The following is a 72,089-nucleotide window of genomic DNA, read 5'->3' as shown; positions in this document are numbered from 1 at the left end:
AATTTAGCTTTGCACCCATTTCTAATTTCCCAGAATCCGTGTTCCCGAATGAGGTCTTGCTGAGCCTTGGCTGGATTCCAGATCAAGGAGCCATTTGGTAGGTTCTGGTGGACCTGAAGGGGATTTCACCAGCCCTTGATCCCGTATTTGGAAGCACAAATTTTCTTCCATAGATCTCACCCACCTTGGATCTAGTGCCAACACACCTTTGCGCTAAGGGTCTGGGATACTAGCTCTAGACCTTTTAGGCCTATGCACCTTGGACCTTTGGTTTACATAGCTTATCCCAAGCTACTAAAGCCCATTTTTGACCGATCTGCGTCCCAGAACAAAGGAATTTTCGAAACTTTGTTGTCATATCTTTATAAATGTTTCTGGGGGCCCAGAGGGCGAACAATTGGTATAAGGGGATAGTCTGAAGAACTACTTTTAAGAGAACCAATCGTCCTGTTGAGTTAAGGATCCGAAAGGTCCAGCTTGAGAGTTTCTTATCTATACGGGATAACACCTCCTTCCATATGGAGATATTGAGGAAGTTGGGCACTAGGGGGACCCCAAGGTAGGTGTTGGGAAGCAACCCGATTCTGAACCCTAGGGTTTTGGCCAGATGACTTTGCACTCTTGGGTGAGTATTGAAGAAAAAAATGTCTGATTTTTCACCATTTATCTGAGTACTAGAGGCCTGTTGAAAAGTATCCAGAATTGATCTGAGTTGCTTTGCCTCTTTTAGTGTTGGCTTTCCAAATAGCATGTTATCATCCACAAATTGTTGGTGGGTTACAGGTGGAATTCCTTGAGAGATTCTGATGCCCGAAAGGTCTTGGGATGTAGCTGCTACCTTGATGAGGTGACCCAATCCTTCAATAACAATAATAAATAGGAAAGGGGATATGGGGTCGCCTTGTCTAAGCCCTCTTGATCCTTGAAAGGGTCGAGATGGTGCCCCATTCACAAGGATTGAAAAGAACGAAGTCAAAATCAAAGATTTGACCCACCTTATCCATGTCAGGGAGAAGCCAAAAGCAACAAGAATTGACAGCAAAAAATCCCAATTCAACCGATCATAAGCTTTAGAAAGGTCTAATTTGATGAGCATACCTGGGGTTCGGGATGATGATAAGGCGTGCACCACCTTGTGAGTAGCAAGAATCTCATCCATTATCTACCACCCTTCAACAAAAATCGTCTGTTCTGGTCCTATGATAATCTTAAGCAAGGTTTGAGCCTTCGAACTAGGATTCTTGAGAGAATATTATAGATTACATTGCACAAAGCTATCGGTTTGAAGCCACTAGGGTCCAGAGTCACACCCTTCTTAGGGATGAGCGCTAGAAATGTTGCATTCAGACTGGACCACAACCATTGGGATTGATGAGAGTACTCAACCAGCTCAAGAATCTCAGCTCCTAGGAACTTCCAGCCAACCTTGAAAAATTCTAAAGTGAAACCATCCGAGCTTGGGGATTTATTTGGTGGGAGATCCATGGCCACTTCCTCCACTTCTTCTAAGAAAATTTCTCTCATGAGGGACTCATTTTGATCCTCCATGATTAATTAAGGGATGTGTTGTTGGCTTTTCGAGATTGGTACACTTCTATCCACATCTGGTTCAGTGAATAAAGACTGGAAGTGGCGGATCAACTCCTCGGAGATTTCCTCATGTTGCACCAGTTGGCGACCATCAGGATCATTGACAGAGAAGATATGGTTAAAATGTCGATGCTTTAGCATAGTCCTATGGAAGAATTTCGTGTTTCGCTCCCCTTCTATCAGCCATTCAACCCTCAATTTTTGTTTCCATAAAATTTCCTCCTTCTTCCTCCTTTGTTCTAAGTCAGTTAAGAGTTGTCCTGCTTGGGCTATATGGTCTTCAGTTCGTGCGTCCAAGATAATCTATTGCTGAAGAGATCTCATGGCTTCCTCGAGACGTCGCTTCTCCTAATGTATATTACCAAAGTCATATTTGTTCCATTCTTTGATTTTTCCTTTTAGTTCCTTGAGCTTAAGTTAGAAGGATTTCATTGGGTTGTGTCCCCTTACCCTGATTGTTTGCCACCAATCTACCATTTTGGCCAGGAGATTTGTTTTTTCAAGCTAGAAGGATTCAAAATGGAACAACTAGTTATGAGGAGCCATTCACAGTTCAATCTCTAAGCAAATCGGCCAATGATTTGATCCCATGCATGGGAGGATATCCGCCTGGAAAAACAGTTCTTGTAGGAGGATATTGTCAGAGAGAAGAAAGAGATCCAATTTTGAGGCTATTTGAAACTTACCTCCCTGCCGATTATTCCAAGTGAAAGCCCCATTTTTGAAATCAAGATCTTTGGTTCCCAGCTCTTGGATAGTTTCCTGGAAAGCCACATATATCTGATCCAGTCATCGAATGCCTCATTTTTTCTTGTTGAGATCCTTTATGAGGTTAAAGTCCCCAACCACAATCTAGTTAGCTTCCCCCACTAGCTCCTTAAGATGTCATAGGCCAAGGAGAAATCTTGCTTTTAGCCCAGGCATAGTGGGGCCATAAACACCTGTCAACCAAACCTTTTACGAAGATTTGATACATTCAAATTGGCTTGTGAGAGAGTGAGGGTTGGTCATCCATTGACCGAAGGTAATAGATCTATTGTCCCAGATGATACCTAGACCCCCCGCACACTCTCTTGCGTCCAAGGCCATACATTCTGTCAATGGCCAACTTTTGCTAGCAATGTCTTTAAGTCTTTCCTATGTCACTTTAGTTTCCTGCAGAACAATTATGTATGGATTCTCTATCTGAATTCTTTCCTTCAGGTATCTCAACTTCCCTTTTGAGTTGAGGCCTCGTATATTCCATGATATCAGCTTCATTGAGTGGGGGGAGAGATCTTTGGTAATGTTGAAAATAGCAACAATAAATGTTAAAAATAGAATCCATAAATTTTAGTTTAATTTGTCCTTTAATTAAATTGTGAATTAAAATTGTAATTATTTTATCATAGAAACTTGTAATAGTTAACAAAGTTAAGTTGAATTAGTTAACTTAGGAATTTCGAGTTGGAAGTCTTTTGGAAGTCATGTATATGTTCTCCCTAAGTTTTAGGGGTCTAGGGTGAGTTTAATTGTGTGTTGTAATTAGATAACTCAGTTTACTAAGTTATGTTCAGTTAAATTAGTTCCAAACTGTTTGTGGAACAAATAGAGAGTTAGCAGTTAGTTGGTGCACTAGTGCATCCACAAGTGTCACTCTAGTTAACTAAAGATTCCCTCATCAGACACTCATGCATGTCGATTATGAGAAAGACCTTGTTGAGACTAGAGTGCAGGGATAATGTACTATCAGTTGTATGATTTACTGAGTTGTAAATATCATGCATGCAATCAAAGAAGGACTTAATTTTGGATTGTGCAGTTATGGATGAAGAATTTCCCTTTAAATACAAGATAATTCTCTCAGGAATTGTGCAAAGAATTAGAAGCTTGGAGGCTTGGAAATTTGGCTAAGTATTGGCCAAAGGAAGTCATCAGGTAGACGATAGGAAATACTTATGCAGGTTAAGCTCAAGGTTGAGAAAAGCATACTGTATTCATCCAAATTCTTTGACCAAGGGTGCAAGGAAATAGGGGCTTGGAAGGATGGAGAATTGACTAAGTGTTGGCCAAGAGTTTGCTTGTGAGATGGAGATTGATTTTACTGAGTGTTGGGATTTTTCTTGTGAGAACAAGCATTATATTATCATCTTGGATTTCCGATATATGCAATACAGATAGTGGGGTTTTGAGCTGTGGCTTTCCCCGTATACTTATTGTGTTATGTGCCATTGATTTGTCTTCCTCTTGTCGATTATTGTTTTCACCAATATATTGGCTTCCGCTGGTGGATAGTAGAAGTATATTCTTGTCATGTGCTTTAGTAAATTGCATGAGCTTGTGAATCTATAGAAAATTTCTACATGGTATTGGAGTAGGATTTTTTTTTTTTGGCCACGAGTTTGTAGAGTAGATCTGAAAATGTTTGTGCAAAATTTTCATAAACAAATAACAGATCTGGATTCCTTGCGAAACAATACCCAAATAAGTAAATAAAAACCGGCAGTTCGGATGAGGGAGATATTGCCGATTTAAAATCAACTCTTTTTTTCCAGAAAATTTCGTGACGGTGGGACATATGAAAGAGATTGGTGTGCTAGCCAAGAACTTGTATGCAATTGAGGTACAAGAGGCATGCAACGCCTTGAGGAGTAAGGCAAAGGTTAGAGACTTGTTGGTTGATAGGGAGAGTAAATTACCTCTCAACATGCAGCCCTAGAAGAAGCCTTAGAAGCAGCTTCAGGAAGTTGTGGAGCAACCACAACTAGAGAAGCTAAGAGGAGACCGAGTGGAGAGATCCACTCAAGTAGAGAAGAAGCAATCTCAGACAATTGTGGAGCAGCCACAATTGGAGAAGCAGAGAGGAGACTGAGTGGAGGCATCCACTCATGCAGAGACCTCCAGTAGGGGGGAATTTTGAGCCAAGTGGGCAGAGGGATCACATGCAGCCATACCTCCAGGTGTGAGGTGGGGCGATGTGAAGTGATAGTCCCAAGAGGGATGAAATTGGGCAGGGTCCATTGAGAGGTTTTATCTCATGGATCGTACCTTGCTACGGGAGCCCAAAGTACATAGTAGCAAGAGGAATCAATGGTGATTGATGTAGTCAGAGATTAGAGTAATAGAGGTTAGAGAAGTTAGATATTGAAGAGCATAGAGAAGGTGTTGGTATCCTAAATTGCCCTATTTTTTACCCCATTTCCATCAATATCAACCTCTGTTTTACCTTAATATAAGACCCTTCTTTCCTGCACTAGTACAAGATGGTTACCCTTTTCCTGCACATGCTCATAGTTTATATTAAGATTTGTTACAACACTTTATTAATCTTTTTATATAGATTTCATGTTATTTACATATTTCTTGCAACTCATATTGATTTCCTAGAAGTAATCATGGAACATAGTGTTAATAATGTATGAGTTGACTAGTGCAGGGGGATTCCTGCACCGCCACTGTCAGAGATTTCCGAGAGATATCTTCCACGAAGATGGGTCTCAATCTTCGACTCCGAGTCTAACTGTTGATGAACTGAAGTAGGTGGCGCGCATCCAGGGATTTTTCTCCAAAGATAGATTACGACCCAACGAAGCTCGTGTGTGTTATAACCATTGGCCAAGTTGTAATTCGATTTTCTAAGTTTGTTCGGCCGAAAGGCCTGAACAAGAATTATCTGTAATTAGTGTAAACGGCCTAGAGCCGAAGGATATATATGATGTAGATCGTAGATAGGAAGCTAGCGAACCATCAGTTATTATTTTGGTTTATGTAATATGGTTATCGCCTCGCTCTGGGGCTGGACTGCTCTGTAATGTAATTTGTTGAATCAAGTAAATATAAGAGAATCGCTATGGTTTTCACACGCAATGTTTAATTTTGTCTTTGATGTATTATTTGAACTATTGATCGCTTTTATTCCTTAGAAGGGGAACGATCTGGTTGGCCAGGGCCCGACCAACCCAGCTCATTGACCCCTATCACGTTCGTTATTTGGAAAGACAGTGTGGTTATTTCTTTGCAGTTGTGTGATGTAATAGTTTAATAGCTAATCTTTAAGTTCTGGATTAAATTATCTTTTGTAGCCTATGTGTGGAACGGATCCGTGGTTTGCAGAGTAGTTGTGTTTACTTTTGTTTATAAGATATCTTTCACGCATTTACTTTACTCTTATTTTCTGTTTTAATTCATTTTTAAAGCGGATTGTGCAAGGAACTCTTTCTTGCACCAGTGCATGCTATTGCTTGAACCTTGGCGTAGTCATTTGTTGCAGCACACAGTGAATCACTTACCTGCATCTTATTTCCCATTATTTCGCAAGTGAATGGATCGATTAATCAAGTAACTATTTTTGGTATTAAAAGTTCATCTCTAAAATATCTGGAAGCAGTTATATTAAACTACCATATTATACTTGCAAAGAATGTCATTATTGTGGGTGTAGTACCAAAACTGGTTGATACTTAGGCTATTGATTGATTCTTTTGTAAGTGTTTTTATCTCATGAAGTTTATTTCCCTTATGAAGTTTAATGAGTTGAAGCATTTTCTTTTTTGCAGCTAGTTTACTTCAGAATTTCATTTACAGTTGCAATTCCTTTTCAGCACGTCTTTCAGCTTTCGAAAGTAATTCGGAAACTGAGTAAAGGGGACTCTGCTTCGGTGCAAGAGCAAGTGATCCAGGATGTTTTCGCTTATATATGTATAGAAAATAATTGCATATAAAAATTGCAGCTTAACACATAAATGTGCACATATGAAAAGAAGAAGAAAACACATAATAGGCACAAAAAGAAGACACCAAGGCTTGATAATGGAGTTCGTCCAATTCAGACTACGTCTCCGGGCCTAGCTCAACAATGGGGAGGCCTTTCTGATTAAATAGCATGAATAAATAGAATTACATTTATCAATCTGTCCATAAGAGGCTTATACCTCCAATCTGCCTGATGGCTATGAAATGAATGCCTGAGATGGAGTAGTATGCAGCACCAAAGCTTCCCGCAACAATAGAAGAGGGCTGGAGTCATATAACTGTCCAAAATAGATCAAAAGATGCTCTCGGCCTCTGCAAAACAATGTGCTGCAACCATAAAGAAAATGCCTCCTCCCGTGCTCTTCCATTGATCCCTTTTTATAATGGTTTCTCGGACAAAATCCCATGTAAAACGGGGCTTGTCTGGTTAATAAGAGAGGTTGGTAGAGGAGAAGTATCAGTGGGTGCAACCGTCCCCTAAAATGGTCTCTTATCGTTTAAAACGATAACACTTCAAAAATCCCACATACACTAAGAAATCTGCCAAAACCCGTTTACCCGGATTTCAAATATTATTGAATCGGGCATAGAACTTGTATCAGGTCCACGCTGAAGTCGCAGATCAGCATATCGCTATGTCCCTGTCCTGGTCCTCGGGAATGACCAACCGCCGATCACCGATATCAGCGTCGGCACCTCGCACATATATCGCCCCGACAGTCTGTTGGAGGTTCCGCCGATCAGTGTATCGCCGATCCGACTGCCCGATCGCTGATATAGCTTATATATATATATATATATATATATATATATATATATATATATATATATATATATATATATATATATATGACCGCCGATTGCGATTGCCTCCGATCCGTCGATCCGATCTGATCGAAGATCGGCGATCGGGGTTCCATGGCCCCAATGCTTAAGTCCGCCCTCATGCGACCTCCAATTGCAATTTGCCTTTAAGGTTTTAAGACCCATTTCTAAAGGAAATTCCTCTTTTTCTTAAGGATTGAAGAACCCTTCTTTTTGCAATAACTTCATCATCCAGACTCGGATTGAAATACTGTTTGCGTCGTTGGAATCCGAACGATGAGATCTATGTTCTTGTCTTGGGTTGACTACATTCTGATCACTTTGATTGAGTTTTTCCATGCCATTGTATCTGAAGATCCACCTAGATCAGCAAGTCTCTTGACACAGGAACAAAGTGCTCCAAGCCTTGAGGCTTAGAGCACCTTCACTCAGACATAAGTCTTCAGTAAGGAAGATTGAATATACTCTTACACAAAAATACTGTACTTGCACTAGTGCAAGCAGATTGCAACCGTGCAAGGATATGTTGTTTGTGTGGGAGAAAGATCAGAAGGAAGGAAAAATTCTGCAAGGGCCCACTTGTCAGATTGCTTACCATCCATCTGAAGATGAACATAACATTTCATTCCAACATTTAAGATTGTTTCTATTGTGTGGAATTTCTTTACTTGATTTACTTGCAAATTGTCTTTTACATTCCAGCACTAGAGTTGCCTTGGTGTTAATTGCCTTTCCAATTGTTTTCTATTTGATTCTGCAAAGCATTTCCTTTAAGAAGTAGGATTAGAAATAGGAAAAGTTTTTACCATTTCTAGCATTGCTTGTGATTTGTCTCTAAGTTTATGAAACCCTCAGGTTGACAATTAAGTGTTGAGGAGTTTGCTCAAGTGCAATTCCTGCACCCAACATTTTGGTGCCATTGTCGGGGAGGCGATTTGAATTGGTAAGAATTTTCCATTTTTTTGCAATAGGGGTAAGTCTGCTATTATTTTTTCCTACAGTGTGCTTCTATTGTTTGAAGGAGTTTATAGGTGCCGATTTATTTCTAAAACTTGCAGTTTTTATTTCAAATTTCGTTTGTCAATTTTTTTTGAAATGAATGCCTAAAAGAGGTAGGGGTTCAAAGCCCACTAGGGGCCAAAGAAACACTGACAAATCTGAAACCAAAACTCATATTGGGCCTTCTTTTGCAGGCAGAAAGTCCAAACAAACTCAGACTCATTACGCAGGAACAGTCCACCTAGGCTCTGGTAGCAGTAGTTCAGGTGTGACACAACCCATAAAGGGGAAGAAGGGGATTGTTGGAATCCATAGTCAGCCTTCTCAGTCTGTTAAGAGTGGTTCATGTGGAAGAACAACAATGGTAGATATGGAAGACCACACAGAAGGAAGTGGTGAAAATTAGGTAAATGAGGAACAATCTACTTTCAGATTCCCTATTGTGAATCCTAATATACAAGCACAAATGAAAAATATTTCACCATCAGTTCTTCCTCATTTCTATGGTAAGGTACATGAAGATCTAGACTCTTTCTTATTTGAGTTTGATATTTTGTGTAGAAGTTATGATTACTTATCTGATGCCCAAAAGTTAAAGTTGTTTCCTGCAACTCTCAAGGATGCAACACTCCGCTGGTTCATGGGACTAGGAGGAAACACTATAAATTCTTGGGAGAAAATGAAGAAAATGTTTTTATCAAAATATCAGGAATATTGTAAAACTAGAGATATCCAAGATGAAATCTTTACTATTGTGCAAAATGATGATGAAATGCTAGAGGACTATTTGGAGAGATTCATGTACATCCTCCAAAGGTCAAAGCACAAATTTGATCTAAGTACTATTAGAACCTTGTTCTTACGTGGGCTTACTGATGATTCTAGGAATAATCTAAATCTGTTAGGACAAGGGGATATTTCTCAAAAACCTTTTGATCAGATCTGTGACTTGTGCAGGAAATTCTCGAGGAACCAATATAGATCCGGTAAAGGAATTCAGAATAAAAATAGGAAAACCAAATCTACTGATGCTATGATTATTGGATTAGAAAACAAAATGGACAATATGAAAATTGAAATAATGAATACTGTTAGTAAACAAATAGACTCTTTGAAGTTTCAGCAAAAACTTGTAGAAGAGCAAGAAACATTGTCTATTTTCTGTTCAAGATGTAGAAGAAAGCATCCTCTAAGAGAATGTCCTCTAGATATTAAAGAAACTAATAAATGTGCAATTTGTGCAAATAACCATGCTACAGAAAAATGTCCCTCCCTACCTGGGCTGAAAGCTATATTTGAAGGGGGACAACCTGAAGCTGAATCATTGCATGCAATGGGAGCACGAAGAAATTGGCCTCAGGTAAGTGTAGGTATGGTTCCTGAACCTCCACCACATTTTTTTGGTTATAATGCACACTCATATTCCTATCCTAACACTGGTCACTCTTAGCATTGGCAACATGGGAATCAATATCAATATGGACAACCCTCCCAATCTTGGCAACAAGGATGGAGAGGGCCAAACCATTCACATCATTCACATAATTCCTATCATGCACCGATGCAATCATATCCTCCTACATATGCACCTTACCCAATGCCTCAACCATCATTACCTCAACTAAGTCAACCTATGCCACCATTACCTTTACCTCCATTGTTTCGACCTTCTCAGCTACCTACTCAACCTTTACCCAACCCCAATAATAAAGCGGTACAAATGATCCATTCTATGACCCCGCTTTCTTCATCCAGATTTCAAACCATGCCAGTTGGAGTCAATGATCTTCAATTGAGATCAGGGAAAGTAGTAACCTTAGAAAATCAAAAGCAGCCCATGGTGATTATCGATGAGAAAGGAGAGGAGGAAACTCCTAAGCATTCTGGGAAAGATGACACCATTCAGCCTATCCTTGTACATTCTAAGCCCTCGTCATCTTCCTCCAACCAACCTCCCTATCCAGAGAGGTTAGTTGTGGAGAAGAAAGGCCCCATTCCTGAGTCTAGCCTGGCTTCTGAGCTTAGGAACCTTTTCATAAAGGTGCCCTTGCTCCAAGCTATCAAAGAGATCTCCATCTGTACAAAAATCATTAGGGAATTCTGCCTCAAGAAGCAAAGAAGGAGAAGATTGGAACCCCAAACCATTGAATTTGTTGGTAGAGCAGCAGAGTTGATGACGGGATGTAAATATACCGACCCTGGAAACCCAGTTGTCTCTGTTCAGATAGGTGATGTCCTTGTCTCCAATGTACTTATAGACCTAGGGGCAACCATTAATGTTATGACTAAGCAGACCATGGATCAACTTGGATTGGTCCATATTTGTCCTACTCCCACTGTGCTTGAACTGGCAGATAGATCTAAAATCAAGCTAGAAGGAGTATTGGATGATGTGGTCGTTTCCTTAGATTCTTGGGAATATCCCACATACCGACCTTGGAAACCCTGTTGTCTCTGTTCAGATAGGTGATGTCCTTGTCTCCAATGTACTTACAGACCTAGGGGCAACCATGAATGTTATGACCAAGTAGACCATGGATCAACTTGGATTGGTCCATATTTGTCCTACTCCCATTGTGCTTGAACTGGTAGATAGATCTAAAATCAAGCTAGAAGGAGTATTGGATGATGTGGTCGTTTCCTTAGATTCTTGGGAATATCCCGCAGATTTCATTTTGCTTCAGCCAAAGAATCCTGTAAGAGGGCATCCCTTGATCTTGGGACGACCATGGCTTGCTACAACTGATGCTTATATTGGATGTCGTTATGGTGATATGTATGTTTCCCATGGATATTCTAAAAAAAAAGTCACCTTATATCCACCTGCTAGATCTATTCAGGAGCTCCGAGACACTTTATCATTAGACTACAGTAGTGATGAGGAGACCCAACCTGTTTCCTTGATAGATCAGAATGTTGAGTCCTCATAGGAGGGTGAGATTCAAGACTTCCTAAACAATCTAGACACCATGCCTAATTTTGAGTCATTGAGTTAGATTTTTAGTCTAGATTTTCAAGAAGGATATGACTCTCTACCTCCATCATCACCATCTCTAGCGACACCTTTGTGTACTCTTGAGCCTGACACTACTCTTGTCGAGATTAGTCCAAGTAAATCCTTGTATATCAATTCAGACTTGGACCCTTCTCAACAAGATCAGCTTGTGAATTTGTTGCAAAACCATCTCGATGCCTTTGCATGGGGTTATGAAGATATGAAAGGCATCCCTCCTGAAACTTGTACACACCATATCTATATTCAGGATGGAGCCCAACTTGTCCGACAACCCCAAAGGTGAATGAACCCAGCTCTAAGAGATGTTGTAAAGGAAGAACTGCAAAAACTCTTAGATGTTGATTTTATCTATCCCATTTCTGATAGCCAGTGGGTCTCTCCATTAGTGTTAGTCCCGAAGAAAGATGGGAGATGGTGCATTTGCATTGATTATAGAGAATTAAATAAAGCCACTCTCAAATATTACTTCCCCCTTCCTTTCATCTATTAGATACTCGATACCCTTCCTGGTAAGAAGTACTTTTCCTTTCTAGATGGCTTTAACGGATATAACCAGATACATATAGCACTCGAGGATCAAGAAAAAACCACTTTTACATGTCCATGGGGTGAATTTTCTTACCGAATGCTTCCCTTTGGGATATGTAATGCCCTGACTACCTTTCAAAGGGCAGTTTTGGCTATTTTTGTTGACGTTGAATGCGTAGAAATCTATATGGATGATTTCTCTGTGTTTGGTGATTCATTTTAGGAAGCCATCAAGAATCTAGAAAAAGTACTTCTTCGCTGCCAAGAAGCTCATCTCGCCTTGAGTGACAAGAAATGCAAATTAATGTGCAAGGCGGGAGTAGTTCTTGGCCATCTCATTTTCGACAAAGGTATCCAGATTGACCCTGCAAATATAGAAGTCATTTCGAGTCTTCCTATACCCAAAACTTAAAGGGAAGTGAGAGGTTTTCTAGGACATGCAGGTTACTATAGGAGATTCATTGAGAATTGCTTAAGGATAGCTACCCCCCTTTTCCGACTTTTGGCTAAAGATAGTGAGTTTTCTTGGTCTACAGCTTGCCAACAGTCCTTTGAGACATTGAAGGAAAAATTAGTTTAGGCACCAGTTTTGAGAGGACCAAACTGGTCCTTGCCATTCCATATTTCCTTTGATGCCTCAGATGCTGCTATTGTCACAACTTTAAGATAGGAAGAAAACAAACAATCTTATGCTATATATTTCATTAGTAAAAAATTGTCACCTGCTGAAGTCAATTATACTATTACCGAGAAAGAGCTTTTAGCTGCAATTTCTTCTATTAATAAATTCAGACATTATATCATAGGATATGAAGTTTTTGTACATACTGATCATTCCGCTATAAGATATTTGATGAATAAACCATTAAATAGCGGTAGGGTAACTAGGTGGTTGCTATTATTACAAGAATAATATTACTCTTGTTGATAGACCAGGGAAATCGAATGTAGTAGCAGATTATATTAAATAATCTTCGCGAAGCAATTCCTGTTAATGATGAATTTCTTGACAAACATCTTTTTGCGGTGTCAACAAAATCTCCATGGTTTGCTGACATAGATAACTATTTAGTAACTGTAAAATTACCACCTCACTTATCCGCTCGTGAAAAGCGGAATATCATTCAGAAAAGTGCTGCATATTCCTGGATCCAAGGAGACCTCTTTTACACTGGAGCATATCTCATTATTCATAGATGTGTATGAGAGGAAGAGGTGTTTGATATCTTAAAATCTGTCCATGATGAACTGTGTGGAGGTCACTTCGCTGATAAGTGAACTACATACAAAGTGTTACAAGTTGGCTATTTTTGGCCTTCCTTGTTCAAGGATGCCAAACAATATGTCAAGCGATGTGATAGCTATCAGCGAATTGGCCAGCCTAACCAAACCAATGAGATGCCTTTATGTCCTCAAGTTATGATTGAGCCTTTTGAAAAATGGGTTATTGATTTTGTAGGACCAATAAATCCCTCATCATCAAATAAAAAGCATATCTTGGTTTGTATAGATTTTGTTACAAAATGTGTAGAAGCTAAAGTTGTTTCTTTTGCTACTGAAAGAGTTGTTGTTGATTTTATTTTTACTGAAATCTTTACTAGATTTGGTGTACCTAGAGAAATTGTTTCTAACAATGGATCGCAGTTTATTTCTAATCTGGTATAGGGTGTAATGGAGCAGTACAAAATCCGGCACAGGAAATCCACACCATATCACCTGCAAGCAAATGGCCAGGTAGAATCCACAAATAAGGTGATTGAGTCTATCCTCACAAAGACGGTAAATATGAACAGAAAGGATTGGGCTAACAAATTATCGGAAGCATTGTGGGCCTATCAAACCACTTGGAGAAACAACACGAGACACACACCATATGAGCTAGTGTATGGGAAACAAGTCCTCTTGCCGATAGAATTCTAGATCAAGACTTTCAGGACTGCAGTCCAATTGGGGCTAGATCTCTCTGAGGCACAGCAGCAACGCCTTCTACAATTGAACGAGTTAGATGAAATCCGAAGGGATGTTGTTCAATAGAACATCTTGGTTCAACAACAACGCAAGAAGTGGCATGACAAGTCTATTCAGAAAAAGCAATTCCAACCAGGTGATTGGGTGCTCCTTTACGATTCAAGATTCAAACATTTTAAAGGAAAATTCCATACATGCTGGATGGGACCCTATGAGGTGGTCAAAGTGTTCGAAAATGGAGCAGTAGAAATCAAAACAATTGATGGATGGAATGTTGTGTTCCTGGTGAATGGGCATAGATTGAAGGTATATTTTCAGCCCCTTACTAAAGGAGATTTTATGCAGCAAGTCCAACAACCATTTGAAAAGGAGCTGGTAGGTGATAGCACCAACCTGTTGAAGAATTGATTCCTTCTTGTCCTTATTTAAAAAAATATAATCAAAGAAAAATAAAAATAAAAAAAATGACAAAAAACAAAAAGTATAAAGAGAATTTTTTTTCTTGTAATTGTGAAAATCAGTTGACTGAAATAATTGCAGAAGGATCAACCTGAAAAGCGGCATGCTGGCAGGAAGATCAAAATTTTTATAAAAAGGGATTGTTACTTGATTTTTAGATATGTTGGTTGTCACCAAGAAGAAGCAAGTTCACGAAACTAAGCACTTATCCAAGTTTGGGGTAACTGGCATGGACATTTTTATCCAAGTAAACGCTTACTTCCCGCTGCAGTTATTTTTCCTACACCAGTGCAGGCATATTTCAAGGTAAAAATCTTCTTCTATTTCCCATTTTGAAATTTCCCATTAGCTCTTTTCTAAATTCCCCAATGAATTACCTTCCTCTTTCTTCCATGAAACTACCCTTACCCGATTCGTAAAATCCCTCTTTTCCCTTGAATTTTTTCCCACATCCCGTTTTGTTTAACTCCCTTGGTGATATTGTTCTGAAATCCCTGTTGTAATATTCCTTCCCATTCTAATTTTTTTTTTTTTACCCCTTTCCCACTTCTTTATTCCCTCATAATTTGATTGCAGAATTTGATGCAGTCATTCAGAAGGCATGTCGAGAAGCACCAAAGGATGGAAAATAAATTTTTCTTGTATAATGAGGCAAATTTTTTTAAATTCTAGCTACAGAAGTATGTCCTATCAAAATTTCTATTTGGTAAAAATCTCTGGTGCAACCACAGCACAGTGCAAGCAGGTCTGGTACAGAAATACAATTGACTGTGGAAGCAATTTACACAGTCCTGAAATGTTTTATCAAAGATTTATGGGCCTGTATTTTTTGTACATGTGTTGATATGATAACTCATTCCATGTTTTAATTGATGCTTTGTTTCATTAATTAATAATCTAGGGACAAAACTTTAAAGTGCAAGATGCGTAAGCCTAAAATTTAATTTTTCTTAATAAATGCTGAAAATAAGTTTGATTGAATTATGATGCTGACTGCGGAAGGGTACTCCATCCAATAACCTACACTCACCCTCTTTGCAATCATTTCTCACTACTCGACCATCATTAACCTACCTATGATCTGATCATTCTAGTCGTTTCATCACCACCACCTATACCGCCACTGCATCCAATCATCACGATTCACCTATAATGAACTGACAGGAATCTACACCTGAAGTGGAAGGGATTGTTCCATCATAGCCGGGTAAGCAGGTCTACAAAGACGGAAGGCGAGGAACCTCCGACATAGAATTCTCGGTGAATGTTGGAGTTACCCTGAAATTCTTTCGAGGGTGTGATCAGTGAAGTGGAAGAGGTTCGAAATGGCACCTGTGAGGAGTGAACCACTATCGCTACAGGAGATTGAACAAACCGCCGAATACAGGAACAGTCTTGCACTTTTGCAAGAATCTGGGTTCCTGCCATTTCTCCAAAAATTTGATGGATTCAACATGGGTGTAGTGCTAGAGTTTGCAAGAACGTTCAAGGAAGGCTGAGTTAGGGTCAAGTCCTTAAAATTTAAAATCACTGAAGAGTTCATTTCACAAGCCACAGGCCTGCCACTTACAGGTGAGCACTGGTTTAAGAAAGAGTGGTTGACAAAGAAGCATTGGCAGTGGTTCGTGGTCGATAAGAAGATTGAGGTCGATTGGAAAAAGGGACTGCCACAGACCGCCATGGTCAGGAAATGGCGAGATTTACTGTTTGTATTACAGAAGTTTGTCACAGGCGAAGGACGCTATACCTTGGCATTCGTATACCACCTTCGATTGCTGTCACATTTCGAGGCGGGGAAACTGATTAATTTCCCTCACTTCTTGCTTAGGAGCCTCGAAAAGATGGCGAAAAATGTGCAGAGTGGAAGTGCAAGCCAGGTTGCAACCAAACTCTGCCATCATGGACTCATTATGATGCTGGTCAAGAAGAAGTTAGAGAAAAAGGGAATAGCATGGGAGGCATTTCTGAAAGAATTCCGAGCAAGGGGTTCAGAAGAACCTGCTAGCACAAGTGCAAGTAAAAAGAGAAAGGTAGAGACATTGTCTCCTGCCAAGCAGCGAAGTAAAGGCTCACTAGTGCAAGCAGAGAAGAGGGCCATTGAAAACACTCCACCTACAACAAAGAAAAGGAAAATTAGGACCTCGGCGAGGAGGAAAGTTGTTGGCCAAGGGACAAACCAGTCGAGTTCTCCAATTGTAATCGACAACTCACCCCAAGTCTCCCCCACAGTTCATAATCTCTTGGTGCTCGCAGATGCAGTAGCACACACTATGGAGGATGAGGAGAATGCAAAAGATGACGTGTTGTTGTCAACATTTGTCAGTAGGCTAAGGAGTAGGAAAACAATGTCGACACCAAACACCGACGAAGTCCAAGTAGAGGAGGATGAAGAGGAACAACATGAAGAGCCTCCTAACAATTTTAGTGAACCGGATGTGGAGACCCTTAATGATTTCGAGGACCAGGGCATTGAAGACCCTGCGGTTTTTGAAGGCCAGGGCATTGAAGACCCTGCGGGTTGTGAAGATCAGGGTATTGAAGACCTTGTGATTTCTGAAGATCAGGGCATTGAAGACCCTGCGGTGTTCGAAGGACAGGGTACTGAAGTCCCTGTGGTGGTAGAAGAACAAGGAATCAAAACCCCTATTGATTTGGAAGGACAGGGTGTGGAATTCCCTGAGAAACTGGGAGAGCAAGTTGTTAAGATCCCGGAGGAATTAGGCGCACAGGGTACTGAAACCCCTGGCATAGATATTGGTGAGGGTATCCAAACCCTCAGTGACAGCAAAACCCTGAGCATAGAAACCCTTGGCAATGTCTTAAGGCAGACTTTTGATAGTCTTGACCTTGATGTTGAGTCTGTGGCAGAAAAGGCGTTCACACCTGAAGATCTCAGTACAACACCGTCCACTCTCTTCCTTAATAGCAGAATAGTGGACTTGGAGCAACAAGTCCATGACCTGGAAGTTTTAAACCAGGTCATGAAAGAGCAGAGTTGGCAGAAACAGAGTGAGGTGGAATTACTGGTAGAAGTAAAAAAGCAGAAGCAATAGGTAAAGGTGTGGAAATACTGGGCTTCTAGATGCTATAGACACCTGAAGAAGGTAACTAAGCAGCTGCGAAAAGCCCAAGACAAGAAGCCAAAGATAGTAAAGACAAGAATAAACATTGAAGTGCAAAACTGAGGAGCGGCCACTCATTTTTTTAAAGGTTTTTTGCAGAGGTAAAACGTTGTGTGAGGACACACAACAACTTAGGGATGGGAGGATGTTGGTATCCTAAATTGCCCTATTTTTTACCCCATTTCCATCAATATCAACCTCTATTTTACCTTAATATAAGACCCTTCTTTCCTGCACTAGTACAAGATGGTTACCCTTTTCCTGCACATGCTCATAGTTTATATTAAGATTTGTTACAACACTTTATTAATCTTTTTATATAGATTTCGCGTTATTTACATATTTCTTGCAACTTGTATTGATTTCCTAGAAGTAATCATGGAACGTAGTGTTAATAATGTATGAGTTGAATAGTGCAGGAAGATTCCTGCACGATCACTGTTCGAGATTTCTGAGAGCTATCTTCCACGAGGATGGGTCTCGATCTTCGACTCGGAGTCTAACTGCTAATGAACTGAAGCAAGTGGCGCACATCTAGGGATTTTTCTCCAAAGATAGATTACGGCCCAACGAAGCTTGTGTGCGTTATAACCATTGCCCAAGTTGTAATTTAGTTTTCTAAGTCGGTTCGGCCGAAAGGCCTGAACAAGAATTATCTGTAATTAGTGTAAACGACCTAGAGCCGAAGGATATATATGATGTAGATCATAGATAGGAAGCTAGCGAACCATCGGTTATTATTTTGGTTTATGTAATCTAGTTATCGCCTCACTCTGGGTTGGACTGCTCTGTGATGTAATTTGTTGAATCAAGTAAATACAAGAGAATCGCTATGGTTTGCACACGTAGTGTTTAATTTTGTCTTTGATGTATTATTTGAAGTGTTGATCGCTTTCGTTCCTTAGAAGGGGAACGAGCTAGTTGGCCAGGGCCCAGCCAACCCAGCTCGTTGACCCCTCTTGCTTTCGTTATTTTAAAAGACAGTGTGGTTATTTGTGTAGAATTTTCTCTACAAATTAGCTAGCTCACTGATATCATGTAGAAATTTCACCTGCAGATCCAACTGATATATGCAATGTACTAAAGCATAATACTAGATCTACATCTACCATAAACTTTGCGGAAGCTAATCAACCATGAGCAACATCAAGCATGAACACATATAACTGATAAGAAGGAATCAATCACACACATCATAGAATATATCACTAGGGAAAACAACAGCATAAAACCCCTACTCTGTATTATCAATCAAGGGGAAATCCTCAACAACATACAAAAAGAATCAGCTCGAAAGCTATCCTGCTTTCTCTGTACTGTGATGATGATGAAGATCATAGACTACCTAGGCCTCAATATATAGGCCATAAGTCCTGCAATCCCCTATTTCCTTGAAAGTTTTGATTGGGGTCTAATTACAAAACATATGTAAATTGTCCTGATCATACCTGTTGTCAACCATAAGTCCAACTACGCAATCCTTGAGGACACTAGTTCCTCCTGCATGCAAGGAATATTCCATGGGAAGATCCAAGCATCTGATAGTACACTATCCCACATCTAATCTCAACTCGGTCTCTGTCTGAACTGACATGCATCAGTTATCCATGAGAAAATACACAGTTATCTGAAATAATAGTTGTCACATGCATGCAAGCATTAACAAACTATTTTCCACAAATTTAACGACTTGTTAAATCTGTCTAACTGGACTTGACTAAGTTAAACTAAGTCAACTGATTCTCTCATTATAGAACTCATCCTTAATTCCTCAATCAGTGGAGGAGCTAATTGCATGTTCTCACAAAGACTTCAAGTTTGCTTTTCCTTAACTAATTAACTCATGGAGAATTAATTAATTAATATTCCAAACTACTGGTAAGACCAAAATTAATTTTATTTCCTATAGATAGACCAGGGACTGCTATAAATAGGAAGGGACCCATAAATGCTATTTTTAGAACTTTCTATTTTTAGCAGTTTCACCTCTCACCCAAGGTGGCCAATGACCTCACTGGCCAAACTGCTATTTTTAGACATGTTGTTTTTAGGAGTTTCTAAATTTAACATTTCTTGTTGCACATTTTTCAACCATCCCTCTCAACAAGAAAGGCTTCCTCTGGAACCCGATCCTGTAACTCTGGAATGTTCTGCATGCAACACATCTACCTGGTCCACTTGCTCCAACAACACTTGGAACAAAAACACTCCCAACTGACCACTCTATTGGGCTAGAACATACTCTGATGCTGAAGCTCTACCTATTGCTGACAAGTGCTCCCTCTCTGACATCTGCGCTACTGCAACATCTCCATGCATCTCACACCATTTCACACCTCTCTGTGCCACCTAGCACTGTGCAAAACACTTGTGCCTCTCGCATTGCTGTAGCCTGCTAGCTATGCGCTGTCCTGGGATTCCCTGCATTTTCGCTCTCTCTGCCGCTCCATCTGCATCTGTCTCTACCCAATCAGTCAGTTCCTGCTACTCCACATCGGGGCTCCTGTAGCAAGGTCTCATCCAAGAGGTTGGGTACCTTAAGGATCCTACCCCTCCTCCTTGGGACGATCACTCTACATCGCCGCACCTCCTACCTAGAGGTATGGTTGCATGTGATCCCTTAGTCCACCTGGCTCGAAGTTTCCCCCTACTGTAGGTCTTTGCATGAGTAGATGTCTCTACTTGATCTCCACTCAGCTTCCCCGATTGTGGCTGCTCCACAACCTCTTGAAGCTGCTGCACCAATCGTGGCTCCTCCACAATCGTCTGAGACTTCTTCAGGCACTGCATGTTGAGAGGTAATATACTCTCTCTCTCAACCACCAAGTCTCCATCAGTTGCCTTGCTGCTCAAGGCTTTGCATGCATCTTGAACATCAAGAGCATACAGGTTCTTGACCCGTGAACCGATCTGCTTCACCTGTCTAGTGATGATGTGTCTAAGGAAAACCTTTCCCTTACTAAAGACGACATCATAGCCTCTGTCTTCCAGCATTGTGATCAACACCAAGTTTCTCTTCAGTCCTGGTACATACTTGACATCAGTCAAGGTAATTCGAGCTCCATGCTCCCTCTGAAAAATAACCATGCCTACACCTGAGACACTATACTTCTCATCATTACCCATCGCTATGAGTATCTGGAGATCTTTCTCCTCCAAAGTACTGAACAAACTCTTGTCGCTGATCATGTGGAAAGAAGCTCCACTGTTAAGAAACCAACCACTTCCCACCATGGATGAAACCATGCATGCGAAGAGTGTGAAATCCAACTCAAATTGTGAAGCAAGTGCCTCACCTTCAGATCCTTCCCCGGATCCCTTCTTGGATTTCCTCTGTGGACAATTTGCAGCATAATGGCCCACCTCATGACAACGAAAGCATCGCACTTTTGATTTGTCAACCTTCTTCCCACCATTGGAAGAATTGGATTCGGAAAGAGAAACCTTCTCCTTCCCCTTCTTTTCCTTACTCGCTAAGGCACAGTTCTCCTCATCCTCCATGGATGAAGAACCGTCTCTGGTGCTCCGTCTGATCTCCTCCTGCATCAAATCCAACCATAGTTGTTCCCAATCTGGCAATTTCTCCCTTCCATTAATCAAGTCCTGGTAGCTATGCCAGCTCTTAGGAAGGCCAAGGAGTTCTAGACTCACCATATCATCATCAGCGGTCACAACCCCTACACTTGCAAGCTCATCCATGCATGTGATGAGCTTGGTCAGATACATAGAGATCATCTCATCCTTTTCACACTTGATCTTGTGAATTTTGTTCTTCAGTGCCAGCTTCCTCTGATCACTGCTATTTTGATATAAATCTTTCAACGTTTTCCACATTGCATGCAGAGTTTCCTTCCCATGGAGGTTCGAGACAATGTGATCTCTCACTCCCTCCAAGAGAATTCTCCTAGCTCTATCCACACACTTCTTCCATTCCACCAGTTGAGTAGCATCAGTAGGCTTTTGGACTTTTGATTAATGAAGTCCTTAAGGCCGTTATCTTCCAATATTGCCTCCATGTGATCCTTCCAAGCTATATAGTTTGAGCTGCCATCAAGGGCATACTCAAGCCTCAAATCATAGAACGCTATCAGTGAAATAGATGTGATAAGAACTTGAGATCTATATCAAAATAATAAACTTCAAATTCCTTCTTGTATATTGTTCTTCCTTGATCCCCGTGCTCTGATACCATGTAGAATTTTCTCTACAAATCAGCTAGCTCACTGATCATGTATAAATTTCACCTGTAGATCCAACTGATATATGCAATGTACTAAAGCATAATACTAGATCTACATCTACCATAAACTTTGCAAAAGCTAATCAACCATGAGAAACATCAAGCATGAACACATAGAACTGATAAGAAGGAATCAATCACACAGAACACATAATATATCACTGGGGAAAGCACCAGCATAAAACCCCTACTCTGTATTATCAGTCAAGCGGAAAACCTCAACAACATACAAAAAGAATCAGGTCAAAAGCTATCCTGCTCTCTCTGTACTCCGATGATGATGAAGATCATAGACTACCTAGGCCTCAATATATAGGCCACAAGTCCTCCAATCCCCTATTTCCTTGCGCAGTTTTGATTGGGGTCCAATTACAAAACATATGTAAATTGGCCTGATCATACCTGCTGTCAACCATAGGTCCAACTACGCAATCCCTGAGGACACTAGTTCCTCCTGCATGCAAGGAATATTCGATGGGAAGATCCAAGCATCTGATAGTACACTGTCCCACATCTGATCTCAGCTGGGTCTCTGTTTGAATTGACATGCATCAGTTATCTATGAGAAAATACTCAGTTATCTGAAATAATAGTTGTCACATGCATGCAAGGATTAACAAACTATTTTCCACAAATTTAACAAATTGTTAAATTTGTCTAACTGGACTTGACTAAGTTAAACTAAGTCAACTGATTCTCTCATTATAGAACTCATCCTTAATTCCTCATTCAGTGGAGGAACTAATTGCATGTTCTCACAAAGACTTCAAGTTTGCTTTTCCTTAACTAATTAACTCATGGAGAATTAATTAATTAATATTCCAAACTACTGGTAAGACCAAAATTAATTTTACTTCCTATAGATAGACCAAGGACTGCTATAAATAGGAAGGGACCTAGAAATGCTATTTTTAGTAGTTTCACCTCTCACCCAAGGTGGCCAATGACCTCACTAGCCAAACAGCTATTTTTAGACATGCTATTTTTAGGAGTTTCTAAATTTAACATTTCTTGTTGCACATTTTTCAGTATTTGTTTGCAGTTGTGTGATGTAATAGTTTAATCACTAATCTTTAAGTTTTGGATTAAATTATCTTCTGTAGCTTGTGTGTGGAATGGCTCCATGGTTTGCAGAGTATTTGTGTTTACTTTTGTTTATAAGATATCTTTCACGCATTTACTTTGCTCTTGTTTTTTGTCTTAATTCATTTTTAAACTGGATCATGCAAGGAACTCTTTCCTACACTAGTGCATGCTGTTGCTTGCACCTTGGCGTAGTCATCCGTTGCAACACATAGTGAATCACTTACCTGAATCTTATTTCGCAAGTGAATGGATCGATTAATCAAGTAACTATTTTTGGTATTAAAAGTTCATCTCTAAAAGATCTGGAAGCAGTTATATTAAACTACCATATTATACTTGCAAAGAATGTCATTATTGTGGGTGAAGTACCAAAACTGGTTGACACATGCAAAGTACTTAGGCTATTGATTGATTCTTTTGTAAGTGTTTTTATCTCATGAAGTTTATTTCCCTTACGAAGTTTAATGAGTTGAAGCATTTTCTTTTTCGCAGCTAGTTTACTTCAGAATTTCATTTACAGTTGCAATTCCTTTTCAGCACGTCTTTCAGCTTTTGAAAGTAATTCAAAAACTAAGTAAAGGGGACTCTGCTTCGGTGCAAGAGCAAGTCTCTTGACACAGGAACAGAGTGCTCCAAGCCCTGAGGCTTAGAGAACCTTCACTCAGACATAAGTCTTCAGTAAGGAAGATTGAATATACTCTTACACAAAAATACTGTACCTGCACTAGTGCAAGCAGATTGCAACCGTGCAAGGATAGGTTGTTTGTGTGGGAGAAAGATCAGAAGGAAGGAAGAATTCTGCAAGGGCCCACTTATCAGACTGCTTACCATCCATTTGAAGATGAACATAGCATTTCATTCCAACATTTAAGATTGTTTCTGTTGCGTGGAATTTCTTTACTTGATTTACTTGCAAATTGTCTTTTACATTCCAACACTAGAGTTGCCTTGGTGTTAATTGCCCTTCCAATTGTTTTCTATTTGATTCTGCAAAGCATTTCCTTTAAGAAGTAGGATTAGAAATATGAAAATTTCATACCATTTCTGGAATTGCCTGTGCTTTGTCTCTAAGTTTACGAAACCCTCGAGTTGACAATTAAGTGTTGAGGAGTTTTCTCAAGCACAATTCCTGCACCCAACATAAGGGTTGAAAATAGTGCAGAAAAGGCCAAGTTAGCGAAAGCGCAAAGTTTTTCAGTCGACAGAGGCAATAACAGTCGGAGACTTTGATGACAGATGCATCATATTGATTCAGGTTGGATGATTTTTTTGTTTGTTTTTGGAGTGATTGTAGCAACAACACTAGAGAGAAGTGTTTCATGCAGAGCATTCCAAAGGTTTAGGATTGGGATCGAGTTGAATTCCTTTCTTGATGAGAGGGAGTGTTGAAAATAGCAACGAGAAATGTTAAAAATAGAATATAGAAATTCTAGTTTAATTTGTCCTTGAATTAAATTGTGAATTAAAATTGTAATTTTTTTCTCATAGAAACTTGTAATAGTTAACTAAGTTAAGTTAACTTAGTTAACTTAGGAATTTAGAGTTGGAAGTCTTTTGGAAGTCATGTATATGTTCTCCCTAAGTTTTAGGGGTCTAGGATGAGTTTGATTATGTGTTGTAATTAGATAACTCAGTTTATTGAGTTATGTTCAGTTAAATTAGTTCTAAACTTTTGTCGACGCGTTTCGAACCAACCAGTGTGGTTCATCGTCAGGACAAGTTGAAGAACCAATCCGGTTTAGCTGATTAAATAGAGTGTGCAGAGACTCCAACGGCTATATTCCAACGGCTAATTTGACCTAATGATCCTGGTCAAACCCTTAACCTTTCTATAAATAGCTAAAACATGTAAATTTGTTAATTATATTTAAGATCATCTAATAATATGAGTATACTACAATATCTATGGTCATATGTTTGTTAAATAACCTATCATTATTATTATTCTAATAATATTAAAGTATAAATAAATATTACTTTTAGAATTGGGAGTTATAAGAAGCTTTCTAAGAATCCCCTCAAAAAAGTTTCCAGGGCGGTCGTTCTTGCGATAAAGTCGTGCAATTCCACGATTCCTCTAGCCCGGAAGCTTATTGAGGGAAACCCCATCACTCCTAGGATATATGGTCTTCCTAAAATCCATAAGGATGGGGTCCCCTTGAGACCCATTGTCAATACCATCGGTGGTCCGACTTACCTCCTGGCCAAGTTTCTCGCTACAAAGTTAAGACCCTTAGTTGGGCAGACTGAGTCCTTTGTTAAAGACTCGGCTTCTTTTATTGAGGATCTTAAAAGAATTAAACTTGAGCCCGAGGACATTCTGGTGAGTTTTGACGTGGTCTCGCTTTATACTTGTATTCCTATTAATCAGGCCTTGAGCGTTATTAATAAGCTAACCGACCCGGATACGGATAAGTTAGTTGAGCTGTGCCTTACCTCTACCTTTTTCAGCTTCGAGGGAGAATTCTATGAGCAGACTTGCGGGGTTGCCATGGGCTCCCCCTTGTCCCCTGTCGTCGCCAATCTCTTCATGGAGGATTTTGAATCTAAGGCTTTGGCCTCTTCTCGTCTCTTACCAAAGCTTTGGAAAAGATTCGTTGATGACACTGGTGTTGTCTGGTCCCATGGTCCCGTCGAGCTGGATCGTTTCTTTAGTCACCTCAATAACCAATCCGCCACCATTAAATTCACGATGGAAAAAGAAGATAATGGTTGTCTTCCGTTCTTGGATGTTCTCATCTCTAAGAAGGTGGATGGTTCCTTTTCTCATCTGGTGTTTAGAAAGAATACGCATATAGAGCAATACTTGCATGCTTCTTCGCATCATTTCCCCGCTCAGAAGTTAGGGGTTCTTAGCACGCTCGCCACCCGGGCTGTAAGAATTTCGGATGAGGAGAGCCTGGAAACAGAGAAGGCTCATCTCCTAGATTTCTTTGAGAAGAATGGTCACAGTAGGCACCTCGGTCGTAGAGCCTTCCTCAGGGCCAAGAAGGAGCCTTCAATCCGAAAGGTTCCTAAAGATCTTGTCATGGGTGTAAACCTTCCTTACATCCAAGGGACCACGGACAGGATTGCGAGAATTCTGAGGAAGTACGATGTGCCCGCTAGTTTTAGACCTCTCAACACTATCTGTGGCTCCCTCAGGTCTGTAAAAGACTCGATTGACCCTAAGGACATGAAGGGCGTCTATGTCATTCCCTGTTCCTGTGGGACCCCGTATATTGGTGAGACTGGTCGCTCTATCAATCAACGGATTAGTGAGCATTCGGCTGACTTGAGACATGGTAGGACCAAGTCCTCCGCCCTGGCTGAACATGCGGGGAAGACTATGCATCATGTATGTATAGAGGAGGCTCAAGTCATTGCCAAAGTTGCGCAGTTTCACCATCGAAAGTTTAGAGAGGCCCTGGAGATTGAAAAAAGGCCGAATAATCTTAATAGGGATGATGGCTGGAAGATTAGCAGCTGTTGGGTCCCAGCCTTGTCTTCCTAGCCTCCTCATTCCCCTTGTGTTTAGTCTTAGGGTTTCCGTCTTCCCCCTCCTTAAGTTTTGTTGTTGGCGGATTAGTCCTAGTGAGTTTCAGGGTATTAACCGTGTCACGCTTATGATACTATTGGATATATTATTATTGGATTAGATTTGTTGGTTCCATTTTTTGATTGAATCTGCTTCCTTTACTAATAACCCCTTTAATCCTTAGAGTAATATTACATTTACCTAATGACATAACAGATTAGTGAGTATTTATTGAGTAATTAATAGATATAAATCAGTAAATTAAAATATTAAAGAAGACCTAGTTTACCAAATGGCCATTAGGTTTAAAAGATAATTAGATAGTAGTATATATATATATATATATATATATATATATATATATATATATATATGATATAACAATATTATGAGTTATTCTAGTATTAATAAACTTGAACATTAATTTTCTAATAATAATAATATTTATTAAGAATCTTATTTGTTTGTTTTTAATAATATTGGAATTATGAATTATTAAATAAATATGGGTTTATTAATAAACATATATTATTATTTTTCGAATGGCCATTATACTTAATAAAATAAGTATTAAAATGGTAACATTTATTTATATTTAAATATTATTGGAATAATAAAAATTATAGATTATTATACTTAAATAATAAACATTCTCGAAGGGACCATTATATTTAAATATTAAATAATAAAATGGTACTTTTTTACCTAAGATAACTAAATTCTAAAAGTAATATTTATTTATACTTTAATATTATTAGAATAATAATAATGATAGATTATTTAACAAACATATGACCATAGATATTGTAGTATACTCATATTATTAGATGATCTTAAATATAATTAACAAATTTACATGTTTTAGCTATTTATAGAAAGGTTAAGGGTTTGACCAGGATCATTAGGTCAAATTAACCGTTGGAGTCTCTGCACACTCTATTTAATCAGCTAAACCGGATTGGTTCTTCAACTTGTCCTGACGATGAACCACACTGGTTGGTTCGAAACGCGTCGACAAAAGATTGGTTATGTGATTTTGCCGAAGATTATCTAAACAATGTTATGGATCACAGAAGTCTAAATTCCTTAATAGTTCTAAACTGTTTGTGGAACTAATAGAGAGTTAACAGTTAGTTGGTGCACTAGTGCATCCACAAGTTTCACTCTAGTTAACTAAAGATTCCCTCATCAGAAAATCATGCATGTCGATTATGAGAAAGATCTTGTTGAGACTAGAGTGCAGGGACAATGTAATATCAGTTGTATGATTTACTGAGTTGTAAATATCATGCATGCAATCAGAAAAGGACCTAATTTTGGATTATGCAGTTATGGATGAAGAATTTCCCTTTAAATACGGGCTAATTCTCTGAGGAATTGTGCAAAGAATTAGAAGCTTGGAGGCTTGGAAATTTGGCGAAGTATTGGCTAAAGGAAGTCATCAAGCAGAAGATAGGAAATACTTGTGCAGGTTAAGCTCAAGGTTGAGAAAAGCATATTGTATTCATCCAAATTATTTGACCAAGGGCGTAAGGAAATGAGAGCTTGGAAAGTCAGAGAATTGGCTAAGTATTGGCCAAGAGTTTGCTTGTGAGATGGAGATTGATTTTACTGAGTGTTGGGATTGTTCTTGTGAGAACAAGTATTGTATTATCTGTTGAAAATAGCAACAAGAAATGTTAAAAATAGAAATGCTATAAATAACATTTCAGGTACCAGTGTTGGAAATAGCAACAAGGAATGATAAAATAGAAATGTTAAAAATAGTATTTAGGGATAGATTCCAATTTTAATTAGTCTCTGAATTAAAATTGTGAATTAAAATTTAAATTTGATCTTAGCAGCTGTTTGAAAAATAATTAATTAATTCATCTTGAGTTAAGTAGTTGGAGAAATTAAAACATGAAGTCTTTGAGAAGACATGCAACAGTTATCCCTTTGATTAAGGAATTTATCCTTTAGTTAAAGAGATAAGGATGAGTTTTATTTGAGTTGTAATTAGTTAGCTCAGTCAACTGAGTTAAGTCCAGTTAAATTAGTTCCAAACAGTTGGAGGAACTAATTATGAGTTCAGTTAGTTAATGTTTGCATGCATGTAACTAGTGTTCTCCAGATAACTGAATATTCTCTCATGAATAACTCATGCATGTCAGTTCAGTTAGAGACCCAGTTGAGATCAAAGGAAGGGACAATGTACTATCAGTTGGAGGAATTTTCCTATATAGGAAACTCATCCATGCAGAAGGAATTATCTCCTTCAAGATTGCACTGTTATTTCTGAGTTTGGTGAGTTACGCGAGAGGTGAATTCACACAAGTGACAGCGAGAGGACCGAGGAGAAACTGCACAAGGAAATAGGAGGCTTGGAGGATTGAAGGAAGGAATATGTTGTGTCTATTCAGTTTATGAGCAGCATTGAGGGATTGTACTGAGATCTAGATAGTTGTGTGAGGGCTAAGCTTTGTGTAGTCTTTGAGATATTTCCATTGTATGATAATACAAGTAGCAGGGTTTTTAGTTGAGGCTTTCCCCAGAGTATTCTTCTGTGTTCATGTGTGATTGATTTCTCATTCTCTGTTATATGTGTTCTATTTGATCTTTCTCAAAATCGATTAAGCTTCCGCAAGTTTGATTGTAGAAGTAGATTAAGTATTTTGCTTTAGTACATTGCATAATCATATTAATCTACAGTCAGAATTTCTACATGGTATCGGAGCAAAGGTTATTAGAGTTGTGAACAACATATTGAGAAGGGAGAAGCTTGAAGTTCTTGATTGCAGGTACAAAATCAATTTCTTATCACATCTCAAAATTCACCAATGGCGTTCAATGGCTTGAGACTCGAGTATGCCCTGGATGGCAGCTCAAATTACATAGCTTGGAAGGATCGCATGGAAGCGGTAATAGAGGACAATGGTTTGAAGGACTTCATTGATCAAGAAGTCCCCAAGCCACCAACAGCTAATGCCCAAGAATTGGCGGAATGGAAGAAATGTGTGGCGAGAGCGAGGAGGATTCTTCTGGAGGGAGTTCGAGACCATATTGTCTCGAGTCTCCATGGGAAGGAGACTCCGTATTCAATGTGGAAGACATTGAAGGACCTATATCAGAACAGTAGTGACCAGAGGAAGCTGGCACTAAAGGACAAGCTTCGGAAAATCAAAATGGAAAAGGGTGACAACATTTCTACATATCTGAACAAGCTCACCACCTGCAGGGATGAGCTTGGTAGTGTAGGAATCACGACAGCCGATGACGATATGGTGAGCCTTGCTCTCCTTGGTCTTCTAAAGAGCTGGAATAGTTACCAAGACTTAGTAAATGGAAGAAAGAAACTTCTAGATTGGGAACGACTGTGGTCGGATCTGATGCAGGAGGAGATCAGGAGAAGCACCAGAGATGGTTCTTCATCTAAGGAGGATGAAGAAAATTTCACCTTAGCGAGTAAGGCAAGGAAAGGGAAGGAGAAGGATTCTCATTCCAAATCGAGTTCTTCTGATAGAGGGAAGAAGATTGAGAAATTTAAAGTGAGATGCTTTAATTGTCATGAGGTGCGCCATTATGCAACTAATTGTCCATTGAAGAAATCCAAGAAGGGATCCTCGGAAGGATCTGAAGGTGAGGCCCTAGCCTCTCAGATCGAATTGGATTTTACCCTCATCAGATGCATGGTTTCATCGATGATGGGTTGTGGTTGGTTTCTTGATAGTGGAGCCTCATTCCACATGACCAGTGATAAGAGTTTGTTTAGTAATTTGGAGGAGAAAGACCTCTAGATACTCATAGAGATGGGTAATGATGAAAAGTATAGTGTTTCAGGAGTGGGCACGGTTTCTTTTCAGAGGGAGCATGGAGCTCGCATTACCTTGACAGATGTGAAGTATGTGTCAGGATTGAAGAAGAACTTGGTATCGATCACGGTGTTGGAGGACAAATGCTGTGATGTAGTCTTCAGTAAGGGAAAGGTTTTCCTTAGACACATCACCATGAGACAAGTGAAGCAGATCGGTTCACGAGTCAAGAACCTGTATGCTCTTGAGGTTCAAGATGCATGCAAAGCCTTGAGGAGCAAGGCCACTTTTAGAGACTTGGTGGTTGAGAGGGAGAGTAAATTACCTATCAACATGCAACCACAGAAGAAGTCTCAGACAATTGTGGAGGAGCCACAATTGGAGAAGCAGATTCAGGGGGTTGTGGAGCAGCCACAACTAGAGAAGCCGAGAGGAGATCGAGTGGAGGCATCCACTCATGCAGAGACCTTTAGTAGGGGAAAATTTCGAGCCAAGTGGGTAGAGGGATCACATGCATCCATACCTCCAGGTGGGAGGTGGGCCGATGTGGAGTGATAGTCCCAAGAAGGCTGAAATAGGGGTAGGATCCTTGAGGTACCCAACCTCTTGGATTAGACCTTGCTACAGGAGCCCCGATGAGGAGTAGCAGAACTGGCTGAGTGGGTAGAAATGGATGCGGATGGAGCGGCAGAGAGAGCTACAGTGCAGGAGTCCCAAGACAACGCAGAGCTAGTAGGCTTCAACAATGCGAGAGGCACAAGAGTGTTGCACTAGTGTAGGATGGCACAAAGAGATGTGCAATGGTGCGAGATGCAGGGAGTTGTTGTAGCAGCGCAGAGGTCATAGAGGGAGCACTTGTCAGTGGCAGAGGAAGATTCAGCATCAGAGGATGTTTCTAGCCCAACAGGGAGGTTAGTTGGGAGATCAGTTACTTACTTCTCAGTAACTGAGTTGCAGTGCAACATTGGGCAGCACGATGCAACATGATGAGATGAGGTGCAATGCGGATGTAGTGCTGGGAGATAGAACCAGCAACAGCACGGATGCAACAGGAGGAATCAATGTGATTGATGTAGTCAGAGATCAAAGTGATAGAGGCTAGAGCAGTTAGATATTGAAGAGGTCAGAGGTGCAGAGTTTTCAGTCGACAAAGGCAATAGCAGTCAGAGACTTTGATGACAGAGGCATCATTCTGATTCAGGTTGTATATTTTTTGTTTCTGGAGTTGCTGGAGCAACAACACTTGAGAGAAGTGTTGCATGCAGAACATTCCAAAGGTTCAGGACCGGGTTCGAGTTGAATGCCTTTCTTGTTGAGAAGGAGTGTTGAAAATAGCAACAAGAAATGCTAAAAATAGAAATGCTATAAATAGGATTTCAGGTACCAGTGTTGGAAATATCAACAAGGAATGATAAAATATAAATGCTAAAAATAGCATTTTGGGATAGATTCCAATTTTAATTAGTCCCTAAAATAAAATTGTGAATTAAAATTCAAATTTTATCTTAGCAGGTGTTTGAAAAATAATTAATTAATTCATCTTGAGTTAATTAGTTGGAGAAATTCAAACATGAAGTCTTTGAGAAGACATGCAATAGTTATCCCTTTGATTAAGTAATTTATCCTTTAGTTAAAGAGATAAGGATGAGTTGTATTTGATTTGTAATTAGTTAGCTCAGTTAACTGAGTTAAGTCTAATTAAATTAGTTCCAAACAGTTGGAGGAACTAATTATGAGTTCAGTTAGTTAATGCTTGCATGCATGTAACTAGTGTTCTCCAGATAACTGAATATGCTCTCATGAATAACTCATGCATGTCAGTTCAGTCAGAGACCCAGTTGAGATCAAAGGAAGGGACAATGTACTATCATTTGGAGGAATTTTCCTATATAGGAAACTCATCCATGCAGAAGGAATTATCTCTTTCAGGTTTTCCTAGTGATTTCTGAGTTTGGTGAGTTGTGTGAGAGGTGAATTCACACAGGTGGTAGCTAGAGGACCCAGGAGAAACTGCGCAAGGAAATAGGAGGCTTGGAGGACTGAAGGAAGGGATATGTTGTGTCTATTCAGTCTATGAGCAGCATTGAGGGATTGTACTGAGAGCTGGATAGCTGTGTGAGAGCTAAGCTTTGTGTAATATTTGATATATTTCCATTGTATGATAATACAGATAACGGGGTTTTTAACTGAGGCTTTCCCCAGAGTATTCTTCTGTGTTCATGCGTGATTGATTTCTCATTCTCTGTTATATGTGTTTTATTTGATCTTGCACGAAATCGATTAAGCTTCCACAAGTTTGATTGTAGAAGTATATTAAGTATTTTGCTTTAGTACATTGCATAATCAGATTAATCTACAGTCAGAATTTTTACATTATCAGCTTGGATTTCTGATATATGCAACACAGAAAGTGGCGTTTTGAGTTGTGGCTTTCCCCAGATACTTATTGTGTTATGTGCCATTGATTTGTCTTCCTCTTGTCGATTATTGTTTTCATCGATCTGTTGGCTTCTGCTAGTGGATAGTAGAAGTAGATTCTTGTCCAGTGCTTTAGTAAATTGCATGAGCTTGTGAATCTATAGGAAATTTCTACAGGTAATACTTTGTCAGGAAATTTATTTGCCCTAAATTGACCAAGATTTCCCCTGCTTCTCGTGTCACTTCATGCGTTGGTCTTCTTCCCCTCTTCTTAGAGCCCAAGCTAGGATTTGATCTCTCTGTGGGAGGGGTATTCTTCCCGAGGAACTAAGGCTAGTTGATGATGTGATTCTGCGGAGGCTTGTCATTTCTCCCAATCTTTAAAAATTTGATGAAACTGATCCAACTGGTCTTGAGGAATTTCTATTGATCCATATTTCGCCCAACTATAGAGGTAGGCTACCATGACTCTCTCATCAGAGTTGAGTTGTTCCAGCTTCACGTCTTGTTCTAAGGCTTAGCATACTTGAGTGAGAACTTCGAGGATTTATTTTCTATTAGATTGGGTTTCTGGGGTCTTGCGCTTGCTCGATTATTTTCCCTTCAAATTCAACAGGCTCTGTCCTACTTTTATTGTTGCGTGAGCTTGAGGTTCAGCCTTTGAAGCTATTACTGGTTCCGAATCAGAAGATTTGGGTAGAATAGTGAATCGGTTCCCTTGAGGGTTCGGTGTGGATGGTTGGGAACTGCTAAGGGGATGCCCAGAGGCCATGTTAGAGGGTTCTGTCGAGCGACTGGAAGATGCATGCATGGCTTTTTCCTAGCTTGGAGGAGGGGGAGCTTTATTCAGAGGAGGACGCCATCTCTGAACTTATTGGAAACCATCCAAGGCAGGAGCGGTCGCAGGAGCCTAGGCCTATTATGGGAAGTCGCGGAAGAGAAGGCCATATTCATGGCATAATCTGCATTTAAACGGCACATGCTCATATTCTAGTGGTTGAGACCAAGTCTCGTCTTGGTATTCTATTTCCACTGATTCCGGAAGAGGCTGGGAGATGTTCATATACACACAGATTCAGGCATATGAAGAAAATATTCTGCGACGCATGATCTCTGAGACCTAAACAAACTTTACTATGGAGTTACCTATGAGTTCTAGTATATCAAGCTCCTTGAAATCCTTTGGGAGGGAGTATAGGCAGACCCAAATTGGGGCGGCTAGGAATTGCTCCTTGTCAAGGTTGTAGCAAGGTTCCCAGTGCCTCATGAATAAGCCAACATTGTTCATGAAATAAGGGCCATTGTCTAGGATCATCTTCTGGTCGTCCAAATATTCAAAGATTACTGTGAAGAAACCCTTAGCTCATAGGAAAATATCAAAGGGAGCTTTTGGCTGCCACTTTAGCTAGATCCATCATAGGATATCAACTTCCCTCGGCCAGATACCCATAAATTTGCATATAACTGCATTGTCCTGCATAAATTGGTGGGATTGTCCAAGACGATTGCTAGGGTCACCACCTTGGGGTTTTTGTATGCCTTTAGGAGGTAGCGACCCTTCATGTGCGCCTACCATTGAGCCCCGAGTGTCGGCATCTATGTCGGATTTCCTTTGTGCGGACCAGAAGTGGACGGGGGAGCCGAAGGTGGATGAGATACGTTGGTGTGTACTGATTTGAAGGAGGGTGTGGATCCCCCTCCCCTGGGAGGCCCCATCTTGAGTCCGCTCGACCTGAAGCTAATCGTTTAGGGGCAGCGACAACAGTGGGAGCAAGAAAGGGATGATGTTGCAAGGGTCAAGGTTCCATAGTAAACCCTAGTTGTCTTCTGGGCACACTTCAGAGCTCTAATTCATGAATAGATTGAAGAAGAGAGATATCAATAATTTGATATTTACTATTTCTATAGTTAGGACGTGAGAGTTGTATTATTAGGAATATTAGGTCTAACTGTTTAAAACATATTGCACTAAGAGAATGCAATACCATTATACAGTAGATGAGAGAACCTCGTTAAGCCATCTTGAGCTTGCAGTTGAAGTAAGAATAATAACAAAAGATCCTGGTTCTAAATGTAACTATGGTTGAATATTTATATATTTATTATCATTTTGTTTTGTTTTGTTTTATTTTATTTTTATTTTTAATTAAAATAATATTGAATTAAAATATGTTAAATTAAATTCATAATAAATGAATATTTGTAAATATGTAATCATAATTAAAAATAAGTCTAATCTATAACTATCAAATATTTTTAAATAAAATTAATAATATTCAACAATTAGTTTCAAATGTTATTGCATTAAAATATTGGAGAATATTTTAATAGGAAAGTAAAAAAAGATATAATTTTTAACTAAAACTAATAATATTTAACAATTAGTTTCAAATATTATTATATTAAAATATTGGAAAATATTTTAATAAGAAAGTCAAAGAGGATAAACCATATTAAAATGGTTCTAAACAACCAACAACTTATGATGTGATTAATTAAAAAAACAGATTAAAAAAATCTAAAATAAAACATCAATATAATTTTTATATGTTTAAAATTAATTAATTTAATTTAATTTATTCTTAATAGTGAAATATTTTGAAGTAATCATGGAATTTTGATAGAATAAATATTAATATCTTTATTGGAACAATATACTTTGAAACGTTAATTTTGAATAAACATCAATTTTGAATAAAGTTTCCAGAACGCATATATAATTTTGAAGAGGCATGGTTGGCATTGAAAAAGTCAATCATTCCATATTGTAGAAGCACATAGGAGTCCATCCTTAGAGAGGGTGCCTCTCCTCTCCTCAACTGACATGGTTGGGTTTCCCAGGGCTCTCAGATAATGGGGACTCTCGCACGATAAGGTGATGAAGATGCAGGCTTCCTTTAGTTGAATATCAGGATGTCAATGACGGCAGTGAGCTTCTGGGGTTTCTATGGTATAGAAATTGGTTCAGATGTTGGCAGTTTTAGCATAACATTGCAAACCAAAACCACCCAAACAAAAAACCATATGTATTTCCTCCCGCAAACTTGTTGGCGAATCTATGGCACCCGAAGTTTTTAACAAAGATTGAGGCATGTTGGTCTGTGAGGAGTAGAGTAAGGGAAAGCGTGTGAGAAGAAAAATAGCGAAAGGGGCCAGCACCAAGTCTAAAGACTGGGTCTCTGTGTGCAAGAAGTAATAAGCCGAAGTTCCTAAATTTGTGTGCATCACGTTGATAAAGATAAAGCGACACCTGTTCTGTTGAGGACGACGAATCTTTAACAATGTCGTGAGGAGACCTCATAAAAGAGTACATATCGACGTAACAAGGAATCGAAAGGACCTGTGCTTGTAGAATAAAGGTAAAGAAAAAGTATAAACGTCTGTAAATGTAATTTTTTTTTGGATAACATGTTCATATGCTCTGCCCTGTAATGTATAGTTGTCACATTTGGTGATGACCAAATAACCAGCGGTCGGTAGCTTTGTCAACTGCACAAAAGGTGAACTTCTTGAATCTTCACTATCTTCTTTTTGGCTCTAGATCCAGCAACACTGTGTGGACCATTAACTCTTCTCCAAATTGATGGTGTGCATGTTTCAGATACTCAAACAAAATATCCGCCCAAACTCCAACATTTCCTTTGCGAGCTTTGGCCCTATTTCCCATCTACAAATGAAGAAGATATACTACTACTAGGATCTGCTAGTCAGAAAAAAGCCAAAGCAATAGACACGCCATCAAAGTATTTAAAACACCCACAGGTCAGACTATTTGACATGAATAGAGACAAATAAATTATCTTTTTCCTGAATGTAAGCCTGGGGTTGGAGAACAAAATCCTGACAATGATGGGATATAAGGAAGATACTCTTCCTACCGTTTACTCTTCAGTAGAAAATGGAAGACATGCTGAAAAAAATGGAAAGATGTTTTTGATAATATGAGAAAGAGAGTAGAAGTATGAACAAACAATTCCCTCTCCCTAGTAGGTAGAACTCTCCTCATTCAATCTGACATGTAAGGCATTCTGCTTTATCAAAGCTCCAATGTTCTGGCACCAAAGAGAGTGATCAATGAAATAGAAGGCATCCTTCAACAATTCCTGTGATAAGGGACATCCATCGAGAAAAAAATGCACCTTTTAAATTAGAGATCGGTATCAAGCCCATTTGAGCCGGAGGTGCAGGGATAAGAAAATTGGAGCAAATGAAGAAAGCCCTTTGTGCAAAAGTGTATTGAAGTGGCAAGTTGCAGTGCTTGCAAAGTTGACAACTCAGGTTCAAAAACTCACATTCTCACCCTGTATTCTAGAATTCAATTAAAAAGAAAGTGTATCAGAGGCTATTTGTGGAAGGTGAGAAGCTTTGGATCAGAATCTTAAAAAATTATTCTAGGGAACAAAAGCCTAACATCATTAGAAGGCCAATCCACTCTCCCTAAAGGGGCTCATCGATATAGTATTATGAGCAGCAAACATTTAGTTGACATTGGACAATCATGTGTTTTGGGATGTAAACAATGGGAAGAAGATAAAATTATGGGATGATGCATGGGCCGAAAATTGGCCACTGACATCAATACAGGGTCTACTCTGAGTTACCTTAGAAATGAAGAAATGTGGTTGAATTTATGCAACAGATTACTAGAATTTAGTGAATTTACTCTGTATCTTGGTGCAAGTAAATTTGGTTTTAGTTTTCAGTAATTCACTAAGTGGTTGCAGTGTTATTTAACATACCACTGTGAACGCCCTCATTGGCATAAAGATCATGGTATAGTAAATTTGGTTTCAGTTTTCATTTGCCTAGTTTTCAGTAATTCACTGAGTAATTGCAGTGTTATTTAACATACCACTGTGAACACCCTCATTGGCATAAAGATCATGGTATAGTAAATTTGGTTTCAGTTTTCAGTAATTCACTAAGTAGTTGCAGTGTTATTTAACATACCACTGTGAACACCCTCATTGGCATAAAGATCATGGCATAATGAGACTTATATGTCTTCATATCAAGGCTTCACCTCTTCATTAGTTGTTATTAGATTATAATTATATATGTCTTCATATCAAGGCTTCACCTCTTCATCAATTGTTATTAGATTATAATTACAATTATTCTAGGTCTTTGCCCATTTACATTTACATGCCCATACAGAAGGATTAATAACATAATTAATTATAATAGCAACATCAATGGGAGTTAAGTGCTGGGATTATATTCCCATACGGGGATCAATAACATAATTAATTACAATTACAATGTCAACGTGGGTTAAGAGTTGGGGAACGGGATATTACAATGTCAATGTGGGTTAAGAGCTGGGGATCAGGATATTACAGTGTGCACTAAGGAACCAGTCAATCAGGTCTATTGCCTATATATGAAAATGACCTTTTAACTTTATGAAAGATATGCCTACGCCTTAAAATGTTAAGAAATGTATAAATTTACTGTAACTATTTCGATTGCCCAAAATCTCATGAGAATACCTCGAGTGAACATACATCTCAAACTGCATCTATGAATCTAAGAAAATTGGGCCAAGCTAGCACAACTCACCTACAAACTTCTATTTGAAATCAGTTAAGTGTGTATCATGAACATTGACAACTTGACTACATCAGTCGTTTGAAGCAAAAGACACACATAACTGAAACAATCTCAAGCCTGCTATCATAGTTGATTGAAAACAAATTTTGGGTGCTTTATCCATTCAAACAATCAATGTCCTGAAAGCCATGCACATGAATTAAGCTATCCTTACAACCAACTTGTTCATTTTGCCTGCTGATAGAAGCAACAATTTATCATCGACAATATCAGTTGCTTCAATAATTTTCCCCTCGTTGTCTACTCTTTGGTTATTCATGTAGAGACCTCCTTGTCTTATGAGACGCTTCACTGTTGCTTTAGTTGGAAGCAACCCAACTTTCACACATAAATCCACCAGAGATGAACTCAACACCTCATTATACGACAACAAGGAGGATGGTACTTCATTTGCAATGGCATCAATAATTTTCCAATCTATGTGAGTCTTTGAACCATGAGCCAAAGCCTCTGTTGCCGTCAAGGCCTCCGATCCTTCTTCACCATGAACGAAACAATTCACCTCCTCAGCAAGTTTCCTCTGAACAGAATTGGGGACGTACCCAAGATTTTTCATGCCTTCTTCAAGCTCAGAATTTTTTTCCAGGATTAAGAAAGCAAGCTTTTTCAAAAATACTATCACATTTTCATCAGAGATCCCAATAAAATGTTGGTAAAACTTGTAAGGGGAAAGTATGGAAGCAGAGATCCAAATCGCCCCATCTTCTGACTTCCCAAACTTGGTCCCATCACTTCTGAAAATAACTAGAAATGTCAACGCATAAGTCTCTTCTTGTTGAAGAACCTTCCCAATCAATTCAGTCCCTGCAGTTATATTCCCCCATTGATCACTTCCCCCAATATGAACTGAAACGCTCTCATTCTTAAATAGGTGAAGAAAATCATAACCTTGCAGCAATTGATATGAAAAATCAGTGAAGCTCATCCCCTCCTCTGACTGCAGTCTCTTCTTCACACTCTCCTTGGAAATCATGGTGCCCACTCTTGCATGCTTCCCAATGTCTCTGAGAAAATCCAGCAGCTTGAATTATTTCCACCAATCATAATGATTTATCACTATAGCAGAAGAATGACGAAACCCTAAATTTCCATCATGGATATCATTCGTCTGCCCTAATATCTGCTATAGTATCATCCTAATACCACCAAAATTCCTACTAATTGTTTCTTCATCTAGTACAGGGTGTTCAGAGCTTTTACCAGAGGTGTCCCCAACCCTACCAGTGGCTCCCCCAACTAAAGCTACACGCACATGGCTACATTTTTTAAACCATGATAATACAATAATACAAAGAAAGTTTCCCAAATATAAACTCTCTTAGTTGGATCAAAACCACAATAAACTTTAATGGGCCTAACCCTAGCCCTAGGGTTGGAGCAAGCTGCCCAAAGATCTTGGTGGGTAATGGATTCTATCAGGCCCCGTTCTTCCAAGATGTCAATTACATTACGTTGTATCCTAAGAAGCTCTCTGTCCCTTTGAATTTCATTTATTGTCGCTTGGGCAGCTTTGGTGCATAAACTCGGACTAGAGTTGAGGTTTGTATTGAAAGGTTGAAACTTGACCAAGTATTGATGTTTTTGAGCGTTGAAAAACCTATGAGCAATGGCTGCAGTGCTGATAACATAATTATATTTATGTCCAATTATTGAACACAAAGTAGGTCAAAGGGACTCTTGAGTACAATGATGTCCATACAATGTGGGAGAACCAAACAATCTCCTATAAAAGATACAATGCATGAATATAAAATATACAATGCAAGAACATAAAAGATACAATGTATGGAATGCCTTGACGGAGAAGATCCAAGAGCTAATGGGTCGGAGGATTAGACCCCTCTCTTAACATCTAAGGCTGAATGAAGAACACTAAAGAAAACTCCACAAACTCTATTGGACCGATGAAGGGCAGGGGGAAAGTGCAGATTGTCCACTAAATTGTTGTCTGGGGGAGTTCACACATTGTTGATTTCTGGAGGACCTAGTCCATCTCCCAGGAATGGAGCTAAGACAGATTTGTTGTTGAGAACTCGTGTGGTGGGGTGAGGTCCAAGGAATCCTCATTGATATAGAGTCTAGATATGTATTGGTATCAATCAGTCTCTTTGTGCCCCTACCTGAAGGTAGTACTCTGAAAAATGTCGTGATCCTCTGTGTGGGGTCAGGTCTCATGGGAGGCTAAAGAATATGCTCTCAGAACTTGAGAGCCTCTTGCATATATAGGGCCAAACATCTCTGATCGGAATACCTAAAAAAGTTGGTGAGGATATGAGAATCTATGAACAAGCAATGGAACCTTCGTTTGGTCTCGTAATAGACAGGGCATCCAAAAATGAAGTGCACCTTGGTCTCCACTTCCTATAAATGACATACCTGGAAGATTGTGTATGGTCTATCAATCTAGTGGTCCGTCTCTACCCAAAGTCTATTAGAACCTACTTTGAACTGGCTTAGAGGAATGCGAACAGCATGCACCTAGTGGCGAATATACTGGGGTAGAACAATGAGTCCATCTCTCAACTCTAAGAAGTGCTCAACGTAGAAGGCCATCTTTGGGTGCAACTCTCCTAAGGGATTGACCCAGGTGACCTGGATGAACTGCCTGCAGATGTCCTCCCTGATGATCTTGTTCAACTCTTGTCTAGTTGGTAAAAGGTGACCAGGATCATCTAAGGAATATTGAAAAGGAGGGATACAATCCAACTAAATTCCCACTAACTCTAAGAGATCTGAAACTCCTATAAACCAACATCTAGCTCGACTTGAGGGAGTATAACAGGCAATAGTCTCAGAAGAGGAAGATGCTAAGTAAAGATATTGGTACCTACTATTTGTCAAGTCTACAAAGCCCTAAACACGTGCACGAATGAGACTAATCTGAAGACCGTCTCAAGCCGAAAGGGATGAGCTCCAAACTCTGTAAGGATGATGCGCTGAGGTACTGTTTGTTTGCATCTAATGATGCCGCGGAGAAGAAGAATTTGGACTCTCTCAGTTGAAGCCCAATCTAACTAAAGTAAAGACGGTCCCCAAATATCTAATCCATATAGAACAGTGGGACAGATCAAGGTGTCCATGAGGCTCATCTTGGACGAGATGTCCTGGAAGTGATGTTGAAAGCACTGTCTCTTGAGAAGGGTTAACGATCCATATCCTTTATTGATCCGATGTTGAAGTGCTTGTCACAAATTGAAGCGGGGACCTGAGAATTGCACCCCCAAGTAAGTATATGAGCTGGTGATCTCAACCTCCTCCCCTCTAAATAGGAAGTGAAGGTCCGAAGTTTTCTTCACCCCATTGAAGATCATAACCTTGGTTTTACCCAGGTTGACTATCAACTATTGAAGATCACAAAACAAAGCTAAGGCATACAACTGCCTCCATAATCCTTCTGGGAATGAGGAGAGGAGGATCTTGTCTTCAGCAAAGAGTATATTAGATATCAAAACCTGGAAAATAAGGCAGCGTTCGATGTCCTGGATATGCTCATGTAGAAAAGCCTCCAACTCATCAATATAAATCCCAAATAGGGTAGGGGATAGTGGAGCCCCCTGTTTAACCCAAAATTGCTTCGGATGAAATCAAACATCCCATGAGCCGTGCAATGATGACCAAGGACGGACTCATATAGGTGCATAATAACTGTCAATAGGATCGTCGAGATTCCAATATTTATGAGTCTCTAGAGTAATGCTTGCCTCGAAACAGAGTCAAGCTTTCCGAAAATATACGAAACAACATTAGACTTTCGAAGAGCGGTGTCGAGCCTCCTCAATCATGGTGCAGAGGGTGAAGATGTGGTCAATGGTCTGAAGAGTCGATCGAAATTTACTAGTCCCCTAGATCAAATTTGTCTTTGCTCAAGGTCATTGGAGAGCTTCCTATGTAGAACAATAACATACAACTTCGAGAACGTGTGGCCCACCATGATTGTTCTGTAGTTATTGGGATTTGAGATAGAACTTGATTTGTGCATCAGATGGATGATGTGGTGTGACCATGTCGGTGGAAAAACTTCACGAATTACATGGTTGAAGAGATCAACCAAGTAGCTAACCAAAGCATGGAAACCGTGCTTAAAGAACTCTGTTGGCAGCCTTCCTCATCGGTTATTTTTTTGTTGTTCATCACCTAAATGGCCCCTCTAGTATCTCTGTCTAAGAATATGTAATAGGAAGAGGGTGGGGAGGTAACATGAATATGGACCTACCCCGGAATATCAAAAGGTTGGAATTGTGATAGAACATGGATGTAGGGTTGAGGTCAGATGGAAAAGGGGAGCATTGGGGAAGGATGGTATGCCAAAATTGCTTAGGAGAGTGGGAAAGGAGAGAAAAAAGTTCCCGTCTTTTGTTAGGTCCCTATACTACAAGTGTAACCCCTTATTTTTATTAGTTCAACCCCCTTATTATATTTTTGTGCTCATTTATTCCCCATATTGTTATTATTGTGCCCCATAGAATCCCACTATTGTTATTGTTGTGCCCTTACAATATTATTGTTATGTAGAATCTAATTATATTGTGACCCCTTAGACTCCTATATATAGAAATGAAGTAATTTCATTTGTATCATCAAAGAATTATTCATTTGTGTAATGTAAAAGAGGTTTCCCCCTCGAAGAGGCTAATTTTGAAGTCGTTGATCTATCTCTTCTTTTATTTTGTGAGATGGTTGCATAACATTTGGTATGAAAGCTTTGGATTCTAAGGTTTCGCTGCTACAAATAGGTCATCATGGAATTTTCTCTATAAATTTTTTTCTACGAAGCTTTAGAAGTTGACATTAAAACCTAGTGGATCCGAAATCTTGGTGAATCTCGTGTATGAATTACAGGCATTGGTTTGCTATATTTTCGGAGATAAGATCCAAAGAAATTAGGGTTTTGCAGGCTCCTGAATTCCATCTCAAACAGGGGACCTTGGGAAAATCATCATAACTTTCTCTCTGAGCATCAAATTCAAATTTCGTAAAAAGTGACAGAACGAAGATAGAATGTAGATTGTTGAATATTGTTTTCAAGTCCGAACATTGAAATATGGACACTGGCACTTCATACAAGTTTACTCTACTGAACCAGTCTACAGTTAGGTCATTGTGGGATATTGGGCATAAATCTTTCTTGGATAATCCAATCTCGATCAGACTTGTGGGGTTGAAAAGAGGACTCATAGGGCTACCACAAGACGAAATTCAGACCTTGGATATTTGAAATTACAAAGATACAATAGATTCAATAACGAGCTTCTACAAAGCAAAAAAAGGTGTGTAGTCTTTTAAAAATTTGCATAAGTTTTGTTTGAAAAATTAGTTTGAAGTGATTCAAAGGGCATAATGAAGCATAATTATCATTAATTTATGCCCTGGAGAAAGAAAATGTAAATACTTAGTAAGCAACCCGAAAACTCTACTATGACTCATGAAGAAGAGGAAGAAATGCAACATGATATATCAAAATTAAGAGACCAAGTGCAACAAATTTCACTCTCACAAAAAGTAACAGAGGCTAAGATGGATAGTTTGAAGAATGGAATGGAAGCTAATATGGATGGTTTGAAGAATGGAATCAATAGTATAGAAGCAAAACTGAAAGGCAACATTGAAGATTTAAAGAAAGACATAGACTTTTTGAAGGGAGGTTTAGCAAAGTTGCTAAAAGAAATGCTTCCTAATGGAGAAAAGGTAGTAGAGGAAACTCATGATGAGAACAAAATAAATGTTAATCATGATTTCATAGACTCTAACGTTGGATTGAATACCCACCTTATTCGAAAGATCGATATGAGGAATTTTGATGGCAAGGATCCCGTAACATGGATACCACAGATGGAGTAATATTTTGATCTCCATAATGTGCAAAACACACAAAAGGTACGCATTGCAACTTTATATTTAGAACCCAATTAGTTTGTATGGTATCGATGCCTTTGCTCTCATAAACAAATTGTCACTTGGTCAATTTTTATGGAGGAAATGATAGCACATTAAGAGGATACAAAGAGCAACACCTTCTTTAGCCAATTGATATTCCCAAACAAAAGGGTTCAACAGTGGAGCACATTGAGGACTTCCAAAAATTGAATATAAGGGTAAATGATATTCCATAAGAGCATATGATTGATGTCTTCATAGGGAATTCAAATGATAAAATCCAACATGAGGTTTGTCTTTGGTAACCTGATTCACTGGAGAAGGAATTCAGGTTGGTAAGATAAATTGAAAGAACAATTATGGCAACAAGGAATCCTACCACTCACAACTATAAATATGGAAGTGTTGTTGCTCCTAGCCTTCCACAACCTACAAGGTTGACACCACAACAATTGGAAGAAAAAAAAGAAAAAGGGCTTTGTTACAGTTGCAATAGAAAATACACTAAAGGTCATATGTGTGTTTGAGAAGAAATTAATTTACATATATGGTGAAGAGGAGGAAGAAAAGGAACAAGAAACGTCAAAACAAGAGTATATACACCAGGAACCAACCCCAGAGAAAGAAGAAATGAATCTAACAATATCTTTTAATGCATTGATTGGAATTACCACTCCTCAAACTCTCAAGATAGAATGACATATCAAGAAGAAAAAGGTAATAATGTTGATTGATTTGGGTCGTACCCATAATTTTATTCATTGTAAGATAGCCAAGGAATTGAATTACTTCCTATATCCAACACTCGGAGTGTCAAGTGATGGTTTCAAATGTAGGAACCATAAATTTATCTGGAAAGTGCCATAATATCAAACTATCAATGGGAGAATATGTATTGAATAGTCCAATGCTTTCCATTCCAATGGGTGGTGTTGATGTTTTGCTAGGAGTCCAATGGTTACACTCTTTGGGTACGATAGTTTTTAATTTTCAAGAACTTTTCTTGAAATTTTTTGGGAAGGAAAGGAAGTTGAATTAAGGGGTATCGCAGGGAAACTAGGAAAGATAATCAACTCTAATGGCATGACAAGGCTTCTAAAGAAATAACAATGGGAAGTAATTTCACAATTATGTTCACCAGAGGTTCAAACAACAAAATCATCTATTTCTCCAAATCTCCAAAAATTCTTAGACAATCATTCTAAGGTTCAAGCAGTGGAAGATCACATCGAGCATCAACAACAAGTTCTCCAACTCTTAAAGGATAACCTCAATTTGGCGCAGAATCGAATGAAACAACAGACAGATCAACATCGCAACAAAAGAAGTTTTTATGTAGGCGACTGGGTGTTTTTACGGCTACAACCATACAAAAAAATGTCCCTTAAATAAGCTAAGAAGGATAATAAATTATCACCAAAGTACTACGATCCTTACAAGGTGTTGCAAAAGATTGGTACTATGAAATACAAATTGGAGCTTCCTACATCTTCCTGAGTGCACCCAGTTCTCCATGTTTCATGCTTAAAGAAGGTTATAGGAGACAAGTTTCCAGTTCAAACAATATTGCCGAAACTTGACGAGGAAGGAAAAATCATATTGGAACCTGAAGAAATCATGGAAATAAGAACCTTACAGCTATGAAATCGATCAATTTCAGAGTATCTCATCAAGTGGAAGAACTTACCCGCTGAAAATTCCACATTGGAGGATGATATTTTTATACAGAAGCATCTAAACTACTCAAGCGTCGAGGACAACACTTTTTTGAAGGAGAGGGTCATATTAGGTCCCTATACTACTAGTGTAGCCCCTTATTTTTATTATTGCAACCCCCTTATTATATTGTGGTCCCCATGTTGTTATTATTATGCCTCATGGAAGCCCACTATTGTTATTGTTGTGCCCTTACAATATTATTGTTAAGCAGACTCTGATTATATTGTGGCCCCTTAGACTTCTATATATAAAAAGGAGGTCTTGTCATTTGTATCATTGAATAATTATTCATTTGTGTAATGTAAAGGAGGTTTCCCCCTCGAAGAGGCTAATTTTGAAGTCGTTGATCTATCTCTTCTTTTATTTTTTGTGTTGGTTGCATAACATCTTCTATGAGAGACAAAGAGTCGTTTCTTGCGACGAAGGAGACAATGATAAGAAGATTTGAGGGTGGCGTAGAAGGATTGAGAGTGGATGAAAGCATATCGAAGTTCTCGATGTAGAATCTTGCATTCATCATTGTACCATTTTTTTGTGGGGCAAGATCCTACTTTTGGGGAGATGGAAGTGGAACGAGTGGAGTGGGGGAAGGATTTGAGTGCTGCTTCCCAAATGGTAGATGAAAGTCAAGTGTATTTAGTGGAAGTAGAATCAAGCAAGGAGAATTGGGTCTTCGATGGGAGCAACCTGTGTAGGGTAGAGGAGAAGATTTCAGGGCCGCCTTAGTCAAATTGAAAGGTAGTTTGAGGTTGGCCCTGAGGGGAAGGATGGGGTGGAAGGGGAGGGTCAAACTGGAGAGAAAAGGAAAGAAGTGCATGATCAGCAAGGGGGGCAGGGCAGACTGAGAGATGGCGAATAAAAGGGAGCAAGTTATGGCTAGCAAGGACATAATCAACTACACTCGCACCCCCGCCATATGGCTGACATGTGAAAAAGCGAGAGTCTGGGAAACAAGGGAGACCATTTAAAATCAACAACTCTTGGGATTCCCCCAACTGAAATAGATGCTTACCATAAACTGTAGTGGGCCCCAAAGCATCATCTAACATCTGGTGAAGCCCTACTGAATCTGGATCTATCCCCTGGGTACAAAACACATCCTCTGATTAATCGTGGAGAGGGATTTGGAGATCTCTAGTACGAGCATTGAAGTCACCTAGGAGGATGACTTCCCCATCAACAGAGTATTGGGTGATGTCGGTGTACAAGTCTATAAAGGGGTCCCCATTTGAGCCATTATGGATGGCAAATGGTGAAGAGGCTGGGGGAAAGTAACAGTTTGGAATGTATATGTCCCTCAAAGGAAAGACTCAGACGCTAATTTGAATCCAAATGAACCCAAAAAACTCATCTTTGGCTACCAAAGATACCTTGTTTCGGAGTGAGTCACTAGCCAAACAAGCAACTCCGCCTGATCCTCTGACCCCTCCCAAGCTCCTCGTCTCCTACCTGCAAATTGAAAGCCAGTGGTAACTTGCAATATCTGGGAGATGTCGAACAAGGCTCGCATGAGTCTTGATCACGAAGAGGATGTCCGCTAATTCAAGAGTGTCATACAAGAGTCCCAACGATGACTAGAAATATCCATTATCATTCCAACAACGGATAGAAATGCATGTACTGTGTCGTCTCCCCAAGCAGGCCTGTCATTTGGAGCCTCCATTTCGAGGATCCCACCCAGGTGGGAGGGAGTCCCGAATGACTGCCTGGAGATTCTTGATAACTGTCCATTTCCACGCCCGCCGTATTGCCATAACTTGTTTTCTGGAACGTGCTGCCGCAAAGTTATCATCGCCAAGAATTTGTCATCGGGCGAATTTTTGGCATCAATAAACAACCCCATTTATTAATTCTCTTCGTTATAAAATATGTTTAAGCTCACTTCTCACAACTAAAACTTCTTAATCTTATAACCAACTTTCCTTTAATTAATAAAACTTGATAATAGATACATCAAAATTCATATTGATTCAGAATTTTAATTAAAATTTTATTAATTTAAAATAATTTAAAATTTTGAAAAATTAATTTATCATTTATGAAATTTAAATTCAAGTGAAATTTTAATATTTTTTATTTTTTTAACAAAATCTTATAAAATTTTTACTAAAAAAATTCCAAAACACTAATAAATACTATAAAATTATATGATAAATTACTCAAACTTTGAAAATCAAATAATATAAATATAAATTTACATAGTATTTATAATTATTGGAAATTTTGTATTTTCCCATCAAAACTTAACTTAGAAAAATTCTATTTAAGTGTAGAATATAATTTAAAAAAATTCGCCATATTAATTCATTCAACAAATAAGGAATTTTAAATTAAATTTTAATAATATTTAAATATGATAATTATTTAGTATGGTTATAACATGTTATAAAATGTCTTGGTATATATTTCAGATGTTTTGGAATCTTACTTGTAATTAACATGATTTGGAATTACAAATTTAAATGGTAAATTTTTTACAATAAAAATATACGCATTATGCTAATGGATTACTACGGGTTATATGATTTTTATTCTTTCTCATTTTCTATATATATTTTTTTTTTTTTTTTTTTTTTTTTTTTTGTGTAGAATTTCACTATACTAAACTAGCAATTGCCTCAAAAAGATGCAAATTGATGTCAATAGAATTGTTAAATTGGAAAAAGTTAAAATTTGGTTTCATAATCATGTAAATGATATTGATATATTAAATTTTAAATTTTAGTGTTTTATTTTCTTAATATTCACTATGTGTATGTATATGTGTGTGTGTTTTAATTTTGTAACATTTTGGAGGTTGGAATTTATAGAATTGGCAAAAATACCATGTTCTACATTGCAACTCAACATTGGTTGAAGCTCTAGTTGAATTTCTTAATTAAAAGGAAAGAAATTTTAACGCAAATCTTTATTAAACTTAGATTGTAACAACTATGAGCAAGGTACCAAAGATGTTATGGTTCATGACTCATGACTTGTCAAGTTTGAAATTTTCGAACATTGCCTTTGGAACATTCAAGATATAAAGCAGAGCTATAGTAAACTTTATTTGCAATGTCCAATGTTGGGTTGATTATAATGTTTTCGTTGAAATAATAAATGTGGTTACCTATATAAATATTTGTTTTTAAGAAGGTATTATGGCTATTAGAAAAGAAACATGCTTGCATTTTTTTTTTATCTTGCTAGGCTTTTATTTAAAGCATCACTTCCATAATCTATGTTTATTACGTAGGTGAATTTTTTTAGTCATCCATGAATTTCTAATTTAGAAGTGATAATTCTTGTAATGTAGGGGTTCTCTACTTGTAGAATTCCTTACAGAGAATGATCCTTTTGGCCTAATGAAGAAGTATGTTCAAGATTTAGAGAAGTGTTATTCAAAAGGTGTTCAATATTGTAGGGATGTTTCTATCCATCATTCAAAGCAGTTGTTTGAAATATATAAAAATCACGAAGATCCACATTTTCCACAGAGATGAAAATCAGTCAACTCTAAAACAATCAGAGATTTGGAGCAATTTCATTCCATTGTTAATGAACATTTTTCTTAAATTCAACTTACATATTTGAGGCTTCCAAAGTTCTGAAGCAAAATTTGCATCATGGAGAGATTTTAGAGAAATGAGTAGAAGTTTCTACTTAGAAACAATTGATTACACATTGCCTTTGTCTAAAAATGACAAAGGAAATCATGGAAACCACTACTTGGCCCCAGAAACTAAGTTAAGTTCTCTTCATGGAGCAAAATTAGACAATCAATTAGATTTGGAGGCCATAGGAAACAACAACAACAATAACAACAATCATAGTAACAACAACAAAGGCAGATCAAGTGGGTACTAGAGTATTCCACCTAATCTTCCCAAGGAATTAATATGGTGGAACAACTGCTAAACCCTTGTGCAGTAGCTATAGCCAACAATAACATTGTTCACATTCAACATCTCATATGGGTCCTCCATGATCTTGCATCAATCTCAGGTGATGCAAACCATAGGCTTGCATCACATGGGCTGAGAACACGGGCTGAGAGATTTCACTGACAAGATCATGCATCCTCGCGTGTCTCTTCTTTGCTTGGAATTCCTCTCTACAGATCCAAAGTTGTTTCACAGGGCTCTCATCAAGTTTCATGAGGCAAGTCTTGTTGAGAAATCAATGCTAGTAGAATTAGGGTTAGATTTCTCTTTCTTGATAATTACTTGTGAATTATGTTGGCTTCTTTTACTTTTTTGTTATATTATCTTTCATCAAGAAATTACCAAATTATGTATGTATGAAGATCATAAAAACACAAGACACAAGATGTAGGTACTCTGCAAGGGAAAAAACCCTATCTAGGGGAAAACCCAGTCAAAATCTCTTCCTTCAATAGTTTTCTTGAGACTCTTGAACCTAGACACAAATGTCCTCCAACCACCAAGTCAGTTTCCTCTTCCAACAACTTCGATCCATAATTTCGACCTTGAGGCAGCAACACTTCGACCTAGCAGATGGAAACAACAATAGCAATATCAACTTCTACTAGACAAGGAAAACTTTGATCTCCCAGAGGAATCCAAATGAGAGAGAGAGATAGCCCAAAACTTCGATTTTCTCTTTTCTGTCCTCCTTCTCCAACTTCGTACTTCTTTTAGCCTCTTTTCCTTCTTCGCACTTTTCCAGCTGTTTCTTTGGGATATTGAACTTATGAGTGAGTGAGAGAGTGATCGAAATAAATTTGATCTCCTTGTATATATAGGCTTGAGGTGAGGTTGAATTGCCCTATTTGAGGCCGACTTGGTGTGGAGGTGTCAAATACCTAATTTGACTCAATAATAAATATTTTTACATGATTCAAAAGCCCAAGAAGGGTCTCTTTAAATGGAAAATGACTCTAATGACTTAGAATAAATCCTAGAAGTCCTCAATGGGGACTTTGACCTAAAACATGATGACCCAAGCATGAAACCCATGCTTTAATAAGTCATTGTGATAATAATAAAATTTTTCTTTTTGTCTTTCTTTTAACAAGTACATTACATAATGACTCAAATACACGTATGAAGACCGAACGTAGTTACATTTTTCAACACTCCCTCTTAACTAGGGAGGTATTGATATATACAAGTATAAGGAAGATATCAAACCATATGAACTATGAAGAGTTTAGGCACCGCAATGCCATGGACTAGATTCCTGACCAAGGCAATTTATCCAAGGTCCTCCAACAATATAGGCACTCACAATGCCATGGACTAGATTCCTGACCAAGGCAATCTATCTGGGTGGGACTAAGATGGACTAAATCTTTTAGCCAATCTAGGTACCACCAGGCTTACTTGATAACCATCAACCTAGGGATCCAGGTGCGTATTTGAGGTTAGAGCTCCATGACCAATGCCACCCTCCATACTTCAGGATCCAGACATCAACACATAGTGTCGGCCAGATGTCCTCCCAGGCAATGTGTCTCACACATAAAGCCTCAACAAATCTCTTCCAAAATTTTATCATCATCAACAAGACCAACAATATCAACTAAACAAAGCATGCTTCTAAGATATTCAAACTTCTTATTAGGAAGAGACTTTGTTAGTATATTAGCTACTTGATCGTTTGTTGAGACATACTGTAGCTTCACAATCCCATCTTGCACCAAGTTCCTAATGTAGTGGAACTTATTGTTGATATGCTTCGTCCTATCATGAAACACGGGATCTCCAGACATTTTGATACAACTTTGATTATCACATTTTATCATAGTGGGATCCAAAGGCTTCTCAAACAAATCTATCAAAAGCTTCCTCAACCATACAACCTCATTTCCTACTTCACATGCAACCACATACTCCACTTCAGCACTACTTAAAGCAACAAGATCTTTCTTTCTACCCATCCATGAGATCATAGCAATCCCAAACTAAAGCATCCACTTGTAGTGCTTCTTCCATCGGTCTCACTGCCACCCCAATCAGAATCTATGAATCCAATCAACTTGAATTCCTTGCTATCGTACTTTAGGCAGTGATGTATAGTGCCACAAGGATATCTTAATATATGCTTGGCATCTATCAAGTGATCATGACGAGGCTCCAACTAAAATTGACGAATAATGTTCATAGAAAAGCATATATCTGGTCTAGTATTTACCAAATACATCAGAGAACCCACCAACTAACAATAGGAGGCAAGATCTATGAGACTTGAGTCAGAGCTCCTCAACTTCTTGACATTAGTGATCATAGGAGTAGTCATGGGCTTGGAATCCATCATCTCAAATTTTTTGCAACAACTTGATGATATATTTCCTTGCCCCAAATATATCTCCCTAGGCTTTAGCCATACTTTCAGACCTAGGTAATATTGCATCAGTCCTAGATCCTTTATCTCAAATTCGGCTGTCAGCATCTTCTTGCATTCTTGTATCCTTCGCTCCACACCTGAAATGAATAGATCATTCACATATAATAGAATAATGATTGACTCATTATCCACAACCTTGATGTAGATTTGGATCATTCACGAACCCAATTCTTATAAGGTATGCATCCATTCTTGCATACCATACCCTAGGAGGTTACTTCAAACCATATAAGGCCTTCTTGAGTCTACAAACATGAGTATCTTTGCTATTTACTTCAAAGCCTTCGGGTTTCTCAATGTATACTTCCTCATCGATGGTCCCATTCAAAAATGTTGTCTTCACATCCATTTGATGGATATTCCATCCCATTGTAGCAGCCAATGAAACCAAAGATCTAATGGTAGTATACCTTGCAGTGGGTGCAAAGGTTTCTTCATAATCTATGCCTTCCTTTTGAGAGAAACCCCTTGCAACAAATCTAGCTTTGTATTTGTCTATACTTCCATCAACAACATGCTTGATCTTGTAGATCCATTTGGAGGTGACAACCGATTTGTCACTAGGTCTAGGAACGATTTCCCAAACCCCATTCTTCATGATGGATTGATATTCTTCCTGCATTGCCTTCTTCCATACTTCTTGATGAGCAACTTCTTCAAATGTAGATGGTTCAACTTCAATTAGTTTTTTCATATATGCAACATATCCATAATATCTTTTTGGCCTTTTTCTTTCTCTAAAGGTTCCTTTCATAGCTCCATGTCCTTCAACATATTCAAGAGTATATTTTAACCAATTTGGCCTCTTCCTTGTGTTCAGTATGATCATAGGTTGAATAGGCTCACTTGGTCCTTCTTCTTCTTCTTGAATTGTAGATGGATTGTCGTGTTGTACTTCTTCTTCTTCGAATATAGGTAGATCTTCGTCATCAGAATCAATAGGAATGTCCTTGGATCTTTTGTAGGCATGATTTTCATCAAATATAACATCCCTTCTTACTTCAATATGTCTTCCTTCCTTGATGTAGATTCTATATGCCTTTGAGGAGAGACTATAGCCAATGAATATCCCTTTGATTCTTGTAGAATCTAACTTATTTCGTTTGTCCTTTGGAATGTGGATATAGGTAGGACTCCCAAATATTTGGAGATGGTCCACACTTGGCTTCTTCCCTATGAATGCTTCCTCATGTGTCATATTTTCAAGAATTCTACGAGGAATTTTATTTTGAATATATACTGTTGTCATTGCTGCTTCTCCCCATAGGAATTTTGGTAAGCCTTGATTAAGGAGCATTTTTCGTATACCTTTTTCAATTGTCCTATTATTTCTTTTGGCAACTCCATTTTGTCCGGGATGGTAGGGAACAATAATCTCCCTCTTAATTACTGCTTCTTTACAATATGAAATCAATTATTTAGAAGTGTATTCCCCACCATTGTCAGATCTCAAAGTATTTATTTTTCTTTCGGTTAGGGTTTCCAATTCATATCTAAACTCCTTGAATTTTTTAAATAGTTTATCCTTTTTCTTGAGAAGGTAGAGCCATGTCTTTCTAGAGTGACCATTAATGAATGTCACATAGTAAAGATGAACTCCAAGTGATTTTTTAGACATAGGCCCACACTGTTGTTGGGAAAAGTATCCATTCAGAATGCCCCTATCCCACTCTAAGGTGTGACAGTGCCTTAGCAACAAACAAGGAAAACTATTTTCGCATTCTTCTTTATGGAATGTAAACGAAGAGGAAGGATGTAACTAACCTGTGTCTTTCGCTAGTTTGTTGATCCAATCGCTCTCTCCTTTGTTCGCTTCGTGCTGCCTGCTCCCTTACTGGTCCAGCTTCACCAAGTTCCTGCAAGATCACAGAAGAGGAAAACTACACAAAAGACATAGATTTACATTCATAACTAGTTTAGGATCAGATTTAAACTAAACATGCAAATATAACAAAGCATCATTGATATACAAGCATATAGGAGAAACTCAAATAGTTTTATTGATATAATAAGAAAGTCCAAGAGGAGATACAACCAAGTGAGTCCCGATCCAGCATCTACCTCCCAGCAAAGGAATCCCTTCCTCACCTCCAACAAAGCATAAATCACCCAATGCACTAATCTCAATCTCAAACCAACAACAATTCTCTGCAAAGTACAAAATTCCAGCCTCCTGGATCTCTGGGTGAGGGATCCATATATAGATGTAAGCAGAGAGGATGAGTCAGCTTATGTTTTGACTTGTGGCTTCTCTCTGTCAGTTCTTGCTTCCACTTGGAGGCTGAGAGCCTCTTACTCATCACTGGTCGAATTCAGTGAGGCAAGTGTCATTGAGGAAGATTCTGGAAGCTTCCATTGTCTGTACACCTCGTTGAATGACTTTGCCATTTGTCATTTCCCGCTCAACGCACCTTGGTAGTGCATTCACCTGCGTTGCAACGCACCTAGCCAGTGTATTTGGGTGCTTTGCAACGCAGGCATCTAGTGGAGCCTCTGAATTGATCCTGATTTGACTGGTTATGAGCAGTTTCTGGTGGAGAACTTCTGGGAGAAGCTGTCATTTGTTGACCTTGTTTCTTTAGGGGCTGGAACAACATCTTTAGGGACTTAGGATCCCTTGGTTTATGGACATTTCATTCTTATAGTTGTAAGGCACAAAAATGTCTATAACAGTTGCCCCCTAAAGTATGAGGCCGTTTATCGGGTGAAATTCTTTATTAGGAGGATCCGAAGTTCTTTCAATGCCAGGAGGAGACCTGTAATAAGATACAATACAATACATTATTTTCATACTGTTTTCATGATCTAGCTGAGGCAGGCATTCCCATGTTCAACTTTATAAATTCATTTTCATATACATAGGACAGACAATCGTCTGATGGTAGACTGATGATTCTGATGAAATCATCATCCTTTTGGTAGGATGATTATCTGTGCTGTAATGCTATACATTTCAATGTCTTTATTTTTCCTGAATATATATCGCCCGGATGGATGAAACTAGATCTGGGGTCTTCAATCTCGTCCGATCTTCACTCTAAGTACAAGTCGATCCATGTGAGAAATGTTTTGAAGTCGAACATGGAAAGACATCGCTTGATTACCAGTCAATGATGTAAACTGTTAACAAGCGCGAGAGGAATCACCGATAATGATAATGACCCTCAAGGTACTGCAGTACAATTCACGTGGTGTGAATAAAGGACTTGGCATCGAACACCACACAAAATCTTTCGGTCAAAGGTCATTGATGTATACCTGTCGCCGGAAGTGAGAAACTTGCCATTGAGGCATGCAAGCTTCAAAGTACTGAAGGGGTGTTCCTAGATCAACTTCTTGGATAATGAGCTGATGTCGACAAGAAGCGATCTGTCAAAGGAGGGCCTTGATGTATCCCACATTAGTGACACGGAAAGGAGAAAATGATTTTGATGGAGGTGAAAACGATCTGATGATATATGGTTCAGGGTGGCGGTCATGAAAGAATGAAGTATAATGTATGGTAGTGGATGGGACACGGGTGACTTCTCTGGATGACTTCTCTTGAATATATCGGCGACACTTATATGATGGATTGGTAGCATTTACCCCAAAGGTGGATGGCATGGCGAGACCATGGTGATGTGACCGGTGAATGAAACAACCCAACCCGACTCAGGCACGGAGTGGAAGTGTCATGTTCAAGAGAGACTTGCTACCAATACAGATTCTTTGAGTTTCTTCCCAATTTTTCCCCAGTCATTGCTGACCAGTACCTCTTTATTTTTCTCAAGCTTGAGGAGGATAACATATGCTTGTTCTATAATTTGCCCTTCGGGCAAACCCATCGCTATGTTTTAACGAGCCTAGCGATAGTGAAACTCGTTCTCGTCTAAAGACAAGTTTGTCGCTATTAATGTTTTTAACGAGTTTAACGACAAAGATAACTCGGTCATTTTCATTTTTAGAGAGTCTAAGAAGGAATGTAAAGGTAACTCCGGAATTCCTTTTTCGTCATCTAATCCCTTAAGTCCGAAAAAGTATAAAACAATACAGAAGGGATGAATTTTCGATAGTTTTAACGAGCCGAACAATACAAGCGCTCGATCTTTTTGTGCAATAATCCCTCAGGTCCAAAAAGATTAAAATCTAGAGGAGGGATAGCACTTCCGGTCGCTTTAATGAGCTGGAAGGCCAAAACTCGGCAATCTTTTCATATTCTATGAGTCAGATGAAAAGAGCTTAAAGAAGACTCGTCTTTTGAGGAACGAGTGATAAAACGGGTAGCATCTGATTCCAGGTAAGGGTTGGAATTTTCCAATCACGGCAGTGTCACAAGGATGGCTAGTGAAATCACTCTTCGCAGCTGTTCCTCAAAATGGGTAAACAATCAAATGGAGGTGAATGATCGGCCAATGAAAAGTGGAGGTGACGGTGCAAACACGACCAAGGCTTTAATGGCTGACAATGTTACATTCACGGTGGTTATTTACCGAAGGATAGTTCATTTTTTAACGAGCTTAAATGCGGATTGAAACACTTGCTCGGTCTTATGTTTATTTTTTAACGAGCATGAACTATGTGCTAAACTGCTCGATTAATCCAGTCATATGATAAGAATGTCTCATTTAAGATGCCATTTTTTATGGAGCTTTCACCTTACAAAGATTTGCCCTGGATCCTCTCGTTATGCAAGTTCGGCATAATTTGGAATGAACCTTCTCAGAAAGTTTGATTTCCCTTGGAGTTTCTGAATCTGAAGAAAATTTGAAGGTGGAGGCAAATTTATGATTGCCTGGACCTTACAAGGGTCTAGACGAATCCCATCCTTGGAGACTACAAAGCCAAGTAAACGACCAGAACTGACGCAAAATACACATTTGTGCGGATTGAGTCGTATCTTGTAGTGTCGACAACGTAGAAAAATCGCTCTTAAATGCTGCAGATGATCAGTCCGCTTTCGCGAATGAGCCGGAAGGTCGTCGAGGTATGGTTGAACGATGTTATTGATGTCATGGAAGGCATAATTCATTGCCCTCTGAAAGGTCGCCCCTGTGTTCTTTAAACCAAAGGGTAATTTTCGGTATGCGAATGTGCCCCACGGACAAATGAATGCAGTCTTTGACTGGTCCTGTGGGCGGATATTTATTTGGTTATACCCGAAAAATCCATCCATGAATGAAAAGATTTTTCATCCGGCGCATTCATCAATTATCTGGTCGATGAAGGGTGTAGGGTAGTTGTCTTTCGGACAAGCTTGATTTACATCCCTATAATCGACACACACTCTAATTGTCCCCTGTTTCTTCATAACAGGGACAATGTTCGATACCCAATCGGTTAGAGGAACCGGGTAGATGAAACCAGCATGGAGAAGTTTTTCAACTTCTGCCTTAATGGCAGCGGCTTTCTTGGGGTGCACCTGCCTGAGCCGTTGTCGTACCGGTTTGACATCTGGATACATCTTAATTTCGTGTTCAACGATACTCGAGTCAATGCCTGGCATTTCATCATATGACCAAGCAAAGACATCTCTGAACTCGCGAAAAAGAGCGTTGTATATTTCCAGTTTTGAAGGAGAACAACATTTGCCGACATAAATATTCTCCACAACATCCGTTTTAGTCGAGATATGTATGGCTATAGTCTCTTAAATATTGGATAAGTTTCGCTCGGAATCCACCGTATTTACAGTATTTGATAGGAATTCAAAAACTGAAGGATGATAAAGGCCGTCTTGAGTATCTTCTTCACAATACGGAAGAAGGGAACGATGGTGGCAGTCATTCCATGATGCCCCTTCAATCAACATTGATTGTACGATTCCTTCGTCGGTTCCATGCACTCACGACCAAGGATCCAAAGGGGTACCATATTCTCTAGACCTATCTACCCAAACGCTTGACGAGCGTCGATTCGGGTTTGCCTCCCATGCTAGAAACATTGATTGCTACAATATTTCTATTGGGCTTGGGGGCAAAACCATTGCATGATCCATGTTGATATCGTTTGCTGAGATCTTTGTGGAAGATATCATATTGCAGGTTCCTATCGACGCTACTTCCGCCAAGTTGATTGGAGGTGGAAGAGCGAAAGTTCCCATTAGTATAGGATCTTTTAGTAGGCCTACTCCGATATTCTGAAGCGAATGGGGGCTTCCATGGATCATGGGAATGCTTCCTGTAACTTGTGAACCATTAGGGAGGAAGTTTTGTTGGTCGACGATTGTAATCCCCCCTTGAAAGGGAAATGCAATCTTTCTAAAATAGGTCAACACAACAGCTGCCATGGCGTATATCCACGGTCTTCCTAGTAGGATGTTGTAATCAAGATTTCCATCGATGACTTCAACATATATTTCTACTGTTTTCCCCCCTAGTTCAACTTTCAAGTTATTTAGGGCACCATATGGGGTATATGTCCTTCCGTCGAATGCTTTTAATGTCGTCGAAGATCACGACAAGGTTGGAGATCCTAAAGTTTTCCAGCAACTCATCGACATAATACATGTAGATGCCCCCTCATCAATAATTGTTCAATGAACAGTTTTGTTGAGGGCTTTCACTTGAATAAGGAAAGCTAGTTGAGCTGGTAACTGAGGATCGTATCCTTTGTGGTTGAAGGATACAAGATTGGAATCCTTAGGATCAACCCCACCAATGGCTGATAACAAAACCTGCCTTTGGGATGGGCAATTTTGTAGTACTTCAAGAGTCGACATAGCGGATGGCGATTGGGCCAAATCTTCAACTATGTTATAATGCTACGCCGCTCTAGCGCGGGGATTAAATGTCGACTTGTGTACTACTCCCTTTGGCGGTTTTATTGTTAATTCAGGAATGATGGGTGGTACAACTTCTGTCGAAGTTGTTGTCGAACTACTTGGTTGATCTTTACCCTTGTCGTTCGACAGCTTCCCGTAATCTTTGTTCCTTGTCGAAATCAAAGCATCATTTTGCTGTTTCGAAATCGACAACATTAGCACTTGCGACGGGGAAGCATTTCCACTATCAACCAGATTTGTCCCTGGATTTGGAAACGGATCAGTTAACACAGCTGAGGTTTGCGAACTTTTAAAGAATCTTTTAAGCTCAGCTTTGTATGGACATTCTTTCGTCCAGTGATTCTCATCACATATCTGACACCCGAAAGGGGGTTTCCTATTTCCAGGAGGGTTTGAAGAAGTTTTTTCAGGGGATGATTCATCCTGTTTCTTCTTCTTCCCTTTGCTTTGTTTCTTCTTGCTTCTTGGTTGTTTGGTTTCTTTGCCCTTATCTGTCGATACGGCATTTACTTCCGAAGCAAGAATTTCGTCTTTTGCATTTTGATCTGAAATCTTACGGGCCTTCTTGGATGTGGCCTTTGTCGATTTCACGTTTGTCGTGCCAATCACACCATCGCCGGCATGAGAGTCATTGTTTGATTTAGGAGGAGGAGGAATTGAGAATTCCGGTCTAGGGGCGTCAGGTATTTTGTCGTAGAGCGTGCCAGACTGAGTATAGACCAAGTCCAGATATTGCGCACGAGCGATAACTTGCTCTTCCGTTACGACTCCCCCCTTTGCCACATCTTCTGTGATGGCAGGAAGTAATGACTTGATAAACCATTCAGCTAATAGCTGATCGGGAACGTACGTTTTTACCATCCTAAGACGACATCGCCACTCATGTATATGATCAGATATGTGAGTGGTTGTTGTCTGTTTGAAGTTGGTTAGGATTTCCGTTCCCGTTTCATACCTTATCGGTAATTGAAAATGGGTTAAAAAAGTCGTGGCTAAGGTACTGAAGTTGTTGAACGAAGCTCTAGGCAATTCAATATACCATTTTTCCGCTGGACCTGTTAACGTCCTTTGAAAAAGGCGAAGCCTTATCGAATCATCGTTTAGGGTGTTTGATGAACACTATAGATGAAATGTCATCACGTGATTCGATGGATCTTCACCTGGATTTCCTTTGCATACCAGCATAATGTAGTTGATGCTGGTATGATTGATAAGGTTGGTGGACATGACCATTGTAAAATGGTTGATTTTGACCGTTTTGAATGTACGACTGTCCACTGTTTGCAAAGATCTGCTGCTCAGAACCTTGGTATACTTGTTGGAATTGTGGTTGTTGGTATTGCACCAGCCACGGTTGTGAAGCCATGTTCGGTTGCGCTATACTAACCGTTGGACCAAGGTGTGGGGTAATTGTACCCGTTTGGACCTGTGTCGTCCTACCAGTTGGCGATTGTGGTTAAGTCACAGGGTCAAGGGGTTGTTGCATTACAACCTGAGAAATCTGAGGTTGACATACAACAGGCATCGTTTGAACTTGTGACACTGTCACAATAGCCGGTGTAGTAGGTATATTCGACACAAGTACGCATTGTTGCATCGAGTATACAACCCTTGGTTGTTGGGGTAGTATAGGCACCCAACCACTTGATGTAACTCCAGTATAAGCTGAATACTGTTGTGAACTCCCGTATGGATATCCTCCCAGAGGGGGTAATGAAAGGGCATACTGCCCCCCATACGGTGGTAATCCGGAACTCAAGGGGATTGTCTGCCCTTGGGGACTGGATTGCCAAAATTGACCTCCAAATGGATCAATTTGTCGAGTCTCAACATAAGAGTTGCCAGATATTATTCCGGAGGAACAAATAGGAACAAACCATACTGTCGAAATAGCCCCTGGATGGAATCCTTCTAGCGATTGTGAGCTAGTTGGGACAGATGGTACACCGGCAAACATTGTCGGAGTGACGGCAGGGAGTTCCGCTGTCGCTGTGTCAGTCGAGACAGTCCTAGAAGTTGACGGTTGTTCAGACATTTTGAGTCTATCCAAAAGATTACCTAGCGATTCTACAGGAACTTCCGCTGGTGGTAGACCAACTTCTGATGAAGAAGGAAATAGAGTGACCCCGACTCCAAAGTGTGTTGGAGTACTTGCTTGCGGATCTTCTACAATTTCCTCTATCGCAATCAAACCAGGTGGAAGGGGAAGACCGTCAGGTCCGTAAAATATTTCTGGGGCCGAAGAAGGGGTTGAATCGACAACGACAGATGTTTGAGGAGCAAGACTCTCCGAACTGGTTGCTGATGGAACTGGTTCAGTCACATAAGTGTTTACTCTCAGCCTAGGATCAGTATCACTGTCCCTCTGTGTCTGTCGGACTTCTTCTATAGAGGCAGGGTTTCCAGAAATGTTTGGAGTAACCGGAATCTCAGATGTCGTTGGAACACTTGTTCTAACTTTAATAGGAGATTTCGAACCGGTTAAACGAGTTCGCTTTGTCCGTACTGTTTTCGATTCCGGAGACAAAGACGGTTGACCCGTAAGCCTCCGCGAACGACGGGGTTTCAATTGACTTTCTTCCACGATTGCGGATTACTCGATCAACCAAAATAAAAAAAGGGGAAATATGTTTCCGAATTAAATGAATTTTAGACGCTTTTGACACAACTTGTTTTTTCAATTTTAAAGAGTCGAGAAAAAACAAAAGATGACTCTAGTCTCCTTCGATTTTTAATGAGCCTGAAGTGACAAGTGCTCAGATGGACCTTTTCCGTTAAGGAGTCTGAAAAGGAACGAAAGGGACTGCTCTGGAGTTCTAGGTAGAGGGTGTGCCAAACCAATCGCAAAACCGCAGAATACTTTTTAGGGTACGGGCGGTCAGTCTTCCCGAATGCTGTGTTCAGTGCATTGCGATCAGTAGGGCGGCCGACACAGCTTCCTATGGATAAAGGTTTTGAGCCTATAGGGGTCTCCCAATATATACTCGACGGTACGTGGGAGCACAATCCGTACTGGCACTTATCGTCTCTCAGGAGGAATCACCCAACCATCAGTGAGGCCAACAGTTACCAGGTTTTACGACGTCGGAACACGTCTCTAGCCTAGACCTCTATGTTGTGCGTTAAGTTACAAAGCGTTGTTAAGTTCATTCAATTTATTTTAGGTTGATCTTTCTTAGAAGTTTTCCTTTTTGGATCACCACGAGATGTAGGTACAATTCCTAAATGCAGTCTAAAGATGATAAGCAAGCTTTTATCTCTTTTCAACAATGAAAATCCTAGCTACAAGGGGAAAAGAAAGACACAATCTTTTCTCAAAGAGCATAGAGCACACTGTAAATGGACTTTTCCTAAATCAAATCATACAAACTGTCAAAATGCAAATGCACTTGTGCATGTATTTGTTTTCACTTTCTTAATATTGATGCCTAAAAAGAAAGTTGTTGTACAAATTTGAATTCGATTTCAAGTGAAAACACAAACAAGCTTCTTTTTGAAAACAAAAAGACGATTACGACACTTTATGATTTTGAAGTAAACACTTGTTTCGACACTAGAAATTCATAAATTCAAACCAAAAGACAAAAGTAAAAGCGTAATCAACTGTCAACAGCAAACAAACTTACTCCTAAGATCAAAACAACACTTACGACAGGTCTAGATCTAAGGGTGACAGTATGACTAGTTTACTTTTGTAATGGGAAACTGTAAATGATGTAACAAATACACAAAAACAAATACAGTTTCTTTTATACAACTGAGGTGGAATTAAGGCAAAGAAAAGGGGTTTTCAGATAGGTACACACACTGATAACAGGCTGCAAAAATCAGAGACAAAACTGAACAAAAAGAAGCAAAGAACCACAGCTGCACAGGACAAAGGCTGATCAACGCACCTGTTGCACAGAGAAACTGAATTGCAGCGCAGGTAGCCCTCTCGGGACCTGCGTTGAAATGCAGAACCTCTTCACAGAGCCTGCGCTTAAGCAGAAACGAGAATTGTCTCTGGGTTCTGGGTCACGGTTTGCAGTTTAATCTATGGTTTTTGGCCGGATAAAAGCTATCAATGAGGTACAATTAGAGGGATGATTTAAAGGATGACTAAGAGCTATCACCAAGGGCAATTATAGCATTTGTGGATCAGCTGTTCAGATCATAAACAGGCCCAGTGAATGGACTAGAGTACCAGATCTCTACTTTGCATTTGTAAATGGCAAATGCAGTTCGATTCACCACTCCTAAGTTTATGAGAAGAACAACAATAGAAACACAAATAAACTAACTAGATACGTTCCCCAGCGGAGTCGCCAATTTGTTGTTGGGAAAAGCATCCATTCATAATGCCCCTATCCCACTCTAAGGTGTGACAGTGCCTTAGCAACAAACAAGGAAAACTATTTTTGTATTCTTCTTTATGGAATGTAAACGAAGAGGAAGGATGTAACTAACCTGTGTCTTTCGCTAGTTTGTTGATCCAATCGCTCTCTCCTTTGTTCGCTTCGCGCTGCCTGCTCCCTTACTGGTCCAGCTTCACCAAGTTCCTGCAAGATCACAGAAGAGGAAAACTACACAAAATACATAGATTTACATTCATAACTAGTTTAGGATCAGATTTAAACTAAACATGCAAATATAACAAAGCATCATTGATATACAAGCATATAGGAGAAACTCAAATAGTTTTATTGATATAATAAGAAAGTCCAAGAGGAGATACAACCAAGTGAGTCCCGATCCAGCATCTACCTCCCAGCAAAGGAATCCCTTCCTCACCTCCAACAAAGCATAAATCACCCAATGCACTAATCTCAATCTCAAACCAACAACAATTCTCTGCAAAGTACAAAATTCCAGCCTCCTGGATCTCTGGGTGAGGGATCCATATATAGATGTAAGCAGAGAGGATGAGTCAGCTTATGTTTTGACTTGTGGCTTCTCTCTGTCAGTTCTTGCTTCCACTTGGAGGCTGAGAGCCTCTTACTCATCACTGGTCGAATTCAGTGAGGCAAGTGTCATTGAGGAAGATTCTGGAAGCTTCCATTGTCTGTACACCTCGTTGAATGACTTTGCCATTTGTCATTTCCCGCTCAACGCACCCTGGTAGTGCATTCACCTACGTTGCAACGCACCTAGCCAGTGTATTTGGGTGCTTTGCAACGCAGGCAGCTAGTGGAGCCTCTGAATTGATCCTGATTTGACTGGTTATGAGCAGTTTCTGGTGGAGAACTTCTGGGAGAAGCTGTCATTTGTTGACCTTGTTTCTTTAGGGGCTGGAACAACATCTTTAGGGACTTAGGATCCCTTGGTTTATGGACATTTCATGCTTATAGCTGTAAGGCAAAAAAATGTCTATAACACACACACATAAGAATGAATGAGGTCTAATATTTCTTTAGACCTTGTTGCACTATTTGAAAATGGTTTTATTATATGTTTACCCAAAGAGCATCCCTTGCAAATTCCTTCACGTTCTTCTTTGATATCAGGGACACCATGAACTAGTTGATTAAGAGTGGGAATGACCTTATGGTGAAGATGACCATTTCTTCTATGCCATAGCTCAATGGGATTGATTTCCATATAAACTAGGACTTGAGGAGGTGGTATAATAACTCTATATAAGCTTCCTTCACGAACTCCAATAACCCTAGCTTTATCAATACTTGAATATTTCCCTAAACCAAGACCTTCCCATGAACAAAAGCAACTCTATCCTCTTTATATTCTAAGCAAGAAATTGAAAGATTTTTTTTTTCAAATCAGAACATATAGTACATTGTTGAGATGTATTTTAGCTCCATTCTCCAGTTTCAAAGATGTTGATCCCAGGCCTCTAACAACATAGCTTTTGTTGTCTCCCAATATCACTTCATGAGAAGATGGTTCCTTTGATAGAGTTTGAAGTTGTTTACTTTCCCTTGTCATATACCTTGATGCTCCATTGTCAATGATCCATGCATTATCATCATTAAGTGAACCGCTAAGTGAAACTAAGAACCCTTGAAGTTTGACCTTGTTGAATAAGTAGTAGACGATCTTCTGGATCCATCTTCCGCAGTATTGAATCCCATTCTTGTCATAGAGGGAGTAATCATTTCCTTAAAGCCAACAAAGTGACCTTCAATCTTCTTTGACCTGAGCTCTAATACCATGTTAAGAAATCAATGCTAGTAGAGTTAGGGTTAGATTTCTATTTCTTGATAATTACTTGTGAATTACGTTGGCTTCTTTTACTTATTTTTTATATTAGCTTTCATCAAGAAATTACGAAATTATGTGTGCATGAATATCACAAAAACACAAGACATAAGATTTAGGAACTTTGCGAGGGAAGAACCCATATTTAGGGGAAAACACAGTCAAAACCTCTTCCTTCAATATTTTTCTTGAGACTCTTCAACCTAGACACATACCTCCTCCAACCACCAAGTCAGCCTCCTCTTTCGACAACTTCCACCCATAATTTTAACCTTGAAGTAGTAGCACTTGGACTCAGTGGATGGCATCAACAACATCGACTACACAAGGAAAAATCCAATCTCCCAGAGGAATCCAAATGAGAGAGAGAGAGAGAGATAGCCCAAAACTTCAATTTTCTCTTTTCCTTCCTCCTTCTCCAACTTCACACTTCTTTCAACCTCCTTTCCTTCTTCGCACTTTTCCATCTCTTTCTTCTAGATATTGAACTTATGAGTGAGTGAGAGAGTGCTCCAAATGAATTCGATATCCTTGTATATATAGGCTTGAGGTGAGGTCAAATTTCCCTATTTGAGGTCGACTTGGTGTGAAGGTATCAAATACCTAATTTGACTCAATAATAAATCTTTTTACATGATTCAAAAGCCCAAGAAGGGTCTCTTTAAATGGACAATGACTATAGTGACTCATAATACATCCAAGAATTCCTCAATAGGGAATTTGGCCTAAAACATGATGACCTAAGCATGAAACCCATGCTTTAATAAGTCATTTTGATAATAATAAAAAAAATTCTTTTTCATTATGTTGACAAGTACATTACATAATGACTCAAGTACATTTATGAAGATCGAACCTAGTTACATTTTTCAACAAGTCCATGGTATCAGTTGTTGTACACCATAGCCAATAAATATCTGCTCAAAGCCTTTGAAGACCAGGACAATAAATCTCTTCATGTAATAGACATTAGTGTTTCTCATGGAATACAATGGACCACATTCATGGAGGCATTGGCCAGAAGACCAGTGGGGCCTCCTAGTCTCCTAAGGCTAACTATCATAGCAAACACTCTTGGGGCACCCTTTTTAGCTAGCCCTCCTTCCAATGACTTCCATAACCATTTGAAGAGGTATGCAAAGACTTTGAACCTTGATATGGAAGTCAACGTCATTGCATAACCCCTAGATTCCCTCACCAGGGAAAGCCCTAGGGGTCAAAGAAGATGAGGCATTAGCTATTTGTGCACAATTTCATCTTCATCAACTTTTAGAGGAGGGCTTGGACAAAAATGAAGGCAAAGAAAATCAATTAACATCAGCCCCCCCAATGACAAGTTCATCAAATTCATAAAGGACCTAAATCCCCTAATGTTTTTCTTGAGTGATAATGATATAGACCATTCATCTCCTGATTTCATAGAAAGATTTAAGAACTATGTAGATCATCTATGTAGATTCTTGGATTCAACCAACGTATGTTTCAAGGGGAGAGAGTGTGAGGAGAGGTGTATGATTGAAGGCGAGACTGCCACGGGGTTAGTTATTAATGTAGCATATGATGGTGCTTCTCGTGTGGAGAGAAATGAGAGCCATTTGAACTGGGTCAATAGAGTTAAGGAAGGGGATTTGTGTGTGAAATCCCTAGTGACAAAATAATTGATTGTGCAAGAGCCATGCTTCGTAAACATTATTCAAATTTGGAGATGCATTTGGAGGATGGGTGTATTTCTCTATGTTGGAAGAGTCATCTTATTGCCTTTTTCTCTTTGTGGAAGCCATCTTTGAATGAGCCTACATGAGCAGACTCCTTGTTTCACTCATATTCTGCAAATGTTATGTAATTTTTTTGTCATTAACTTTTATATTCTTGTTTCATATGTATCATACATAGAAATGTACATAATATTTGGTCCCTTGAATTTGCACTTGGGCTCAAATTCAATGCTTATATTTAACTGATAACAAAAAGGTTACAAATAATAAAGAAAAAAATGAAAATTGCATCCATTTATCATTTGATGCTCAATTAAAATCATTGTGTTGTAGTTTCACACAAGAACCTTAACATCATTGCCAGTCGTTTTACCTTCACTCTATATATACAAGTTGTAGTCTACCTATTATATGTTTTGGAGATTTTCTAGGCATATTTCCCAGTAGAATTTACATATAATCCAACAAGGATTTATTCCAATTACATGCGAGCGAATTGATCTCATTCAAACTAGATAATTCAGTTTTGGTCAACATTCTTGAAGAGAAAACTACAACATTTTATCCCGGTATAGTGCAAAAATAGGGGGACTTTGCTTTCCCACTACTAGTATGTTGGTGTAGGTTCGTTTGATGTTGATCTTGTTGCTGAATCTCGAGGAGGGTTTGAAAAACATCAGAATCATTTGAATCTGCCATTCACTGTAACGACTATGCTTTTAAGAGAGCCAAAATTCCTGCCAAGAACACCAACCATATTGTTATCTGTAGAACCTTGACAACCCCATTTTCAATTAGAACAACAAACAATACTAGTCATATTCCAACTTACAATTGAGTCTATTAACCTTGAAAAAGTTTAAAAGTTATAAGATAGGAAGCCCAAATAGTGAACTCATAGGAAAATTATTATAGGATTTTGCTATCAGTTCAACAACAGTTTGTTCCCTACAATAATTTTTGAAAATAATTTTCTCACAGAAACACTTGAAAACTTAATAACCTTTAAATAATAGTCCACAGGGAACAAGATCTTTGTTGACATGCACATTTTCCCCTAGATGTAACCTAGGAACTGAAAATATGACATAATTTTCTCACTTACGTGTTTGGGCTCATGTCTAAGAAGTATATTTTGAATCCTACTATAGTATAGTCCTTGGTCATTGGATTATTGCTACCAATCTAAAATTTAAAGTACTTTATCATGAATTGTTTCTGGAAATAGAAGCACAAGATTAATATATAATGCCATGGTAAGTTGGCATTACTACAAAACAAAAAATGAAAATGATCCAAGTAATCAGGGAACATATGAGAATAAATGTTAACGTATAGACCATGATGATAAAAAATTAGAAAACATTGAACTACTAGACCATACTTCCTAATTGATTTCCTAAACCACGGTGGGAATGGTGCTTATGGTGCAAAACTCCCAAGTCATGGTAAAAACTTAGGTGCCTAATAAAATTTGTAGAATTTTAAAAACAATATGACATTTTAAATAACAAAAAACAAATATTGCTTTTCCTTGCCGCTGATCATGCAAAGGAGGCTCTTTGTCTTGAATCTCAGTGCAAGGTCTTCTTAAAGATACCTTGAATCATGGATGCCTTGTAAGTTGAAGGGAATAGACTTTCAAAATGTAAGAAGCATGGACTACATAGTCTCTCAAACAAGCCAAACCCTATGCAACATGAATGAATGGTAAAAAAAATTGCATCTTGTTTACGAACCAACACGGTAGGGAGCATGGATCTGTTCCCCACCTGATTATCAAGAAAAAAATGTTTCTAGAGATGTACATGTAGAAATCCATTATACAGTTCACCACGGTTTTAAGAAGCCTCGCCTCTGCTGGCTAAGGCAATGGAGGCAATTTTCTAAGCTTTGAAAGGTTTTCTCTTCATGGTTTGGGTACTTGATTTTCAGAAAGGCCTTGATTGGGAGGCCTTAATTAAGGGGTAAATAATTTAAATAAGTCTTTAGATGACCTTGATTGGAAGATATTAATTAAGGGATAAACACTTTCAATAATATTTTAGATGACCCCATCTGATAGGGATGGATACTTTCAACAAGACTTTAGAAGACCCCATCTGATAGGGGTCCATATTTTCAACAAGACTCCTTGCCTTGTTAAGACATACTAAATAGGAAGGAAACAAAGAAGCGAAAAATATCGTTCACCATATAGAACCATGGAATTTTGTAAATGTTTCAAAATAAAAAAACATTAAAGTTATGCTTATATAAATTACAACCACTAATTCAAATATAACTAATGTATGCATCATACAGGAAAGAAGTTAGAACAAATTTTTCCTTAAGAAAAAAAATCAAGGCGTTGGGAGCTTAGCTACAGTCTTAATGGAATGGGAAAGATGACATATATGTCATCTTTAAAAAACACAAACTTAATACTTTGAAAAAACAAATGAAATGGAAAAAGATGAAGGAGAAAACTACACAAGTTAAAGGACCATGGCGCATAGTATCACCTACCTCAAGCTTTACTAGGGTGTTAATGATTTCAACCCCCAGTTTGGATCATCAAACATTTCTAAAAACTTGGGAAATGAGATACTTAGTAGATTCCATGAACTTACATCATGTCATTGACTACTTCTGATGGAAGATAGATTTCCCTTAACAGTCTAATTAAGAATTTTCATCTAACTTCCCATTTTGTGCACCAATACCCTTTGTTGAATGCCACACTAAAGCATCAAAAGCATAACATTTTCTCTTCTATGGGGAACCTGCAAAAATGGGGGAAATAATGGTATAAAACAATCCTAAATCCACTCTAGATGATCTTGTCCCATCCAATACTCTTAACACTCTTTCATTCACTGCCTTGACAACTCCTTGGAATGTTTATGGCTTGAGAAAATGGAGAAATCTCTGTAAATTTGTTCAAGAGTTTCTTTCAGGATGGGTTTCTCAGATACACCACTGACAAATTGAGAAATGCGTACTTTTGTTTTAGTTAATTCCTTTTTTAGAATATTTATGTCACAAACATTCAATTTAGTTAGCCTCTTGAAGCTTCTGATATCTAGAGCGAAGGACAAGTACTATCTAGGTGCGGTTTTTCCACTTGCTCTTGTAAACTTGCCTGGTTTAACAACCAATATTCCTTATTCAAAGCTCGCATTACCAATTTCCATATGTACCTGAGATTCAAAACTTCCATGCTAGTATTCTCTCCCTTTAGGCCTCTTTTGGAGATGCTTTAATTGAGTAATATCATCATATAATTCCACCCTATTTGTCATTTTGAAAGCCTCTTTCAAAGCTTTCTTAGCTTCTATAGTTTCTCTGACACCCAACATTGACACCACTTTGTTGATACGAGCACGCCAATGATTAGGCCAGATAGCAAGCACCTTTCTATACATTTCTGCAACTCTTTGGTACCTACCCACATCTCTAAACAACCCTCCAAGATTATACAAAGCATCCATATGATCTGGCTTTAGGTCTATGGTTTTTTGAAACTCTTGTATGACTCTCTCATCCTCGCCCATGGCATGCACGACCTACCCAATATCACAATGTGCATCAACATAATCAACCCTAAAAAATATAGCCTCGTCCAGAGCCTTTTTCGCAGCTCTATACTCACCCACCCCAAAAAGTGCACTGCTAAGAAGCTTTAACGCCTTATAATGGGTTGAGAAAAGAATTGTTGCCTCCCTATAATTGGATTGTTCATCTCACATCATATGTTATAATCCACCTTTTTATTTTCTATATTGAATGCACAATGACATTCTTCCTAAGAAAAATAATAGATATGCCCGCACCAGAGAACTATGCCCACACTAGAGAACTGACACTCTCCTATTTCTTATTGCATATAAAAGAAAAATAATTTCCCAAGTATTGGGTGAGAAAACACCAAAATTGAGTGCTTATAAAAAAGAGAGAAATACCCAAAGAGGTACGAAGAAAATGTCTTCGCCCTGCAATTCAACATTGAAGCAAAGATCAACCATCGTATTCTCTTACATGCAACTAGGAAGGTTTCATTATTTGTGTCTGAAAGCCCAGGGGTGCATTGCCTTGTTTGGGATTTCTTCCCAATCTAGTCGTTTGGGTCCATCATGTTTTTCATGGAGCCAATCCTCCAAGCTACCATTGGACATGAACTCATATACAAGAATTTTCTTTGTCCTAAATAAACATCAACCGAGTAGAGGAACCAGATTCTCATGGAATTCATGGTTTCCTAAAATCTGCATTTTTGCTAAAAACTCTTTCTCGCCTTTAGGTCCCTTTTGCTGCAATTTTCTGATGGCTACTGTTGATCCATTTCTTAGTTTACCTTTTTATACCATTCCAAAACCTCCATTACCGATATCATATGAGTCATAAAATGTTTGTGAATGTAAACTGCACACTTTTGAAGAAATTCATTGTTTTGAAGCTTGGAGATAACTTGCCACCAGTGTTTTAGGATAATAAATTCCACATCCATTGGGTTACGTATGGATACCTCCTTCCTCATATATAAGGTGAGAAGTCCACAAATCAAAATAATGACCCTGGCATTAATGGATGTAAATTGAGTCGAACCTGATGATCCAATCTAAGTCGAACTTGCCACCTTTGAATGAGGGTGGCGAGGAAATCTTGAGGGGCAGAGGCCCGTTGGTGTAGGGAATAAGAAACAATTTGAATGAAAGGGGTTGTCGAGGGTTCAATCCCTAAAGAAATGATTTGAATGAAAGGGCATGTCAAGGGTTTGATCCCTGAAGAAACGATTTGAATGAAAGGGCTTGTTGAGGGTTCGATCCCCTGGTAGGGCAAGCACAAAGGTAGTAATAGAGGCGGGAGGGGCATCGACGCAAAACATGTTGCACTAAAACGGTGATTCCATGTGTAAATTTTTTATTTGATAGAGGATGACGACAATAGAACCCTATGATTGGCTAGATCTACCCAACTTGGCAGAGAATGCCTATCAACGCAATAAAAAATTTCTCTATACCTAAATAAATTTTTTTGGTCTTTCTCTTCTCGATATAATTTTGTTGGAAAAGGGTTTTATTTCACAAGAATAATTTCTCGGGTCTCTGGTTCAAACCCTTGCTCTTAGTATAACTCTTTTGAGTCCAGGGAGGGAGGGTTAACGAACACAAATCGAAGGTGCCTGCCATGACAGGCGGGGGTGGCTACCCACAAAAAATTAGGGTTCATTGTGGCTAATTGAAACTAGCGATGTCTGGAATTGCGCCATCGATTTTAAGCAGAAAATAGTAAACCCAGAGGAATGCATGGAATAATATTAGTTTCTCTAACATCACCCAAGAGGTGGTTTTCTCTTCCAATTATGACATTTATCACTGATTCAAATGTGGAGAGAGGCTTGACGATGGACGAGATAAGTGATACGAGTTCAACATTAATCAAAAGTGGAGAGAGGTATTTGTGCTTGCAACGCGAGAAAGAGCCTTTTTCCAATTTTAATTTTGAGTGTTTTCGTTGATATAGTATTATTGATTTTGTTTCAGAAGACATGATGGTAGCTTTGATATCAAGATAATGAGGAATTGAG

General features: G+C 39.0%; 3 pseudogenes; 1 reads left to right on the top strand and 2 right to left on the bottom strand.

Moving 5' to 3' along the window:
* Positions 1-38,042: 38,042 nt before the first annotated feature.
* LOC149216000 (tyrosine--tRNA ligase, chloroplastic/mitochondrial pseudogene) lies at positions 38,043-47,339 on the bottom strand (annotated as a pseudogene).
* A 1,781-nt stretch (positions 47,340-49,120) lies between these two features.
* LOC149215999 (protein NODULATION SIGNALING PATHWAY 1-like) lies at positions 49,121-66,606 on the top strand (annotated as a pseudogene).
* Positions 66,607-67,202: 596 nt separating this feature from the next.
* On the bottom strand, positions 67,203-71,691 carry LOC149215998 (putative TPR repeat-containing protein At2g32450; annotated as a pseudogene).
* Between the last annotated feature and the right edge of the window lie 398 nt (positions 71,692-72,089).

This window comes from Pinus tabuliformis, chromosome 1_1 (genome assembly GCF_031772625.1).
Source record: "Pinus tabuliformis cultivar Carrire ecotype Pingquan chromosome 1_1, CPIR1, whole genome shotgun sequence".
In the NCBI taxonomy this organism is placed as follows: domain Eukaryota; kingdom Viridiplantae; phylum Streptophyta; class Pinopsida; order Pinales; family Pinaceae; genus Pinus; species Pinus tabuliformis.
Note: the sequence above shows the minus strand (reverse complement) of the source record. Positions and strands in the feature narration are given on the sequence as shown.